Source organism: Protopterus annectens, chromosome 1.part2 (assembly GCF_019279795.1).
Source record: "Protopterus annectens isolate FY-2018-M chromosome 1.part2, PAN1.0, whole genome shotgun sequence".
Classification (NCBI taxonomy): domain Eukaryota; kingdom Metazoa; phylum Chordata; order Ceratodontiformes; family Protopteridae; genus Protopterus; species Protopterus annectens.
Window position 1 is genome coordinate 310,795,292 of NC_056727.1, and position 72,089 is coordinate 310,867,380.

A 72,089-nucleotide genomic window follows, 5' to 3' on the forward strand; every position below is an offset into this window, starting at 1 on the left:
AGTTCTTGGGATGAAAGCAAACATATGGTTCCCCTCTCCATTATGGTCAAACTGCATTACAACAGCTTCACTTCTATAGGCTCTCCAAGGAATACAGCTGCAACCCCACCTACCAGTTCCCAGTCAAGCACCTGATCACCCTGGCCTGTATTGAAGTGCGGGATACCATTTCACCAATGAAAGGAAGCTGGACAAAAATGTTCATGGTCTTCTGTACTGGCGTGAGGAAAACTGCATTGCCAGATGCCCTAAAAAGTATGGCACCAGATTTTTAAGACCTAAGATATAGTGACTGTTGCCAGTGTTTCTTCTGACATTATCTGCAGAATAGTCAATGAACCCAGAATGCTGTGCAAGCCTAGCATCACAATCTGAACAACCTGCTAAACGAGAAGCAAATGCTCCTGGCAGAACTGTTGTGAATCATCTAAGTGGAACAGGAGCATAGGAACAACCAACATAGTGCTATAAAGTGTTCTCACGCAGCCTGCTCCACTCTAGTGATGTAACTCCCAGTCCCAACAGCCATCAGTGTACTACAGAGTGTCTTCATGTGGCCTGCACCACCACATGATGCATCTCTTAGCAACCAACAATGTACTCTGGAATGTCCTTACTTGGCCTACCCCACTTTCTGTGATGCAACTTCCAACAAATAACAATGTGCTGCAGAGTGTTCTTGTGTACCCTGTTCCATTCTCATGATGCCAACTCCCAAAACCCAACACTGTGCTACAGAATGCCCTCATGTGGCTCTTCTCATTCCCATGATGCAACTCCCAACAAACAACATCTGTAGAGTATCCTCATGTGGATTGCACCTGCTCATAATGTAACTTCCAACTACCGTCTGCTACAGAGTGCCCTCATCTGGCCTTCATTCCTATTATGCATTTCCCAACAACCAACACCATGCTACAGAGTAACACCATGTGACCTGCTCTATTCTCATTATGCAACTTCCATTGACCAAGGATTTGCTACAGAGTGTCTTCATGTGGCCTGCCCCTGCTCTTGATGCAACTCCCAACAACCATGAATGTTCTTCAGAGTGTCCTTATGTGACCTGTCCCCTGCCTATAATGCAACTCTCAACAATCAACAATGTGTTCCAGCTTTTCCTTATGTAGCTTATCCATGATGCTATCCTCTGGGAATTAGAATGGACCACCTGTAAAATATCATTAAGAATAAAGAGCACTATAGCACTGATGATTCCGTATGCCATAATCCAGAGTTATGTGCTGCAAAATACACATTGCAATTACAATGCTTTGAACACCCCCCCGCTTCAAAAATATAAACAAAAGTACATAGACTAACAATTCCATGGCACGGAAGGATAAAGCCCTTACTACTCCCAGATGTCCCATGTTTGATTAGAGGCACAGGCACTGCAGAAAGCAGCAGGGGTAGGTGGGGGTGAGGGACCAGTGTTGGCTCACCTATCCTGGGGTGAGTGGACATTGTAAGCTCATTGCAATAAAGCAGTGTTATGAGCCTGATGAGCTCTGTGCTACATAAGTGAAGTGCCATGTATTCAGGATGTTTCCGAAGACAGTAATTGCAGTGTTCAGTATGACCCTACATCAGCATCCTTGATCTCCTCACTGGCCCCAGACACAAGTCACTGTGATCCTGGGGGATGCTGAGGTGGGGCTGACAGACCCCATGAATGATGGGAGAAGCTGGTGGCAGCTAACGGTTAGCTGCAGGGAGAGAAAACAAAAGCACATAAACTAAGAAGTATGCACTAAACTCTTCCACTCTGTAAACATTTGTTGAGCATTGACTTTTCACACAGTAAATAGTTCCTTTTGTTCCAAAGTAAATCCTACAGAGATACAACTGTAAGGCAGTTGTAAGAATTGTTATGACTGTAGAATACTGGAATGAACTGGAAATAACTGGAAAAAAACTGAAATAAGACTGGAACGAATGTCTTTATCTGTTAATTGCCCAATACTTGTGCTGAACAGGGCCAGTCTCTTCCTTATGGGCCAAATCTTCTTGTACCTTTCAGAATAATGTCTGCATACACTGTGATTCGGTTAGGAATGTTTTATTATGTACAGTGGGGGCAAACATCAGCAACATCCAAATCAAGTCATAGTCTGTCACTTCTGCACTCATTATACTGCCTGTAAATTCTCTACTCAGAATGTGATAATTACTGTCTCCAATAACAGTGCTGGTAATTATGTCCATAGTTTCTGACTCCTATTCCTATCTGCCTGAATAATATCATAAATATTATGGAATGCTAGATATTTGACCTGACTTCTGCATTCATTCTCAAGTATCTGTACCAGAAGTCTGAGAACTGCACTCAATGACTTTCTGCATATCAGTCCAAACAAACTAACTGTGTCCTAATAATACCAAAACCCTGTAAATTTCTACACAGCTCTTTAACTTTGGTTTTCAAGCCTTGTACCACACACAATATGTTTGTACTCAATGTACTGCATATTCTGTTCTTATCAGTATTCTTAAATGAAGATTAATGTCACTGATTGAAAGTGTATTTACTGAAACTGCATGCACACTGTGAAGGCCTACTTTAATATGGCTGCATTTCTAGACTTATGCAAAGAGAATACTGTGTTTATGTCTAACAAAGTACATTTAAATGAAACCTGATCTTACAGCAATACAGCCTGGTTCCGTGGCACATAGGAATACATTCCTTTCTGCAATCAAAGTGATAAGCAATTAGCAGTGGAGAAGCCAGCGGGTAGGAAAAAGAGTGAGAGGAAATGCCTGCTTTCCTCTCCCAGGGTGAGGGTTGCAGATGCTCAGGGAGCACACAGGAAAGTGTGCTTTCCATGCTGGAGACTAGGGAAGTCACCTCCTGTGTTGCAGGGTTGGGGGAAGGTTCTCACTGGAAAAATCCCTTGTGGAAATGAGGGATGACCAACTAGGTCAGCTCAATGCACATCCCCCTTTCCTTGTTTAGCCAACAGCATGTAGGAAAGGAAAGCCACAAGTAAAAACCTTTGACGTACTCCTGATGGCTGCCTAAATGGTGTCCCCTGACTTTCACCTTTGGTGGAGAGGAAACAAGTGGTTTGATGGGCTTGGAGAATACTGATGATCAGCAGGCAGGTGTACAAAAAAATTTAATTGCAACAAACATAATTTCTATACACATTCAACACACCTTATGGCACAAATGCTAGAACACCTTATGACATGCTGTACTTTAAAGTGTTTGACTACATAATGTATGTTCAACTTTAGAGGTGCAGTTGGTCTGAGCACCTCTAAAATCTTCCCTCCATCACGGCTTGTGCAGAATAAATAAATGTCATAAAAAACTGACAGGACAACCATGGCAAATATTTCTACTTTAATAAAAAATAAAAATAATAAAACGGATAAGCGCTTTCAAGTAGAAAACTACGCTTCCTCATATCCTTAAAATAACAATGTTGCTATGACTATTATATACTCTTGTTCAACCCATCATATACAAATTAAGTGCAAATTGATGTTACTTAAAATAACATCCATCAAGCACACTTCTATTTCTTAAGGTGACATCCAGACAATACAGGTTTAATGCACACATTATTGTTAAGACCTGGAAAAAAAATGGGCTTGCATCCTTAGAATCCACTTGAGCTCAATCTGCTCCAAATAATTGTTATTGTCTCCCCCTCTTAAGTTTTTATGCACTAACTGTAGTACCCTAAATCTAAAACTATGAGAGGGAAACTCTACAATGTGTTTAGATAAAGCATTGTGTATATTTTGATTTTTTTATATCATATAAATGACTATACACCCTATCTCTCAATCGTTTCAGCATTTTCCCAATGTAGAAACTTGAACAGCAGTTACAAGTAGCTAGCTATACTAAACTGATGGTATTACAAGAAGCATAAAATCTACGCTTAAATACAGAATTAATGGTGAGGTGTTCATAACACTGTATCTTACTTATAACTTTACACATTGAACAGCTCATACAAGGGAATATACCCATTTTTTGCCAAATTTTCTGTCTTGATTGTTTGTCATTGCATAACAACTGTTTTAAATTGAGACTGTTCTTATATGTGAACCTAGGTATATCACCCACAGCCCCAGCTGTCATCCTATCAGCTGTCAGAAGATGCCAGTTTTTCTTTATGATGTTACATATGACATTACTGTCACTAGTATACTTGGTAACAATAGAGACCCTATCTTCTCGATGCCTACTGTTAGTCATATTCAGAGGTAGGTCAGATACAGACTCTAATTCATGACTAAAGACTTCTCTTATTGTTCTGGCAGAAGATCTTTTATAACCTCTGTCAATAAACATTAGCTCAAGATTATCTACTTCTTTGTTCAATGCTACTTTGTTACTACAAATTCTCTTAACTCTATTCATTTGTCCTCTCACTATATTAGGGAATATGTATCTAGGATGCATACTACTATTATCCAATATACTATTTTGCCAACATGGTTTACTAAATAAAGTGGTAGAAATTATCTCCGCTTCATCCTTAATAATGGAAACATCTAATAAAATCAACTTTAGTGTTAGAAGCTGTTATAGTAAATTTTAAGATTTAAGAAGTCCGTAGTGGATTTTAAGTAAGACACAAAATCAAATAGGGAGGATAACTCTCCCTCCCAAAACATAATAATATCATCCACAAAGCTCTATAAATCTTAATATTGGCACTGAATATATTGTTGTATATTTGTTGTGTTTCCCAATAATATATAACTAAATTAGTGTAAGAATTCGCACATGGGGTGCCCATAGCGACACCCCATTTTTGTAAATACATTCTACCATCATACATAAACACATTGTGACATAGAATCAAGTCCAGTAGTGCACATATCAAAATTACTTCATCATTGTAAAAGGATTTCAAGTCGGTTAATACTCCTCTCACCACCTCTATACCATAATCATTTGGTATAGATGTGAGCAAACTTTGAACGTCCATAGTAACCATCAAACAATGGGTTAAATCAGATTTATTACTGTAAACATTAAGATCACTCAAAAACTGTGTTGTATCCTAAAGAATAGTAGGAATCTTGGCAACCACTGGTCCTAACTTACCTTCCACATAAATAGATAGGGGTTGTGTTACCCAACCACCCGCAACCACTATCGACCTCATGGGTGGCATGTATAGAGATTTATGAACCTTGGGTAACCCCTTAATGTATGGTATAACCGTATGCTCAACTTTGAAATAGTTATATAACTTCTCATTAATCTGTCTACACATCAGTAAATCATAAATAGTATCATTCACAGTTTGTACTATAGCATCAAACTCAGAACGCTGTATCAGGCTATAGGTGCTTGCTTCACTTAACATGTTGCACATAAACAAAAGACAAACAAAACTCAAGATGCACAGACAAACCCACTCAAGTAAAAAACCCAAATGCTCTCCATTGGGTACAGAAAGATACATTCAAAGAGGAAAGAAGGGCCTGGCTCAAACCTACTAAGAGTACAGTATGCTACAGGAAAGTAGCAAACAACCTGGTACCTCACCACAAAACTAGAGGACCCAACCTCACGACCAGGTATTAAAAATTACACACCCCCATCACCCTGGCACTGGACTCACTCCACAACCTCCATCCATGATCATCCAACTCCAAACCAGTGCAGTAAACTTGTCAGTAGGACCATGGCCAAACCCCTCCCAAACTCCACCCAACACTAACCCTTCCGGAAGCCTGCTACACCATCCAAAACCACTCAGGAGAACACTCACAAGTTCATGAACTTCACAAACACCGGATGTGACAACCAAACTCCAAAAAGCATCAATTGACCACACTAACTTTGACATTGACAAACAGAACAAAAATTTCACACCCCAACACCAACAAAAAATGAGGGGAATGACTAGAAACTCAACATACTCCCAATGGCTATGTTCAACTACCCACTCCAATAAGAGGGATAACATATTGGACCTTGGGGAAACCATAGACTGGACTCCTATAAGAGAGGACATCCCCTATCCCCTCAGGGTCATCCATTATCCCACTCCCAATCCCACACTGGACAACTTTATCACAAGGAAACCAACAGCAACATAGGTCACGCTCAAAAAATATCCGCTGCTGCTCAAAACTACTGCCAAATCGGGCAATGGATTCCATGGCCCATTTCCACCTGGACAAACTACTCCATCCAACCAACAAATCCTTTACAAAAACCAAGACACACTACACAGGAGGCAACTTAAACAAATGGTGGACCTGAAACCAACAGGAGGCTAAGGAAATAGGAGAATGGATAACTGCCCATAACAAGTCCAACAACAGAGAGGAGGAAGCTACTAATGGATATACAAATAAATCATAAAAAGGAATCATCTCCGATCAGTAGCAAAAAGAAAAAAATAAAAAGATCAAAAAGAAAATCATCCAGTTAGAAAATTGCACAAAATGCTAAAGATAATCACAAGGCCTTCTTTGGGAGAAAAGTGGAAAATACATAGAAACCATAGATCCTAGAAACAATAGTGTAAATACAAAGAAACAACAAAAAAGCACAGAAATTGAGAACATCCCTGGCAGACGGGTTCAGTGCAAACAGACCCCCTCCCCCCAAAACATGCACATCTACAGCACAAGAATATCTCAAGCAAAACACATCACAGATGATTGAACGAGTGCTCTCCTCCACCCCAAAACGACAGCACAAGAAGAACGGTGAGGTGCAAGCTTCTCCCTACTATTCACAGAAGAGAAGAACAACACCCTCCCCCAATGCAATTTAATCTCAGCCTTACTACAGGGCATGACCCCAACGGACCCGAGAATAGTGAAGCCCTATAAGCCTGACTAGTTCATAACTCCTAGAATACTATCAAGCTTAAGCCTTCTGGTCTGCAAAGCTAAAAGCATCATCACATGGGAAGTCTTAAAACAAATTTAGAAGGAACTGGAGACACTGGATCCTACCCAATTCGACTTTGTTCTCTTCATCTTGCCTCTTGAACCTGGTCAACTTCTTTGAAACAGTTACCAAGGCCATAGATGAAGGGAAGGTAGTCCACCACAGACACCCTACCCCTCATAAGCCTTCGACACAATACCCAGTGGGCATCATAAATAAGCTCACCAGTCTAAATTGCAACACCCTATGTCACAAACCCACATGGTCACCCGTCTCAGTCAATACCCCACATGGTCAGAATTGCAGGTGCCATGTCAGACTCTAAAACCAGTTACAAGTGGCATCCACAAAGCTCAGCTCAGTCCTCCTCTCATGTTTGGTGGTATCTATGTCTGAGGTACAGGCTACTGGGGAGGGACTTTGACCAGCAGCCTTGCCTGCCAAATGACACGCATCATCCCTCTGACTCTCCCAATGAACACTGACATCTCCACCTCGAAGCACAGGAAACAGATAACTGGTGCCAGAGCCATGGCCTGAAGCTAAAAAAAAAATTGCCATAGTCAAACCTGCCTCAAAAACAAACACCCCACCCACAAATTAATAGGTGGTAAAAGACAAAATGCAGGAAAAGAAGTAGGGGGATTTGGGGACCCACCACATAGGTGGTAATCCATTAAAAGCTGGAAGAAGCATTAGGAAAGACCTTACCTTCTATATTTGAAATCTGTTCACATCTAGATCAAGGAATGTCAGATGTCATATCATCCATCATCTCGTCATATCAGTCCCATCCCCCATATAATTTGTGCCCTACCCCCCACCTGACTCACCTGCAGCAACTGGAAAGACCCCAGAAGTACCTTTACCAGTAGGGATCAAGGGAGGGACTCAAAAGCTGCCAGTGCAACTGGCTAACTCAAGCTGCTTACTACTGCAGTTGTTATTGCCTACCTAGAGATTCATGTATAAAGCTATTGTATAAAGCCATGTCCACCTTAATGGACATGCTCCACTCCTCCAAATCAAATCCCTTTATCCTACGCTCCAGGGACTTAAACCTCAGCACAGAAATCAATAGGACATAAATCAGGGCACAGATTCATATCCAGAGGCTCCCCTCACTCTCACTCTGGAACAAAATCCCAGCCACCCAAAGGGCCTCACTGACTCCTCCTCAGAAAACCTCATCAAGAATGTGGAGATTGGATTGCAGGCTACCCATGGGATCTCTTCTGTGTCTGTGTCCCTCAGAGCACAGTAGTAAAACTATAAAACTACTAACCTTCTGTGACCTCTGACCTACAGAGGCACACACAGTCAATATCTAAAAGTGGTGGCAAAAGCCAAACACATTCTGGCTAGGCTTATAAATGCCCTAGGGCAGAAAGCCTAGTATCAACCTATGAACCTATGAACCTAAGCTAAATCATAATCCTTTCTATTTAGTAGAACCACGGCTCCTCCCTTATCAGGTGGCCTAATACAAAGTTCAGCATTCTCCTTGAAAGTATGTAAAGCTTGTTGTTCTACATGACTCAAATTATAAAAATTCTTTTCATGTTTATTATATTAACTGTCACATATTTCTTTCTCACATACTTTTACTAAAGAGTCAATGTGTGGGGGTAAATAGGATTAAACGAGCTCATTTTCTATATTTGTCATGCTCTACTTGCAATTTGATCTTAAAAATCAACTTCAAAGCTATATTAAGTGAAAAGAGTCTCAAGTCGGCTTGGAGTAAGCACCTCATTGGTTCTTTTGAGCTTTTTTTAAAGTTGTTTCAGGTTTCAACTTTCTGTTACTTAAGAAGTTAACTTGTGAGTGTTTCTGCCATTTCACACTGAGCTAATTGGAGGAAGAGCACTGAGCAAACTGATCTGTGATATATAACATTAAGTATCCTGTTTTTTGCTTATTTTTACGAGTTATTTATAGCACTTTTATTTGCTGCATACTTTTCTAGCGAGTTTCACAGTGTGTAAGGTATTAACTGGAAATTTTCTACATTTGTTAAGCATCTGTTTGGGTTTGTTTGTTCTGATTTTTGTTTCCCACCCTCACTCCCTATTGGTATTCTGTTCTTATACTTGGTGACTTTGCCCACCCCTACTGTAAATTTGATCTGGGACACTACTCCCAGTCTAGTGTTATTATCTCATTCTACCTAATACAGGCAGAACATCTGAGAAGGCCAACCCAATTAGTTTCTTAACCTTGAATTATCTTCTGCTCCTCCTTTCTCCCTTTCCACTTTACAAAATAAATAAATAAATAATTTCTAAGCTTGTTTCCTGCCTTTCCTGTAAGTAGTCTAGTCCAGATACAGATTTGCTGTATCCAGGACTGTTTGTAAGTTTCTGAGCCCCCAAGCCTTTCTACGTTGGAGGGAAGCCTTCTAGCTTATCAGTGGGAATGGTAAGCACTAGGTAGCTTATCTTAAAAAAAAACATAAAAATACACTTTATACACGCTCTGCTCTTCAAATTTTCCCTTAGAACTAGCCAGATTTTTAGTTTTAGCAATCAAATCTGTTTATATGAGCTCAGCACTTGTTCAGAACTCGTTGTAAGCACTAAATAAGCTACAAATTCCTACAGCACTCAACTTTCCTCACTTGTCTAGAGGAAAACAGTTTTTAGTACTGAATAATTAAGCACCTATCCAGGCATGTCTAAGGGTCAGCTCCCGGTGTTTTCTCCTGTCTACATGATGAATCTAGACATCTTGGGGCAATGCAGCAATTGCCTCATGTACACAGACAACCCTCTCCTCCTACCACCCAACACTACAGCCTGTGAGAGATACACTTATATAGCCAAACTGGAGGAAAAGCTCTCTTCGCCCAAGACTGGACTAGATAGTCAAGAGGAGAAGGTAAACACTTGCACCACACCACACTCATCACATAGTCCCTCAAAACCTACACCACCAAAACACACACATAGAAACACAAAACACACACCTACATTCACGGAGGTTCTCAATAAAAATCTGCTCAAGCAACAGGGACCTCCAAAGCAGAAATGCAAGCAACCTCCACCCCCCCCAACATAACCCAAATGACACTTAGCCCACAGACTCAGTGTGCCACTCAACCACAGCCCATAAGGCATAACAATGTACCCAGCAATCTAGACATAGGTGACTCTATAGTCAGGCACACCGATGTTACACTCACCTGGCTAAACAAGGAGAAAGTTACTGTCAGCTGCTTGTCGGGTGCCAGGATCCACCACATAACGCACACACTCAGGTCACTCCACAACAAGTACAAATATGACTCTGTCATTGTCCATGTTGGTGTGAATGACCTGAGACGTACCTCCCTGGACTACATGAAAAGAGACATGTAGGAGCTGCCCGATTTTGTAGACCAGGCAGGTATGACCCTAGCTCTGAGTAGCATCCTGCCATCACCCAGAATGATACCACAGTACAAGGACAAAATGATTGACTTCAACAATTGGCTAAGCTTCTGGTGTCATTCTAAGGAGATCCAGTGTCTGTCTACCTGGGATGACATGATCGACAGACCACGATGCTTTGCCAGAGATGGCCTGCACCTGTAGCCCTTGGGATTCCAGATACTGGGTAAGGCTCTTGCCACCCCTATAGTGCCTTTTTTAGGCAAGGTTCAAATGACAAATTCACCACTGTAACAGTTACAAGCAAGCAAAATCTGAGGGTAATGCTGCTCAATGCTAGAAGTCTAAACCTCAAAATGCACTCACTCGAGGCACTCATTAAAATGGAGAACATCGACATCTGTGCAGTGACAGAGACCTGGTTCAAGGCTCCAGACAGCACCCCTGCATTACCAGGCTATAATTCATACCACACCTTTCAGCAACCTAACCTGGACCTAAAAAAAAGGCCAAGGCGTGTCCATATTCATTAAGGATATCCACACCTCCAGGCTAGTTGCTCAGCATAATGCATCCGAGATTATCCAAGTGCAACTAACTCTGGGCAAAACCGCAATCCAGATTGTAGCTTGCTATAGATCCCCTACCATGCCCCAGGATTCCCACTCCTCATTTCTTGATACACTGGAAATTATTAGGGTACAACCTAACACCCTAATAATGGGTGATTTCAACTACCCCACCATTAACTGGGAAAACTACTCATGTACCAACTCTTTTGCTCAATGTTTTCTGGAATTCATAAATTCCAACGCCTTGTATCAACTTATCCACACCCCAACCAAGGGCAACGATATCCTAGACCTGGTCATTACCAACATGGGCAATCGGTGTTCCACACCAGAGGTCAATTTCTCGTTGGTCAGATCCGACCACAAGCTAATCACCCCAGACATCCACATCCCATCCCCCATTTGGGAAACCACCGCAAAAAATTTCTCCAAAGCCAACTTCACGCTTCTTAAGACAGAAGTGGCAAACTTCACAACACCCATGCAGAAGGACAATAGAGGTATGACTGCTGAATCCTACACAAATGCACTTTATAAGCACTTACACGTGTGCATGGATCATGCAATCCCTAACAGAAACAAAATGCTATCCTCTAAAAAAAGGAAGCCAATCTGATGGCCCCCTGCCATAAACAAACTCTACAACAGAAGAAAGAAACTGTTGCAAAAAAGAGTAAAATCCCATGATTGGAGGAACTCCCTGGTCAGCCTCAGTAAGAAGCTGAGATCCCTCATAAAATCCTCCAAAGCTAGTTATGAAAACAAAATCACCACTGATTCTAAAGACAGCCACAAAGCATTCTATAGCTATGTCAAGAATCTCAATGGCAACACTCAGACCTGCTCTGAGTTACAGCACAATGACACTAAATATACAGAACCAACTGATATTGCCTACATCCTGGCAGATAGGTTCAGTGCTAACTTTACCCCCCCCTCTCACCCCTAAAGGGCCCATCTCTGTACCGGAAGAATGCAAAGTTCCTGTGATTACGGCTACACAGGTAAAAACCACACTCTCCAAAGCCAAGAACACAGCATCCATGGGACCTGACAACATCCCAGGCTGCATTCTACATGAACTACAGAATGAACTGGTACCCCACCTAAGTACCATGTTCAATCATAGCCTCACCTCGGGCTTTGTGCCCACTGAATGGCGCACAGCAATGGTTATCCCACTCCGAAAAGGGGGAGCCACCACGGACCCTGGGAGCTACCACCCCATTAGCCTGATGAGCCTGGTCTGCAAGGCTATGGAACGTATCATCATGGAACTTATAAACAATGACATTGGTAATCTCCAAACTCTGGACCTCACCCAGTTCGGGTTTGTAAAAGGTAGCTCATGTCTCCTAAACCTTCTTTGAAGCGGTCACCAAAGCTGTAGATGAAGGTAAGGTGGTTCACACAGCCTATTTAGATCTCGCCAAGGCTTTCGACCCCATCCCCCACTTTGGAATTATAGCTAAACTCACTAAAACAGGTATAGATCCCTATGTCACAAGATGGGTTGCCAAATGGCTCACTGACAGAACCCACACTGTCAAAGTAGCGGACACCAAATCTGACTTCAGAACAGTGACAAGTGGAATACCACAGGGTTCAGGCCTGGGTCTTCTCCTGCTTGGTATCTACTTCTCTGAAGTACAGGCTAACACAGAAGGTCTTTGGCTAATGAAGTTTGCAGATTACTGCAAACTAGGAGCCATAATTGAAACTCCTAACAATGTGGACATCCTACAAAAGGGCCTCACTGAGACAGATGCCTGTTGTCAAAGCCATGGCCTCAAGCTCAATGTCAAAAAGTGCATTGTCATCCCTTTTTGTAAAAACTCTGTACCCATGACTACCACATAGACGGTAGTCTACTTAACACCGAAAGTGTGATAAGAGACCTTGGGACACAGGTGGACAGTAGTCTCTTCTTTGATAATCACATCGCCACAGTAGTCAGGAAATCCTTCTAAGTGGCACACTTCATCACAAAAGGTTTCTCATCCAGGAAAAAAAAGGTTATTGTTCCCCTCTACTCGTCACTCATTAGACCCATTATAGAATACAGCACCCCTTTTGGTATGTACCTCACAAGACATTTACAACAACTGGAAAGGCCACAGAAATACCTCACAAAGAGGATTACTGGCCTCAAACAGAAGCTCTACCCAGGCCATCTCAAAACTCTCCAGCTTTACTCCGTCGCATATTGCCTACTCAGAGGTGATCTCTGCTTAACATACAAAGCTATACAACAACATACGAACCTATGAACCTAAACCCAGAGCTGTTAGAAATGCTCCACTTAAAGAAATCCCAATCCCTCTGAGCTACACGCTCTAGGGACCTAAACCTTGTCACCACAATAAACAGAACATGCTGGAAGGATAGATTCCTGTCCCAGAGACTTCCCATGCTCTGGAACAAACTAACTATCTATATCAAACAGAGCTCCTCATTAGCACTCTTCAAGAAAAATCTTGATGATTGGATGGGAGATAGGAAATTCACCCCAGGGATCACTTCTGTGGCTCAGCTCAACAAGGGCACAGGAAAATAATTTTCTTGGGTGGCAAAAGCCAGAGTACCTTTTTGGCTAGGCTTATATAGGCCCTAGGGCCAATAGCCTAGTACCTACCTATGAACCTATAAGTCTGTTAGTATTTCACTCACATGCGCAGCCATCGCAGGTATAAAGGATAAACCTTTATTATATTCTAGGGATTAACAATAATGTATGTATTAAACCTGTATTGTCTGGATGTCACCTTAAGAAATAGAAGTGTGCTTGATGGATGTTATTTTGTTAATTAACATCAGTTTGCACTTAATTTGTATCTGATGGGTTGAACAAGAGTATATAATAGTCATAGCAACATCATTATTTTAAGGATCTGAGGAAGCGTAGTTTTCTACGTGAAAAATGCTTGTCCGTTTTAACTGTATTTTTATTATTTTTTCATTTTATTAAAGTAGAATTATTTGCCATAGTTGTCCTGTCAGTTTTTTATGACATTTATTCTTTATTCTGACTCATCCCGCGGTAGTGGTGCTGCGGTAGCGTTGTCGCCTCACAACAAGACGTTGTCCCATTCGATTCTCAGCTAGAGCATCTTCTGTGTGGAGGCATGCGTGAATGGGCATGCCTTCGTTGAAGGTTGTGCATCAGGGCTGGTAACTCGGCACGTAAAAATCCACTACCAAACATTAGCGGACCGGAGTTCCGCTGTGGCGACCCCTAACCGGGATAAGTCGAAAGACACAGCATTCTTTATTCTGACTCAGACATTTGGGCTGCATTGGTGGTTTTGCTTGTCTAGAATAAATAAATGATCATTACTCAGAGCATGCTCATGCACATAAGGAACACTACTTTTTCTCACTTTACTTTCAAGAAATTGCGGTCACAACAGAAACCTCAGAGCCATTTCATAGAAGTGTTATGGGGTATCTTAGAGGTACTAAGAAGCACATTATCTATATCCTCCCTTCTCTAACAGTAACATCAATTGCACCTGTGTATATGATTCATAAAACTTTAGCTACCTATGTTTAATGTGCATGTGCTCTAGCATCATCATTGTGGAGCTTACTCACACATACAACCAACCATATATGCATCAGCCAAAGTCAGCTCGAACATGTGCAGTGCTTCTCAATTATGTACTTACATATGTTGTTAGTATATCCCGGAGAAGTAGGCTAGTTTGCCTAAAGTAATTGGTTCCTTGTACATTTCACTGATCTGGATGTTTTGGAAATCATAGTTTCTTAAATTAAATTTGGTTGGAAATACACATTTCAGAAAAATGGGAATGATGAACTGAACCAGTGAGCAACTGTGTTAAACCAGCTGGAAGATCAGTAAGTGTGCTAGGTGTCAAAATGTCTTAAGCCCTGCTCACTGTTACCCTCGGCAGCTATGTATAAATAACCATGAAATGCAATGACCTTAGATTTGTTAAATATAGTTACTGAAAATATGAGAAGTACATGGCTGCCACAATGAAAGGGATTTCCAGTAAAATATTAGATTAAATAAGGCATAGAATTCTTTACTCCAGTCGTAAGAAAATAAAAATAAAACAGTTGTGAACGTGGCAACATTAACTTTCTTATAGTTGCTTGATAAAATGATGCAGAACAGCTGTTTGCATGCCAGCCAAAAGGAAAAGCAAAAATAAAAGCAAGACAGCAAGAAAAATTGAACTACGTACCGGAGCCCCCTCCAAGTAAGCAATGCCCTTGTAGCTATGGCTGCCATGTTGCATATTGATCAAACTGCACAAGTAAATCTTTAAGATTAGGAGCACAGTAGACAAGTATGTGAAATCCACACATAAGAAACTGGACTACATTAAAGAAAGGTTGACAATGGCAGAAGGCTGAAAAAGATATAAAGGATAGATAAGTTGAGAAGGGTGACTAGACTTAATAAAGGGACTGACAATGAAACTGGGAGGGAAGACTTAAACTTCATGAACTTGATGATGGCTATGTTAATGCAAGTAAGCATTTTTCAGCCAACCTGGGGGTGGGCATGCAATACATATATGTAAACATGCCGTGAAAAAGCATTTACTCACCATTTTTTTTTTCATGTTCTAAAATTGTTGAATATTTTTTCTCTTGCTTGTTGAAATTTCTAGAATCTCTGTTCATATTTCCAAATATGATGTTAATTTTGTTTATCCAGAAAAGTGAGAACTATGGAAAGGAATTAACTGACACAACAATAAGGTACTCAGTGGGATTCAGAATATTGATGGGCTATAACATGAGAATAAGTGAACTTAGCGGCTGTCAATTTTATTGCAGAGTCAGACCTAATACAAGAGAGAAATATTGTAGAAATGTATCAACATGAGTCAGATTAAGACAATTACATGGAGTGTTAATAGCCTGCTAGATGCCAAAAAACTGAGAAGGTAATTACATATTTGAGATGGCACCAAACAGATGTGGCTCTCTTACAGGAGATCCATTTATCATCTGAAGAACGCAAGGATCTATTAAGAAAAAGGATACATGGGGGTATTCTGCAAAACCAGTAGGGCAATGCAAAAGGAGAATTTTGATTTTATTTAATAACAGAACCTTCTTGGAAACTGAGGAAACATTGCAGGACAAAGCAATCGGGTATGTGACAGTAAGAGGGAGCTGAATGGGCAGAAATTTGAGAGCTTAGTGGTGAAACTGGGGAACCCATTAACAACATACATTTCCACCTAAAATAGGGACACATACAATTAGAATAATCTTGAGAGAGAGTATGAGCTTCCAACAGGTATTCCGGTAATGGGGGGGGGGGCTAGAACATAATTTGTGATACTACTGAATGCATTTTCCTTTGTAACTACTGCAAGGTATTTGAATTAGAAGATGCTGTGCAAGTGACAGAGGGAAGAGAAAACTTTACTTTTTATTCAACAAGACTTATAAAATGGGCCAGACTGGATGGATTCTATATTTCAAAAGAAGATGGCTACCTAATAGAGAAGACAGAGAGCCATTCATTATTTCTGTTGAACCATGCTCCACTGTTATTGCTATTGAAACTGAGGGGTGATAGAAATCTAAATAGGCATTGGAGATTCCCCATACATCTTCTAGGGAGAAGGGATTTCAAAGATTGGCTGATTGTAACATTCAGCAACCTACTGGGAGAATTAGTCCCAGCTCAAGTGTCAGTAGTTGATGAATGGGAAACCCTCAATGGATAGCTTAGACTACAAATACAAATTAAGAAAAGGGAGAGTTGGGAGAAGGGCATTAATAGCTATAAACAAATATTAAAACAGTTACAACTTACTTGAGAAACTGAGGGAGATCAAGGGCTAGAATAGAATAGAGACATAAAAATAGTAGAAAGAACAAAAATATTTTTTGATTACCTCAGTAACCAGAGGGCATTGTAGTAAAGTAAATATATTTTGACAACTATAGGAAGAGGCAGAAATACTTAGTATGATGAACCAGAAAACAGAAAGTTGGGAGGTAAAAAGTGAAACTGGGGAACCCATTAACAAAATAATAATGGAACTACCTGAGGAAATATTGAAAATATTTAGGTAATATTGTGCTGGTTTATACACTGAAGAGGGAGTTTCAGCTAGTGAGAGGGAAGGCATGAATAGCTTCCTGAGAAACATAGGAGTCCATAGATTAAATGAACAGGAGGTTTGGAGGATGATGAAGCATATGGGAATAGAAGAGCTAGAAGATGTAATTTCAAGGTAGGAAATGAGGAAGGTACCAGGGGAAGATGGTTTTCTGATAGAGGTTTAGAAGCTGGGAGGAAAACTTTTAATAGATTTATAGAGGGACCTGTTCAACAGAATTTTTAGGGAGGAAGTTATCCAGGCATCTTGGAAAAGAGCTGTGATTTCAGTTATTCCAAAAGAATGGTAGGAACCCTTTGACCCCACAACATGTAGACCAGTTTCAATTCTAAACCATGATAATAAAATATTTATGTCCCCTGTTATCAAGAAAGATCTCAGAGGTAATGCCCTGGCTGACATATAATTATCAGTATGAATTCATAGAAGGTTGCCAAATGTTTGATAATATCATTAGAGTATGGTTAGTGCAGAGAGATGTAGACTTTTCTAGCAAAGCCCTTATGCTTATGCTGAGAAAGCATTCAATAGACTGTTGTCATTATCTTTGGGGCATTTTGGGTATGTCTGGGTTCCCTCCAAAACTGGTGGATTTACTGAAATGGTTGTATCAAAATGCAGAAGCAAAAGTAAAAACAGGAGGTTTTATCAGATATGTTTCCTCTGAGCAGAGGCACGAGACAGGGATACCCATTGTCCCTTCTGTTCTTTGCCCTTTATTTAGAGCCTTTCACGTTGCAAATGAGTGCATCTGATGTGGAGGAGTACAACTGTGCATGTGTGTGTGGGGGGATCCAAGCAGATGCTACCCTTAAAAACACCAAATCCCATGGATGTATGAAACACTAATCCAAACAAAAAAACATCCAAAGGCAACACTGCAGTGAAGAAATATCTGTTAATTTAGCGCTTTCAACCAAAGTCTTCATCAGAATAAAAAAAATTATTTCCATCTCCACTTAAATACCCATTTCAATTATCAATATCCAATGAAAACCTTCATAAATAATTCAGAGAACATCTCAAATTTCACACATCACCCTACACAGATAACATTTATGAAAGCGTTTATAAAAAAAATTTAACACATATGATTTCATTTAAAACCACTAAAAACGGACAGAGTGCTATAGAACAATCACTAATAAACCAGTAGAATGTTCTACTGTTAATGTGCTGTGTTATTAAAGGTCCTGGGGCATAAATGGCTGTCTGAGTGCTTTTTTGTTTGTTTTATTAATGGTTTCATTTAAACCAGTCTTTTTATCAGCCTGTAGTCTTAATTGCCATAAAGTCTCCCTTTTTAACACGGGTTTCTTGTAATCAACCCTACTCAAATTTTTAGGCACTGTTTCTAATACAGAAAACAGAAATTTTTTTGTAAATATCACATGTTAAAGTACGCTTATAAAGTGCATTACTGCAATCTTTACTTCTTATAGCATATCAATGTTCTTTAATTCTAGTTCTTAGTTTTCTCCTGGACATACCTACATAAAATGAAGACCATCCTGAGCATATGGCAATGTGAATAAAGGCCTAAAGAGTTACAGTTAAAATGCCCTTTCATTTCCAAAACACGTTTAGGACTGTGCAAAAATATCCTAGGACCCACAAAAATATAGGTACACACATCACAAAATCCACATGGAAACATCCCATTATTTTTGTTAGTTTCCACATTACATATTTGAGTGTTATCTGTCTCCAAATATTGTTTAATAGAGTTAGCCTTTTTTACTATAAATGGTGGTTCTTCCCCCGCTTTATTTGCAAAATCTTTATTACCTTGGAAAACCTTCCATTTCTGACAAACAATACTTTTTATTTTCACATCATCTACCATCATTCTAAAACACAAACTGTTAACAAATCTTTTTTCACCCTGCGATTCCTGCTTATTTCTATGTTGAACAGGCATACCTGCTGTAGAACAGAGCGTGTGTATGTAACTTTAAGAAGCATTTCCAGATGTAAATATGTGCATATAAATAGTGAGCATGTGCAGGCAGCAGTGCCATTTTGAGAGAACAGCCAGAGTGTTATTTAAGTTTAAGTTACAAAGCCTCATTCATGATGTGTTTGTGTGTAATAAAGCTACTTGAACTGAACCCACAACCACTTGTCTGTTATATCCTGACCAGACGAGTGACACCTGCCATTAAAATAGGGGGAAACCTGTTTTCTCCTTTACAAAATATTTCCTTGGCTGTAGATGTTAACAATTGGGGATAATATCCTCTCTCAATAAACATATGTATAATATCTTGAACAGCACACAAAAACATCACTGTCCTTTGTAGTTAACCTTGAGGCCCTAATCGTCTGCCCTCTAGGAATGTTCTGTTTCATATATTCAGGATGAGCACTCTCATAATGTAGGTAATTGTTAGCAAAACATTCCTTTCTATATATGCAACTGTGACATTGTGAATTTTCACAGTTCCATGTGAGTCTTATGTCCAAAAACCTGACACTTAAACCTACATCTCCTTTAGTGAAGGCTACAAATTCACTACTAGAGTTAATTTCTGAAAGCATATTTTCGATCTGCTCAGTCCTACCATTTACGAAAAAGAACAAGTCATACACAAATCTTTTATATAGGACTAGTTTTCCAAACCAAGAAAAGTTTTTTAGTACTTGGGTATCCCACCACCCCATGATTATGTTCACAAAAGAAGGGGCCACAGTGACCCCCATTGCCACACCTTTTTTTCTGCTGATAAATCTCTTCCTGAAATAAGAAAAAATTCTCTAACATAACTTCCATCAGTTTGCAGATGGTGCTTATGGTGTGGCTGTTATAGGAGCTAAACTTGGCCAAAAATAACCTCAAGTGTTCCATCCCATCTTCCTGTGGAATACAAGTGTATAACGATTTAGCATCTAATGGGAACATGATAAAGGTGTTATTAACAGATAAATTATGTATATGACTTAAAAAATGCCAAGAGTCTTTTATCTAACCATCTAACTTTTGCACCAGTGCAAAAAAATAGAGAGATGGATTCTGTAGAACTATCCTTAGCAGCCACTATCAGATAATAAGAGAATACTGGCTGCTGGCTCTGGATTTGGGCACCAGAACTCAACAGATTAAAAAGTCCCTGGTCCTCTCGGTCTTTTATGTGGGACTTCTGATTTAATTACAGCATTCAGTCTTCTTGGGTACACACCTGTCATTAATTAAGGAGACTCTGATTAACCCAAAATAAAGTTCAGCTGTCCTAGTACGATTTTCCTGACATTTACTCAGTTGCCTGCTACACTAAAAGCCATGGTTCGCAGAGAGCTTACAAGGCATCAAAGGAATCTCATTGTTGAAAGGTATCAGTCAGGAGAAGAGTGCAAAAAAATTTCTGCAGCATTGGATATACCATGGAACACAGTGAAGACAGTCATCAAAAAGTGGAGAAACTATGGGACAACAGTGACGTTGCAAAGAACTGGACGTCCCTCCGAAATTGATGAAAAGACAAGATGAAAACTGGTCAGGGAGGCTGCCAAGAGACCTACAGCAACATTGAAGGAGCTGCAGGAATTTCTGGCAAGTACTGGTTGTGTACTATATGTGACAACAATCTCCCATATTCTCCATGTGTCTGGGCTATGGGGTAGGGTTGCAAGACGAATGCCTTTTCTAATACAGAAAAACATCCAGGCCCAGCTAAAATTTGCAAAACAATACATCATGTCTCCCAAAAGCATGTATTATAGTCTGATGAGACCAAGGTTGAACTTTTTGGCCACAATTCCAAAAAGTACGTTTGGTGCAAAAACAACCTTTATCATCACCAAAAGAACACCATTGCCACGGTGAAGCATGGTCACGGCAGTATCATGCTTTGGGTTTGCTTTTCTTCAACTGGAACTGGGGCTTTATTCAAGTTGGAAGTAATTATGAACAATTCCAAATACCAGTCACTTTTGCGCCAAAACCTTCAGGCATCTGCTAGAAAGATGAAGAGGAATTTCACCTTTCAACACAACAATGATCCCAATCATACATCCAAATCAATGAAAGAATGGCTTCACCAGAAGAAAATTAAAGTTTTGGAATGGCCCAGTCAGAGCCCAGATCTAACTCCAATAGAAAATCTGTGGGGTGACCTGAAGAGGGCTGTGCACAACAGACACCCTCGCAATCTGACAGAGTTGGAGTGCTTTTGCAATGAAGCATGGGCAAATATTGCCAAGTCAAGATCTGCCATGCTGATAGACTCCTACCCAAGAAGACTGAATGCTGTAATTAAATCAAAAGGTGCTTCAGCAAAGTATTAGTTTAAGGGTGTGCACACTTATGCAACCAGCGTATTGTACATTATTTATTTTTTATATTTTTCCCCTAACATATTTTTTTTTTCAATTGAATTGTACAGGTTATAGGTCACATCAAAGGTGGGAAAAGTTTTGAAATTAGTTATTTTGGTCTCATTTTTTATATCACAAAAACCTGGCATTTTAACAGGGGTGTGTAAACATTTTATATCCACTGTAGATCGACTAACATAGAGTATCTGTCATTCATGGAATTATTAGCAGAATACAAAGAGATGATTAGATGCAGTGGGGGTGAGGAAAACTCTCCTGTGGTAATTAAGTTTTCAACTGAAGCAAGATCTCCTCAGGCACAGAAAAAAATTTTGATTAATAGTGGATATCACTTGCTGCATGACAACTATGGAGGGTTATCAGCTACATTAAAAGGGGTTGGGAAGAGACCTTATTTTGGCATATATTAGCAGTACAGTGAAGTGAAATATGAGTGGCAGCCAAACTGAAACATATTTGAATATTTTGGAGGAAGTGTTTCCACAAATAATTCTATATATCATTGCGACTAGCCAGCATGTATACAAACAGCCCTGTGGGCTGCTGGAGATGTAACAAAAGAAAACGGGGCACCTGGTAACATGACTTGGGATTGTGAGTAACAAAATATATTCAAGGAGGAGCTAACAGTTTTAAAACATAAGATCTGGGGAGGAATATTCAAATCACTATAGCTGTGCTTTTGACCAGTTGGAATGCTAATTTAGCTGCATCAAGAACACATAAAGCATTATTTAACTTTCTTATGATGGCAACTAAAAATCAATAACTAGGAAACGGATATTGAAAGACCCACCAAAATTATCCAAAGTCAAAGTGATTATGAGCTCCATTAGGATCCTAGCATTAGGGACTGGTGGAAGAGGGGGGCAGTGTTAAGTTGTCAGTTAAATAGATTATTTCAAATGAAAAGCTACAAGTAATAGATTGAAATGCTGCACCAAAAGAAGTATAATACTTAGAGAGCAGAAGGGGGCCTATGACTGCTTTTGATTGGAAAAAGACAGATATATGGTAATACTCAATATTAGGTACTGTGACAATAACCAATAATAATATTCAGTATTAGGCACTTTGATAATAACCAATGATAATATTCAGTGTTGGGTATTGTGGCAATAACTGATAATATTCAGTGTTAGGTACTGTGACAATAACCAATAATAATATTCAGTGTTAGGTATTGTGTCAATAACTGAAAATAATATTCAGTGTTAGGTACTGTGACAATAACAGATAATATTCAGTGTTAGGTACTGTGGCAATAACCATAATAATATCCAATGTTAGGTACTGTGACAATAACCAATAATGATATTCAGTGTTAGGTACTGTGATAATAACCGATAATATTCAATATTAGGTACTGTGACAATAGCCGATAATAATATTCAGTGTTAGGTACTGTGACAATAACAGATAATATTCAGTGTTAGGTACTGTGACAATAACCAATAATAATATTCAGTGTTAGGTACTATAACAATAACCAATAATATTCAGTGTTAGGTACTTTGACAATAACCGATAATAATATTCAGTGTAAGGTACGGTGACAATAACCAATAATGATATTCAGTGTTCGGTACTGTAACAATAACCGATAATATTCAGTGTTAGGTATTGTGGCCAATAACTGAAAATAATATTCAGTGTTAGATACTGTGAGAATAACAGATAATAATATTCAGTGTTAGGTACTGTGGCAATAACTAATAATACTCAGTGTTAGGTACTGTGGCAATAACCAATAATATTCAATATTAGCTACTGTGACAATAACCAATGATGATATTCAGTGTTAGGTATTGTGACAATAACCGATAATAATATTCAATATTATGTACTGTGACAACAGCCGATAATAATATTCAGTGTTAGGTACTGTGGCAATAACAGATAATATTCAGTGTTAGGTACTGTGACAATAACTGATAATATTCAGTGTTAGGTACTGTGACAATAACCAATAATGATATTCAGTGTTCTGTACTATGACAATAACTGATGATAATATTCAATATTAGGTACTGTGATAATGTTGTTGTGTCTTTCGGCTTTTCCTGGTTAGGGGTCGCCACAGCGGAACTCCAGTCCGCTAATGATTGGCAGCAGATTTTTACGTGCCGAGTTGCCAGCTCTGACGCACAACCTTCAATGAAGGTACGCCCATTCACGCATATCTCCACACAGAAGATGCTCTAGCTGAGAAGTGAACGGGACAACATCTTACTATGAGGCGACAACACTACCGCAGCACCACCACCGCAGTGTATTAGGTACTGTGACAATAACTGATAATAATATTCGATATTGGGTACTGTAGCAATAACCAATAATAATATTCAGTGTTAGGTACTGTGGCAATAAATGATAATAATATTCATTGTAAAGTACTATGATAATAACCGATAATAATAGTCAGTGTTAGGTACTGTGACAATAACCGATAATAATATTCAGTGTTAGGTACTGAGACAATAACCAATACTATTCAATGTTAGGGACTGTGACAAAAACTGATAATAATATTCAGTGCTAGATACTGTGACAATAACCAATAATGATATTCAGTGTTAGGTACTGTGACCATAACTGATAATAATATTCAGTATTAGGTACTGTAACAATAACCAATAGTAATATTCAGTGTTAGATGCTGTGGCATAACTGATAATAATATTCGATATTAGGTACTATAACAATAACCAATTATAATATTCAGTGTTAGGTACTGTGACAATAACCAATAATAATATTCACTGTTAAGTACTGTGGCAATAACCGGCGGTAATATTCAGTGTTAGGTACTGTAGCAATAACCAATAATAATATTCAGTGTTAGGTACTATGGCAATAACTGATAATATTCAATACTAGGTACTGTGACAATATCTAATAATGCTATTCAGTGTTAGGTACTGTGACCATAACTGATAATAATATTCGATATTAGGTACTGTAACAATAACCGATAGTAATATTCAGTGTTACGTGCTGTGGCAACAACTGATAATAATATTCAGTGTTAGGTACTATAACAATAACCAATAATAATATTCATTGTTAGGTACTTTGGCAATAACCGGCAGTAATATTCAGTATTAGGTACTGTAGCAATAACCGATAATAATATTCAGTGTTAGGTACTATGGCAATAACTGATAATAATATTCAATATTAGGTACTGTGACAATAACCAATATTAATATTCAGTGTTAGGTACTGTAGCAATGCAATAACTGATAATATTCAGTGTTAGTTACTGTGACAATAAACAATAATAATATCTAGTGTTAGGTACTGTAGCAATAACTGATAATAATATTCAGTGTTAAGTACTATGACAATAACCGCTCAATTTAAGCACAGGTTTTGCACTAAAATGTATGTATATTTTCTTAATATGACTTGATATGTGTAGATACCTTTAATACTAGTATACCATGCATAAGGATTGCACTCGCAAGTTGTTAAATTAGAAGGAAATACTGAGTTAGAAATAAAACTTGAATTTTATTGTTAAAAAAGACTGCCATATAGGAAGCACAGCAGGAATACCCCAAGACCACACATGCATTCATGTTTTTCTTGAAACCACAATTTTATTTATTTACAGGATGGGTTCCTACCTAGTGCATGACCATTAAGCCCTCCTCTGTTCCATACCATTAACCCATTATTTTCTCCTCAGAGTGAGAACCCACTAATCCATGTGCTCATTTAGGTGAGAGTCAGGTGCTGAGAACAGAACCATCATTCATTGTGGGAGGCAGGACGTTTTATGTATTTCTATGTCTACATCCACGCAGTCTAGTTGCAACTTTCAGAAATGTTTGCAATATTCAGGTGCATGCTTGGTATCTCAAATGCAGCCTCTGGCTCTTGGGACTACACACCACAGAGACAAACCCAGTAGCTTTAGTCCATCATGGAACAACTACAACTCCTCCCCTAACGCGGCCAAGCATATACTTACTGCTCAGTCTCAAACTCCCCTTTGTCAGACCCTCCAGTGCTAGTTGAACCTGAATTGTCAAGAGCAAAAGTTTAAACCAGGATTTTTGATGATGTTAATGTGCATTAAATCCACCTTTCTGAGAAACCACTTTACAAAATGGACATTTTGTTGAACTCATTATAATCTGTGCATCCAGCAGGTTTTATACACTGGTAATAAACAATCTGTGTGGTTGATTCTGAGTTCACATTTTGTAAGATGTTTAACAAACACCTGAAATGGGGCAATGTTGTACAGTTCCTGTGGGAGTGCGTGTAGGCCCTTTAAAAAGCATAATATCTAAGGATATATTGAAACAGGATCTGCCTGATACTGTATGTATTATTACAGAGAGACAGTTTGGATTGTTTCTGTTACATTAGTTACATAAAATAAAGAAGTATGGGTCAAACTTCATTTGTTACACCATAGTAATGCCCATAGATTCCCAGTGTGTGATAAGACAGGGATATGGAAAAATTACAGTAAAATGAAGCATGAGTTTGCAGTAATGACCAACCGGTTATTATTAAAACTTACACAATGCAGGGATGTAAAACTAACTACCCAGTCAATCAGAACACTGAACGGAATTATCCGGTAGATATGTTAGTTCTTAACAACTCCCAGTGGAATATATACTGCCACAGTGTGAGACAAACCTAAATACAAAGTGTTCATCTCTATGATAATTTTCTGTAAAAGTAATTCTCCTACCATGAACAGTGCTATATCAGCCTTGTAAATGGTGAGCTTGCACGCTTACAAAAATTTACACATTTTGATAATGTAAGGGATTTGTTTAAAAAATGAGATACTGTAAAATTGTTTTAATTCTATAAAACGAATAAATACCTTGCAGGGATTAGAGTTTTCGATCATATTTATACGTTCTTGGCCTGAGCACTTGTTTGTCTCAGGCTTTGAACTTGAGATCAAACCAGGCCCATTGGGAAAAAATGTCACCATAACTTCCACCCTTGCGAGATATTAATAATCTCAGTATTACACATCAGCAAAAAATTACCATATTGGTGATGACAGGGTGACATGAAACTTCTGCCCTGTGATAATTTACCCCGTAAATGAAGAGAGACGACAAGTGACAACATTTGACATACATTAAGACATATACCTGCATACCAGAGGGCATCATTCTCTACTTCTTTGCTCAACAATCAGGGACAAAGCCAAAAAATGAGTCACAAAGGCCCAAATCAGGAACAATTTTAAATACTACTGTAATTCACTTAGAAAGGTAATAAAACACCCAGTTTTACATCAACATGCATTTTCTGAAGACGTATGAAACTCTAATGTCTGACACTATGGACTGACTGTAATCCTCACTAATTTATCAGAAAATGAAAAAAAAGATGACCATGAGAAGGGCAAAAATATAAGACAAATTTGGAGAGGTTCTGCAAATCTGGGACAGTTATAAGCTGTTACTGATGGTGAAATGTGAATGGATTATAGAAGACATCCCACATTATGTATGCATACAATCCTGAGGTTGCACACACAGCATATAATTAATTTTATAAAATTCCTAACAATAGTTCATGGCAGTATATAAACTGAAAAAGGCCTGCTTTATTTACTCTTGCACGGTAGGTGTATCGAAGCTAGAGCATGAGGGATGAGAACAGCTGTGTCATGGTCAGAGTTAGGAAAATTTGTTGTACTTTCCATAATAATCACCTGAATATTACAACAAATACGACAATAAATGCCATTTAGGATCTAAATCTTGATTTACTGGTGTAACCCCTAGACACTCTATGTAGGACAGTAATCATTATTTATGTTTTAAGCCTTACACATAATTACCACTTTCAAGATGGGTAAGGCTTACTGTACACAATTAGCCTTTTTCTAGATTATAATATGATGTGATATGATTGAAATGTTGGGTACATTACAGGAGAAATGCCACCTGAGGGCACTTATGGCAGTACAGAAAGAAAAGTGTATCCCAGATGACTGGAGAATATACATACTATTCAGTATTCAGTATACAAGTATATATAGTATTCATGTACAAGAACAAAGGAACCCATCCACCACACACAGTACGGACCCAAAACATAGACCAACATATTCTGAGGCACTTAAAAGCAATATTTCTAAATTCCAAAGACCTACTAGACATTTGTCCTACTAAAAATAATCCTCAACAACCCCAAAAGCACTCCACCAAAACAACACCCAACACAACACATAAGGCAACACCCTTTGGAGCCTCAACTATAAAGCCCATAAGGTAAGCCAACACAGTACTTGACATTTCAGTGGGCCTGCATCATTTCATTGAAAACTCATTTAATCGAAGCTTAATTCATAGACACATATTCACTGAAAACACAATTCACTGAAAGCTCAATTCACTGAAAACCCATTTCACTGAAACTCATTTTGTTGAAAGGTATATTTGGCCTATTATCCACTGTTGTGTGATCCTGGAGTTAGTATATAAAGTAAGGGGGGGGGGTGTGGGGGGCAAAGCCCTACACATAAATTGGTTGTATGTTCTGTTCTGGAAAAATGTATTCATTGCACTTGTAAGTATCCATCTATATGCTTTAAAATATTTCTAATATGTGGGGTTCTATGCCCCCACACCCCCCAATGTGGGGGGCTGTGCCCCCTACATCAACCCTTACTTAATATACTAACTCCAGGATCACACAACAATGGGGAAATGGCCATATGTACATTTCAACTAAATGAGTTTCAGTGAAATGGGTTTTCAGTGAAGTAAGCTTTTAGTGAATTGAGTTTTCAGTGAAGTGACCTTTCAGTGAATATTTGTCTATGAATTAAGCTTCGATGAAATGAGTTTTCAATTAAATTATATAGACCCCATTTCAATCATAGGAGACTCCATTGCGTGACATACAGATGACCCATTCCACCAGGCTGAAAGAGGAGAAAATCAAAGTCAGTTGTCTTTCAGGGAACAGGATCTGCCAAATCGCCCATGCACTCAAGTCATTAGACCTCAAGTACCAGTATGACTCAGTCAAAGTCCTTATGGGTATAAATTACCTGAGGCATACCTTCCTGGACTATATGAAAAGAGACATTATGGAACTCTCGGACTATATATCTCAGCTTGGTAAGTGCCTAGCATTGAGCAGCATTCTACCTTCACCAAGGACAATGCCTAAATATGAACAAAAGATGATTGACTTCAATAATTGGCATAGTTTCTAGTATCATTCCAAGGGGGTACAATATTTGTCAGCATGGGAGATAATGGTCAAGAGACCATGCTGCTTTGCCAAGGATGGTCTGCACCTGTCCCCTCAAGGCTTTCAAATATTGGCTAAAACATTGTTCTTGCCCATAGTGCCTTCTTAGGCAGTGCCAAACTGACAAATGCAAAACCAAAGGAAGAAAATGTGAAGGTGTTACTGCTCAAAGCCAAGAGCTTAAGCAAGAAACTCTACTTCCTGTAGGGTATCCTCACCATGGGGAATGTGGACATCTGAGTAGTTACTGCGATGTGATTTACAACTGTGGAGAGCACCCCTGTAGTGTAGAGCTACAATGCCTTCCATACATTGGGCTACAATGCCTTCCATACATTCAGTCTAGCTACTGCACAGACAGGGACCAAAATTGGAGGTTTCTCAATCTATATCAACAACAAACACAGCTCAAGACTAGTCAAACAGGACAATGCTTTTTTGACATCTTTATTGAATTATCACTTAAGATATAGGCAACATACATTAACAGAAAAAAACATATTAACCTTTTTTCCAGTTGCTTATATTGTACATCGTATTTCTTTTCTTTATAATTATTAGTCAAACATTACATAAATTGTTGAATTCTTACCTTCCATTAAACCTCACTCACCCTGCTCCTCCTCCTCCTCCTGAACATTATTTTGCATGTATTGTTCCCACAATTTCAATTTACTTCTATGTAATTTCCTCCTTCCATTTTCTAAAGATCCATCTTCCACTTCTTGTATCACTTTTATAATATTCATTACTTCAGATACAGTTGGGCTAGCCTTTTATTTCCATTTTCTAGTAATTTCTTTCTGGCAGCCAGAAAATAAGGCCACAGTATGAGTAAACAATTCAGATCCTGTGTCCCAGCTCAGAAAATCATATCCTTAGTAACAGTCTGACCATTCAATATTTCTGACAGAGTACTCTATAGGGAACTTTTAAATAAATCTGCCAACTCATTACAGCCCCAAAACAAGTTTCCATTTACCTCTTTCTTCCCCATCACTCTTCCAACATTTACTATCTACTTGAGGAAAAATTATTTGAAGTCTGTTTGGGGTATAAAAGCAATTATACAAATACTTCTAAGTGAAGGTCCAAAACTTTCTGGACATTGTTGCATATTTGGGAGACATACAGATGTCCTCCCATTGTTCTCTTGTAAATTTATTTTCCTGTCTCTATTCCCCAATCTTTTCTAACTTCCTCTGATTGATTCTTATAGTTGTCATGTAGTATTTCATATGCTCTACTAATTATCCCTTTTTAAATAGCAGCTTCTGTTCTACACTCAACTATAAATCCCACTAGAACAGGCCTTTCATTTAGGATTCCCCTATCACTTTCTCTTTGCCTACACTCTGATACCCATCTCTGGTAGAGAAGGCAGTCTATAGCCTGCAGTGCAAACATCTTCTTGGCCTCATTCCATTCTATTACCTTTCCCTCTCTAGTTATGTGCTCCCTATATCTTGGTTCATTAGCCAGTTTTCTCCAGTAAATTACAGCCCCCTCTTGCTTATTCTGTGTACCCCTACTTGCAATCATTCCTATTGGCAAAATCTCCTTTCCTCATTCTTGTCTTGGCTTATTTCGTAGAGTACTTTCTGCTACTTTATGCATACAGCATTCTGTATGGATGTTATTATTCCCCTTAAGGATCTGCATCCAAAATCCCACATTCACTTTACTTCTTGGATTTCCCCAGTTCATCATCATTCCTATTCATTTTGAATTATAACCTTGTGCTTGTGTTCTGTATATGAGTCTTAACTGTGTAGCTCTAAAATATCCCTTCAGATCAGCTAATCCTAAACCACCTTCCTCTTTTGGAAGGATCAACCTATCCCACTCAGTTCTTGCCCTCTTCCCCTACAAGATAAATTCCTTCAACTCTTTACTAATTATTGTACACAAGATCTCTTCTGGTTGATAAAATATGCCTGACCTGTACATAAAACTAAAAAGACTAAAAACATTTTCACTGCTTGTATCTTACTATTCATATCCATAAAAGAGCATCCAATTTCTCACTTTCTGTATTATAATTGTCTCTTCCCACATACTGTATAACTTATCTGCTATAACAGAAGTCTTTTTAATCCAAACTCGTAAATTCATCTTATCATGCCCTCATAAATATGGGTATTGTTCAATCAATTCATGTGATGATTTATGGCTATAGCCTTTGTTTTAACTCCATTAATTGTATATCCCGAAAAGACCTGAAACTGTCTTAAAATGTTCCACAACACTGATATAGCCTTTTCTGGATTTATCAGGTACAAAATAATATCACCTGCAAAGAAAGCCAACATTACTTGCTAACCATTTCAATTATATCCTTGCATTTTTGAGTTCCATATTTTCTTTATCAATGGCTACAATTATAAAGCAAATAACAATGGGGAAAGAGGACACCCCTGTCTGGTTCCTCTGTTCAGGCATAATTTATGAGAGGAACCATCCCACTTGAATTCTTGCCTCTTATCCATCATATATCCCTTAATTAACCTTATTAATTTATCAGGGAATGAAATGCTTCCATTGAGGTAATCATACAATCTCAGCTTACAATGTCAAATGCTTTCTCTGCTTCAAGACCCACCAACAACAGTGGTATTTTCTTAAGTTTTGCTTTCCTCTCGATCATCATTGTTCTATTAATTTTGTCAAAAGATTTCTTCACCTTCAAAAAACTGCATTGATTCATATCTATCAATTTTGGCAATAGGCAACACCTTTGACATTCTTTTAGCTAGTATAGATAAAAACACTTTATATTCATAGCTTACAATTAAAATAGGATTGTATGAAGCAGGTTCTGATGGATCTTTACTGTACTTAGGTAATAAAGCCACCACAGCTTTCTTACAATATGTTGCTATGTCCCCTCATTTTAAAATACCGTTAAAATCTTCCAGATCTTTATCACTTTCTTCCCTACTAATAACTTCCAAAATTACACATGAATATCATCTTTTCCTGGCAACTTTCCTGAAGATTGATTGTATATCACTATTTTAGCTCATCCCCTCCTATATTAACTGTTAATTGTTGAGCCACATTTACCTGTAATCTTGGCATAATTAAGTCTTCCATAAATATTTCCGCGTGTGCTCTGTCTTGATATCTCTGCTTTATACAAATTTTCATGACATTTCTGAAATATCTCTAAAAGCTCTACAAGATCTCTTGCTATTTTCCTTATTATAGAATGTCTGACAACAAGCCTTTCTACTTTCTGATACATAAGTCATCGTGCTAAACATTTTTGTGCTCTGGAGTTATTACAAAAACGTTTGCCTAAACTTATGCATATTATCTAGATTTCCCCCCATTCTGTAGTACTTTAGCCTTTGTGACCCTTCCTATTACTTATTAATCATATCTCTTTCTGTTTTATTTCTACCTTGTTTTAAACTCCATTTTCATTTAATCCCATGCAGTAGCTATAACTTCTGAAGATATTTCTAGCTTCCCTAATAACTCTCAGATAATTTCCTTTCTTTTCAACAGGTAGAGGGGAAAGGACCAGTGTTGCAATTTTACTTTTCAACAGGTAGAGGGGAAAGGACCAGTGTTGCAATTTTAGTTCATTACCTTACATTTATATCTTAGTTTTTATTGGTGTATGAACTAAAATAGTATTGTATGTGTGCCAAGGCTTTCAATTAAATACAATCATTCCTGTGAAGTATAATTTCTGTCTAGTTTAGCTCAGTTTTTGTACCTTGGGGAATAATATGGACATTCTCTCCAAGTTCCTGTAACTGAATTTACATCTTCCATAGCACACATTATCATAAATTTCTTCAGGAATCTACCTTCTTTTGTTATATTTTCTATTTCTAGGTCCCCCTGATACATATTCACTATAGCAAATCAAATTCCAGTCCTAACCTAGAAGTAACATTCTTTGCCAAAAAATTATTATTTCTCCCCAATTTTTCTTAGTATTGGAAGTTTTCTTGTGGAATATAAATACATGCCAGTGTAATTCTATTCCCTTGCCAATAGACCCTTACTACTACAAATCTACCATTATTGTCTTTTTTGCCTCTTCCATCATTACTGGAGCCCCTTTAGCAATAGTATAATAAATCATGTTTTCCTTTGTCCCTGATATTCTGCTGAATATCCAGTGAAATCCTTTTTTATCAAATCCACATATTTTCTTTTCAAATCTGTCTCCAGCAGCATTGCTATTTGCATTCTGCACTTCTTAATATAATTCAGTACTATTTATCTATAGCTGTAAGGTCATTTACATTCCAATATAATGTGAATATAGTATCCTTTATGCTAAATAGTTATTTCTCCCAGCTATTATACATGACAATTTTTTGAATGAGCTTTTACAACTTTTGTGTTACATGCACACACCAATGATTGCCAGGATCATCTTTTATGCAGTTGTTTCTTGTTTCCACGTGAACCTATATCAATTTTCAAGACTTTTTCTTTCAATAAAAAGCCTCAAACAAAAAATAAAATACATTATCAGAACACCCAATAACCTGTTAATTTAGAACAAACACACAAAATGTTCAGCCTCTTTTTCTTGTAAAGCCATATTTCACCCTGACCCCATGTATAAAAATGGATAAATGGGCTGTGGATGGATGGATTTCATGATATAAACTGATATAAACTGTATGTTCTATAGTAACGCATTTTCAGTAATTGTTGTATGGGATAAAGATACTAAAATAAACAAGTATTTTTTTTTTCTTTTTTAGTTTTAAAAAATGTAGGCATTATAATGTACAATGAGAAGAAAGATTGGACAAAAGCATGTCTAAGTTAATAGGGTGTAATCTTGGGCTGTTTGGGTGGGGAGGTGGGGTATAAAAGTACACTGATTATAATAGAGTTGAAATGTTTTTTTTTTTTTTTAATTTTTGCATAGGTAAACATTTGGATTAATGCCCTTAGCTTAATCTAATGACAACTTTTTTATACAAGGAAGTGAGTGTCTTTAAAAAAATGAGGGGCCACAATGTGATAAACAGTTTTTCTTTAGGAAATAAATGCTTTGTGTTAGTTGAGAAGTACATTCTGTCCTTATGTTTTCATGGAAACAAGCTGACTGAATATGAATGCACTTTTTCTTAAGGCTAAAGGTTAATATTTTCTTAATGTATGTAAGCTGTTTTTCATATCTGCCAGGGGAATAAAGCTAAGACAAGAACAAACAGCAATTATAGGGATGACTGCAATAAGGGATACAGACAATAGGAATGAGGGGCTGGATTTTACTGCAGAAAACTGGCAAAGGGACCAAGGTATTGGCAGCAAATAATAGGAGAGAAAAAGGTAATAGATTGTGAAGAGCCCAAGAATTTATTTGGACTACAGGCTAGAGATTGTCTTCCCTATCAAAGATTGATATCAGAGTATAGGCGCAGAAAAATAAATAGGGGGATCTTAAGTGAAAGACCAGCACTGATTGAGTTTATAGGAGAATCTAGAACAGATGTTGTTGTGTCTTTCGGCTTTTCCCAGTTAGGGGTCGCCACAGAGGAACTCTGGTCTGCTAATGATTGGTAGTTGATTTTTACGTGCCTAGTTACCAGCCCTGATGCACAGCCTTCAACAAAGGTACACCCATTCACGCATGTGTCCACGCAGAAGATGCTCTAGCTGAGAATCGAACCGGACAGCATCTTACTGTGAGGCGACAACGCTACTGCAACACCACCACCACGGGTTCAGAATCTAGAACAGATACTTATGTTAAAAAAGGGATAATTAGTAAAGCATATAAAATACTGCATGATAATTATAAGAATTAGTTAAATCCCAAAAAGGGAAGGCATCACTGATCAGTATTAGCAAAACACTATGGGCACTCATAAAATTGTCTAAGGCCAGCTTCGAGAGAAAAATTGCACAGGACACTAAGGATAATCACAAGGCTTTCTTTAGTTATGTTAGGAACCTGGGTGGTAATTCCCAGATATGCTCAGAATTAGTCCAAAATGACAAAAAATACACCGAACCCACAGACATTGCCAACATCCTAGCTGACAGGTTCAGCGCAAACTTCTCCCCCTCTCCCCACCAAAAGGGCAAATATCTATCCTAGCAGAGTGCTGCCCCCCTGACACCTCAGATGCTCAGGTAAGAGCCGCCCTCTCCAAAGTAAAAAAACACAGCATCAATGGGACCAGACGGTGTCCCGGGCTGCGTCCTACATGAACACCAAGAAGAGCTAAACCCAAACATAAAACTACTGTTCAATCTCAGCCTTACTACAGGATATGTGCCCAAAGAGTGGCATACAGCAAAAGTGGTCCCTCTCCATAAAGGTGGTGCCTCAACGGATCCTAGAAACTATCGCCCCATAAGCCTGACTAGCTTGGTCTGCAAAGCTATGGAAAGGATCATCATGGACCTCATAAATAAAGATATTGGGGACCTACAGACACTGGATCCTACCCAGTTCGGCTTTGTTAAGGGCAGATCCTGCCTCTTAAACCTGGTTGATTCTTTGAAACAGTCACCAAGGCCATTGATGAGGGGAAGGTGGTCCACACAGCCTACCTGGACCTCGCAAAAGCCTTCGATACAATACCCCACTCTGGCATTATAGATAAGCTCACCAGCTTAAATATAAACCCCTATGTCACTAGATGGATTGCAAACTGGCTCAAGGACAGAACCCACATGGTTAGAATTGCTGGAGCCATGTCAGACTCCAAACCAGTTACAAGTGGTGTCCCACAAGGCTCAGTCCTGGGACCTCTCTTGTTCGGTATATATTTCTCGGAGGTACAGGCCAACACGGAAGGACTATGGCTGACCAAGTTCGCAGATGACTGCAAACTGGGTGCCATAATCGACTCTCCAGCAGACACAAGCATCCTCCAAAAGGGCCTCATAGAAACAGACAACTGGTGCCAGAGCCATGGCCTCAAGCTAAATGCCAAAAAGTGTATAGTCATCCCCCTTGGCAAAAACAAAGTACCCACAAATTACCAAATAGGTGGTAATCCATTAAGTACAGAAGAAGTAATTAGGGACCTGGGGACCCAAGTTGATAGCAATCTCTCATTTGACAACCACGTGGCCAAAGTGGTTAGAAAAACATTTTATATAGCCCACCTAATCATGAAGGGATTCACATCTAGATCAGGGGAGGTCATCGTGCCTCTTTACTCATCCCTCATCAGGCCCATAATTGAGTACAATGCCCATTTTGGGATGTACCTTTCCAGACACCTGCAGCAACTGGAAAGACCCCAAAAGTACCTCACCAAGAGGATCAAAGGGCTCAAACAGATGCCATATGCTGCCTGGTTAAAGAAACTCTAGCTCTACTCAGTGGCATACCACCTGTTCAGAGGCAATCTGTGCCTGACGTATAAAGCCATGTCCAACCCGGAATTAATGGACATGCTGCACCTCAGAAAATCCAAATCCCATCGAGCTACGCGCTCGAGAGACTTGAACTTCAACACTGAAATAAATAGGACATGCTGGAGGGACAGATTCATAACCCAGAGGCTCCCTTCATTCTGGAATAAAATCCCAGTCCAGGTTAGGCAGAGTCCCTCATTGACTCTCTTCAAGAGGCCTTGATGAGTGGATGGGAGATCGTAGGTTTACCCCAGGTATCACTTCTGTGTCACTGTTAGACAGAGGCACAGTATACTAACCTCGAAAAAGGGCATAGCAAAATAAATTTAAAATGGGTGGCGAAAGCCAAACACATTCTGGCTAGGCTTATAAATGCCCTAGGGCAGATAGCCTAGTATGAACCTATGAACCTAAGTAATTGAACAAAAATGAAACCCGGGAGCTAGGAAAACCGAACTTTCACTTTATTAACATACAGTCATTAATTGCTTTTGCCCTGGTAACTGGACTTCATCAGAATAAAACAATTCATACAAAAGTGTGCTTATGTAACAGATAACCCCCCCATGAGAAAAAAAAAATTACTTGGTACTATTGGCCTAACTCAACATTAATAAATAATCTAAGTAACAATTAAAACCCATCATAAGAAAAACATATGTAAAAGGAATGTCTGCAGGTGCAGAAAACTTAAAACCTGATTTCCATAATACAGTACCTATTATTAAATTAAAAAAAACATATAATCAGTAAAAATCTAGTACTACACTAAAAAATTAAGACATTAAACACCACTTAAATTTTCACTGTAAATTCATAGAACTAAAACTGTATGACGCTCCAAATAATTCATGAAACTTCACTAAACACTACTTAATGGCTGACGCCTTACCATAAGTAAATTGTTTGGTAGTGCTTGAAATGCTCAAATGAGCTAATGATATTATAAAAAAGTCCCTAAATCAAAAATCACAAATATTGTAACTTTTTTTTTTTTTTACAAACAAGGGATGATTTTAAACAAAGAATACTGCTAACTAACACAATGTCATTCACACCCCAACCATTGGTAGAACTGGTGTTGAGCTGCCACCTAAGTTTCTTTTGTTCCAAAAAAATCAGTTAAAGGACCCCCCTTACATCATATTGTCTATGATATAAAATGTAAAACTATGAAAACTCATGATCTTAATGTGTTTATATAATGCATTACCCTCATCCATCCTCTTAACATCGAAAATATGTTGGTATATTCTAACCCTCAGAGATTTCTCAGTTTTTCCAATATAAAACCTGGGACAATCTTGATATTGTGCCACATAAACCATTTCAGCAGAGTAGCACTGGTATTTATGACTCAATTTGACCTCACCATACCCATGAATGAAAAAAGAAGAACCTTCCAAGATGTAACAGCATTGCTTACAATGCCCACATTTTCTCATACTGACACTACCATGGGTAGTTCCAACCTCTTCAATCAAGGTCTTAAAACAAATATCCTTTCTATAAACATAATTATGAAAAGGACCTAAGACTTGAAATTGTCCTTCACTAACCAAAAAAATTCCAGTTTTTACTAACTACTGATTTAATAGCAGGAAATTCAAGGGTGTAGGTGAGAATCAGTGCCTTGTTATATCTAGCTGTGGTAACTGTAAATTAGTACTTGGATGGTAATTTTCCTTACTTATCAAAGGATAAAAATATCATTTTCTCATTTGATTTTCATTTCAAAGATAATATTAATACATCTGGATGGATAACTCTGTACTTCTAACATCTTTTTAAATTTAATGCACTCTTCTATAAAACATCCTCCTGTAAAATCATACGTGATAATCTAACTAAATGACCTTTTACCAATATTTTTTTCTGATGCATTGAATACCAACTACTAAAATATACCAAAGAATTAGAGTAAGTTAGCTTCCTATATACAGTATGTTGGATTCAAAATAATGCCTTCACTTTTTTCGGAAATCATTAAATCCAAATAGTTGATTTCCTCAAAAGAAAAATCCATAGTAAAATTAAAAAAATCAGTGGTACAATTCATATATTCAAAGAATTAATTTAACTTCTCTAATGTCCTAGTACAGAAATAATATCACAATGTTGTCAAGATAATGACCATACAGGGACCAAAACTCATTAAAAGGAGAAGAGAAAACAAAAACATCTTCCCACTGAGCCACAACTAGGTTGGTAAATATTGGCATGCAAGCCACACCCATTGCTACACCAGCCTGTTGCCTAAATAAATGCCCCTCAAAAAAGATGAAATTCTTCTCTAATACTATCTCCATTAAATCTCTTAAAAGTTTAATCCTATTGTGGTTGAGTTTACTATTAGTGCATAAGAAATCATAAAATCACTCTAAACCAATATCATGAGGAATAACTGAAAAAAGATTCTTAACATTAATTGTAACAAAAATCAAACTATCACTGTATAGGGCTTTAGAAATTCTTGTCAAAACATCCTATGAGTTCTTATAAGGAAGGCCAGTATGGTTCCCTACCTCCTTTTTCTCTTTATCAGATTGTTTCCATGGAAACATGACGGACAGATACAGACTTGCTACTAAGTATACATTCATTTGCTAGAAAAAGCCTCATAATATTTAATATTATTTTTTCATTTACTTGCTTTCTTTTAAAACATATTACTAAATCAAAGATCCTTAATCCAGTTATTCCCCATGAAAGACTGAGAAAGAGCACATTATTTTTTTCTTTTTCATGCTCTTTTGACCAGGCTTTTTTTTTACATTATAGTGCCTACATTTCTTAAAACAAACTAAACAAGAAGAAAGAGAAAAGGGAGAAAGGAAAAAAAAAAAAAGAAGAACAGCAGCACCTATTTAAAATCCCCATTACACTTAAAAATAATGGAGAAAACTTTATAGCATGCAATGAAAACCATACACCACAAAAACAGTACTAGTAAGAAAACAGTTATCTTTACTTAGTTAACTTTCTCTCATTTCTTCCCCTCCCCAAAGCATTTTCCAAACATTAATGACATGAAGTAGGGCATCTACTTTAGAGTCCCCCACAAGTCCAAGAAATTCTGAAAAAGTACAATATTTCCAGATTTTCTTGTTCTGTCATATTTTACAAACATACTTATTGCGTTGTAATTCCACATTAAGTTATTGGTTTTATTACTGTTTATCTCCATCTCCCAAATCCTGTCTCTGCTTCATTTCCAACATACTCTCGATTATTCTAGTCAACTCTCATGCTCCCCTCCTTCTCAACATTTTCCACTGAAAAAGTGGGAAAGGTTTCACAGGTACAGTCTCTCTGTAGTCTTTATTACCAGAAGTACAAGAAACAGAATCTCTTTCTGCTTCACAGCTCACTTTTTTGGAGAAACATTTGTCTTTCCTCCTTAGCATGTATTTAATCAAAACATTATTTTGTTCCTCCAGGGAAGAATACATTGAACACAGCTGGGTACAGCAGTTTGAATCTCACACCTGTGTCTCAACATTCCCTGAATAGTGGAATGAATTTATTCCTCTTCTGCCTAGTGTACAATGAGTAATCATTATCCACAAATACTCTGCTGTCTCCCACTTTTAGAAATTGTCCTTCTGCTACAGTTTTGTCAGAATCAACTACTTCTGCTGGTAGGGTTGCATCTTTACTATTAAAGGTTTAGGTTGCTTTCTAATAGCCAGGCTTGGAGCATGCACATGATGTGCCCTTTCAACTAACAACTCCTGCTGTGGAATACCAGTCCAGTTGCTTATTTGTACTTTCATAAAACTAATGCAGTCTGTTTGTTCCAGCTTCTCTGGTACAGACAAAAATCTCAGGCTTTCTGTGTTCTCTGTCATCTAATTCTGTTATTTTTTGGAACATCTTTTTCTGAGCAGTCTCATATTCAGCCAGAATTAACTTCATTTCAACCTCTGAATTTTCAGCTTTATCATCTCATCTAAAAATCTGTTTAAAGCTTTTTTGATTTTTTCCAACCTTTTGTTGTTTGTGTTGATATACTCCATCAATGTTTTGTTTGTTTTAACCAGGTCTGTGTGCAGTTGTCTTATATCTTCCTGTAGGTTACTGGATGTCATATCTGGAGGTTGCATTGCTTTTAGCTGAATAGCTGCAGAACTTTTCCCAGTCAGTGTTTCTTCCTCACTTTGTAGCTGTTTTTCCAGGTGCTCTGTATTTCTTATTTCCTGGCATCCAGGCAGTACACTTACCACCCAGTTACTGAAATTTACCCAAAAACACAAAAGTCTACTGGCCTTCTCTGTTGAGTTTCGTTTCTGTTGTCACACTGGGAGAGCTAGAGTTAAGCTGTTATTCAATGTGCAGCCATCTTGGAATTCCTGGTCCCTACACCCTTAAGCTGATTATCAATGAATCTAGCTATAGTAAAAGTCATAGAAAATTGTATGTCTACAATCAGATGCAAAGTGGTATTCACAGGATTTTTATGTATTTTAGGTATCTCAAACATACTGGGGTCCTTTGGTTGATCACCATAAAAATTTCAGAATCATTCTTAGAAATAGAACCTTGTACCAATATGTGATGTGATAAGGTATCAGTTCTTTGGTAGTCAATATTCCTTTGATTGATTGAAACCTCTTCATAGGTATCACCACATAACATCTCAAGCATCTAATTAATATAATCATTGGTATTCATTACCACTGATCCTCCACCTTTGTCAGGCTTCATAAATCTAACTTGTCTGTTGTTAATGATATGCTTCAATAATATTTGTTCATCAGGTTTCAAGTTATGCTTAGAATAACTCCTGTTGTTGTATATCATTTGTCTGATATCACTCTCACAATTTTTTTTTCAAATAAAGTAATAATGGGATGCATTGGGGGGTTGAAGGTACTTGGCCTCTTACACAAGGAAAGGGAGTGGGGCATCATGCAGTCCTGAGTGAAATATAAACTCAAACTGAGCTTATGAGTGAACAATATGAGATCAATCAAAACATCATCTACTCTGGCTCTTCTACCAGGAACAAAGGTTAAACCTTTCACAAATAAATCAGCCCACTGATCATTAATAATGAAATCTTTGTAGTTAAACATCTTGAAATCCTGCCATTTATTGTAAACTACTGCCAAATTCTCTAATTCCTGTATGGTCTTACTTTGTTCCTCCTCCTTCCCCTCTGATATTGGTGACACTATTCCCAGTTGTGCCAACTCTGGGGTTGCTCTACTGCATGTGGTATTTCCCTCTGTTGTTTGTTCCTTAACCTTTCCAACCTCCTGAGAGGTGGAAAGTCTAAAGGGGCCACGCCCACTTTTGTTGGTCCTGGTGGCTCCCATGATTGGACTCAGTAACATCAACTACACCATCAAAACCAACATTATGTCATCAAATGTTTAAATGTTATAGTTCTGTTTCACCCTAGAATATTTAACACCAAATGGAGAAGGATCAGCTTTACCATCATCATATTCAAGTTTGTCCCTATGAAGCTTTTCTTTTTTACTTACAACATCATGAACAATACTGTCAACTTTATCAAAAGTAGCCCATTAATCATTTTGTTTAACACTAAACAGCAAGTCTGATGTTAAACTATTGTCCAAAACAATAATATCATTAAATAATTGGTCCATAACCTTCAAATTGTGCTTTATAAGCACCTCCATGAGTTCACAACCATATCTATTAAATAAATTGATTAAATCATGATGTAAACACAAACCTTCTGTAAGACTAGTCAGGTATTTCCAATAATTAAGCCCTTTTGAAACACAATTTACATGAATACATCCTTTAAAATAATTGTTCTTAACCAGGAGTTTTTGGTACTTGGTGAGCTTTGCTTGAAAAATTGTAACTGTTTGTCAAAAGATCCATGTGTGGACCCGACATACTCAGGTCCCATACACAATTTGGTATTCTCGTTCCCCAAACCAATCTTGTATAGCCTAGTGTGATGATCAAAAACTGAGTACTCATTGATGTGACTGAGTCCTGTTTTTGGTTCACCGGAAACAAGAAAAAGAAAAACATTCTTATTGTCAAAAGTCTGGCAGTTAAATCTCTATGCAAGAGTAATATCAGATTGATTGTCTTGGGATCTTAACTCGCCATTATTAATGTGGGGTCCACTGACAAAACTACCCTCACTATTGCTGTTCTGAGCAACAAAAGCTGACATTTGTTGTGTTTAGTACCTCACAAAGAGGATTACTGGCCTCAAACAAATGCCCTACACTGACCACCTCAAAAAACTCCAGCTTTACTCCGTAGCATATCGCCTACTCAGAGGTGATCTCTGCCTAACATATAAAGCTATGTCAAACCCAGAGCTGCTAGACATGCTACACCTAAAGAAATCCCAATCCCTCCGAGCTACATGCTCTAGGGACGTAAACCTTGTCACCACAATAAACAGGACATGCTGGAGGGATAGATTCCTGTCCCAGAGACTTCCCATACTCTGGAACAGGCTACCCATCTATGTCAAGCAAAGTTCGTCATTAGCACTCTACAAGAAAAATATTGATGAGTGGATGGGAAATAGGAAAATACACCCCGGGGATCACTTCTGTGTCTCTGCGTGACAGTGGCACAGGAAAATAACTTTCTTGGATGGTGTAAGCCAGGGAACCTTGCTGGCTAGGCTTACATAGGCCCTTGGGCCGATAGCCTAGTACCTACCTATGAAAGCTGTTGTACCAATAAAGTGAGATTCCCTATACAGGATGAAATATCATTGCAGGATGAGAGCAAAATGGTTCCTGCTCAACCAGTTTCTGAAGATGACATGCTGCCAAAGAAAAAACTATGAACAGTCAAAAATGCCACAAAAAAACTAGATTGAACAAAAGTGAAACCTGGGAGCTAGGAAAACCAAACTCTCACTTTATTAACATGCAGTGATTAAGTGTTTTTGTCATGGAAACTGGACCTCATTGGAATAAAACAATTCATACAAAATTGTGCTTTTATAACAGGACAAAAGCTCTTAATCACTGTATGCTAATAAAGAAAGAGTTTGATTTTCCTAGCTCCCATGTTTCATTTTTGTACAATGCTTTAAGTGATTTGGAGTTGTCTGGAACTTAAAGACTGTATAATATTAATGCATTACTTCCTGTAGCCAAAAGTACCGGGTTTAAACCATTTCAACTCCATTTACCTACTGTATGACTTTAAGCATGCTGTAAATGATGGTCACATCTGTGTGTCTATAAATATTTGGTTCCTGTATCCCACTGATCTACTCATAATGTATGAATTAGCATTGTGGGTTAATGGTGCTGTTTGTTCAGAATGCAGGGTTTGAATCCTCTTCCTCCATTTTTACCTGGCAGTGAGCTGTAGTTTGTGGTAAACTGTCTGATTCTCTCAGCCCTTTTGACTACTGTGTGACCTTGAAAGTCACTCAATCAGACAGTGTTTTGGGGCAACTGGAAATTTTGGCTGGATTCCTCAATGATAAACTTGATAGCAAGGCTAGTAACTACATATGAACCACAATAATTATTTTTTTCAAATACTTTTATTGAATTATCACTTGTGACATAGGCATATTTACATTTATTTATTTAACATTTGTTTACTGGGAAATTACGACTTGGAATGAAGACATTTTTCAGCAGAGGCCCGGGGAGAAATGCTCTAGATACATGTTTTTATAATTTTGGAGGAAACCAGAGAAAACCCACACAAATGCAGGGAGGACATGCAGACTTCACACAGAAGGCACTCTAGCTGAGAATCAAACCAGAGAACCGCTTGCTGTGAGGCAAAAATGCTACCACTGCAAAACTGCATCATCATACAAAAGTAATCAAACTTCTTCTTCTTTCGGCTTTTCCTGTTTAGGGGTCACCACAGCGGATCACCTGTCTGCTCATGATTGGCAGTACAATTTTACGGTGTCAAGTTGCTAGCCCGGCACCCAACCTTCCACAGAAGGCACACACATGCATGCACTCATGCCTAGGGCCAATTTACAGTGTCCAATCAACCTATAGCATGTCTTTGGGATGAAACCGGAGCACCCGGAGGAAACAATCGCGACCACAGGGAGGACATGCAGACTCCACACAGAAGGCACCCCAGCCGAGGATTGAACCGGAGAACCTCTTGCTGTGAGGCAACAACGCTAACCGCTGCACCGCAGTGGCCATAAAAGTAATCAAACTATATTAACATAACAAACATTATATTTCACATATATTGCAATATATCATATAACCTAAGCAATATTACATAAATTATTCAGTTCTTGCTTTTTTAAACAAGAAACATCCTCATTAAACTACATAGGCAATCATACATTTATATAAATGAAAATAAACCACACCAACACAATCCTAGTCGCAAGCATTTTACATCACAAACCATACTGACACAGTACAAGTTTCAAACATTATACACCACTTATAATCTACCCAATTTTTCTCAATCAACTATTACATAGCTCACTTAAGTCCTGCTGACTTTTAGGCCTCAATCCTCCCTTGTATGTATTGTTCCCACAATTCCCATTTTTTTCTATGTAGTTTGTTCCTACCCTTTTCTAAAGATCTCAATTCCAGTTGTTTTATCTTTGTTACTATATTTACTATCTCCAGTATAGTTGGTTTAGATTTTGATTTCCATTTTCTAGTAATTGCTTTTTGTTGGCCACCATTATTAGACACAACAAGGCCTTACCATGTCTAGGCAATTCCGATTCTGTGCCATAGGTCATAAAAATCATCTCCCTCATCAGACCAGTCTGCTCACCCAGCATCTCCAACAGTGCATCCCACAGAGAATCCTTAAAGTCCACCAACTCACTGCACTCCCAGAAAATATATTCCCAGTTACCTCTTTCTTCCCCTTCACACCTCAACATTTACTGTCTACCTGAGGAAAAATTCTCTGGACTCTACTTGGCTTATAAAAATATCTATGTAAACATTTCCAGGCAAAAATCCTAAATCTTCTAGATTTTATTGCATATTTGGGAGACATACATATATCCTCCTATTGTTTCTTTGTGAATTTCTTATCCACTTTCTCTTCCCAATCCTTTCTAACTTTCTCTGATTGATTCCTATAGTTATTGTGCAATATTTCATATGCCCTACTAATTATTCATTTTTTTAATGGCAACTTCTATTCCAGATTCTATTAAAAACTCTACCAGTGCTGGTCTTTTGTTTAGGACCCCTTCTTTCTTTCTTTTGGCATATACTCTGATATCAATCCCTGACAGGGAAGGCAATCTCTAATCTGCAGTCCAAATAAATTCTTGTCATCTTCCAATTCTATCATCTTTTCCTCTCTAGTTATTTGCTCCCAACACCTTGGTTCCTTTACCAGTTTTCTCCAATAAGTTCTTGCCCCCCTCTTGCCTATTGTCTGTATCCCTAATTGCAGTCATCCCTATCAGCAGAATCTCCTTTCTACATTCCCGTGTTGGTTTACTTCTTAAAATACTTTCTGCTACTTCATGGATATAATATTCTGCATGATTATTGTTGTTCTCCTTAAAGGCCTGCATTTAAAATTCCAATCTCTCCTTGTTTCTTGAGCTTGCCCTGTGTTTCATTATCATTCCTTTCCACTTTGAATTATAGTTTTCTGCTTGTGCTATATATAGGAGTCTAGCTCTGAATTACCCCTTCAGATTGGGTAATCTGTTCTACTGGAAGAATCAGCTTATCCCACTTGACTCTTGCCGTCTTCCCCTCCCAGATAAAATCCTTCAGCTCTTTATTAATTGTTGCGCACAACTTCTCCTCTGGTTGATAAAAATATGCCTGACCTGTGTATAAGACTAAAGGGACTAAAAACATTTTAACTGCTTGTATCTTACTATCCATATAACAAAGCTTTCATTTTCTCAGTTTTTGTATTATCTTTTGTTTAGTCTCTTCCCACATATCCTTAGCTGCCACACTAGAATCATATTTAATCCATAGTCCTAAATATTTCATTTGATCATGTCCCCATAATTATGGGTATTCATGAACCAGTTCATGTTTGGGTAAATAATTTACCACTATTGCCTTTGTTTTAGCTTTATTAATTTTGTATCCTGAAAAGATTTGAAACTGTCTCAAAATATACCACAACACAGTAATGTCTTTTTCTGGTTTTGTCAGGTACAAAAATAATATCATCTGCAAATAAAGACAGTTTTTCTTGATTACAATACCAATTATATCCCTGAATTTTTTGAGTCCCTTATTTTCTTTGCCTATGGTTCTAAATATCATGCAAACAATAAAGGGGAAAGAGGACACCCTTTCCTGGTTCCTCTGTTCAAGCAGAAATTATCAGAGAGGACCCCACCCGCTTTAATTTTCACCTGCTATCCCTTATATATTATCCTAATCAACCATATATTTTTTTTCAGGAAATGCAAATGCTTCCATTGCCCTGCTCATAAAGTCACACCTTACTCTGTCAAATGCTTTCTCTGCATCAAACCCACCAACCACAATGGTATTTTCTTACATTCTGCTTCCCTCTGGATCATCAGTGGTCTGTTAATGTTGTCAAATGTTTGCCTCCCATCCCCAAAACCTCACTGATCCATATATATCAGTTTTGGCATTACTTTTGCCATTCTTTTAGCTATTATAGACATGAACACTTTATAATCATGGTTTAGTATTGAAATGGGCCTGTATGAAGCTGGATCTGATGTGCCCTTACCTTCTTTAGGTATTACAGCTACTACTGCTTTCTTCCAGAATGGTGATAATTCTTTTCCTCTTAAAATATTGTTAAACAAAACCTTCCATATCTTTATCAGTTTTTTTTCCTCCCAGCCTCCAAACGTCCACAGGAATGCCATCTATTCCTGGAGACTTTCCTGTAGTTTGGTTATACATCACAATTTTTATCTCATCTCCTCTTATCCTAACTGCTAGTAATTGAGCCTCATCTACCTCTAACCTTGGCATATTTAATTCTTCCATAAACATTTCCATTTGTATCTTTTCTTGATTTTCATATTTCTCTGCTTATAAAGTCTCTCATAGAATTTCCAAAATATTTCTAATACCTCTAAAGGATATCTTGTTATTTTCTTTGTTATAGGCTCTCTAAGTTTGGTGACAGCCCTTTCTAATTCTGTTGACTGAGCCGTATGATCAAAAAACAGTTGCTTAACTGCAGTCTTTCTAAGCTTGTGCATATTATCAATGTAATCCCTTATTTTCTGTCTGGCATTCTGCAGCTGATCCTCTTCTTGTTCTGTGAGATTCCCCCTATTCTGCAATACTTTCACATTTGTCAGTCCCTCAAAATAATTCTTCTTACTTCTTAACCATAGCTCCCTTTCTTTTATTTCCACCCTATTTTTAAACTCCACATTAATTTTATCCCACTCCCTAGCTATATTTCCAGAAGAAATGTCTATCCTAACAGCTCCTGAATAATCTCCACTGCCCATTCCTTAAATTCCTGTCTTTTCAACAGATAGGTGAGAAAGAGCCAATGTCTCATTTCTATTTCATTACCCTGTGTTTTTAGTTTAGCTATTATTGGTGCATGATCAGAAATAGTTATTGGGTGGGTATCAACACCATCAATTAAATGTACATGTTCTTGTGAAATGTAAATTATGTCTAGTCCAGTTTTTATATCTTGGGAAATAATATGTAAATTCACTCTGAACTCCTACTACTGAACTCACATCTTCCAAGCCAAATATTTTCATGAATTTCTTCAAAAATCTACCATCCTTTGTTATATTTTCCATTCTGGGCCCCCCAGACACATCCTCACTGCTGCAAATTAAGTTGCAGTCCCCACCTATAAGTAATATTCCTTGCTGAAAACTGATTATTTCTCCTTGAATTTTCTTAAGCTCCATTATGGCAGTTTTAGGTAGAATATAAATACATGCCAGTGTAATCCTCCACCCTTGCCAGTAGCCCCTTAGCACTACAAATCTGCCATTATTATCTTTTTATCTTCTTCTCTCACTACTGGAGCATCTCTAGAAATTAATATAAGTATTCCTCTTTTCCTTTGTCCCAGGTATTTTGCTGAATCACCATTCTGAAAACCTTTCTTTAACAAATTCACATGTTCATTTCTTTCTAAGTGTGTCTCCTGTAACACAGCTATTTGCACTCTACATTTTTTAATATAGTTCACTACTCTTTCTTGTTTGTATTTATCTTTGAGGCCATTTACATTTAAAGACATTAAAGAAAGCATCATTGTATTAGAAAGTTATTATTCCCACCTTTTATGTTTAACACCTTTTTTGTTTTATGTCTAGATCCGGCTTTTATATTACATGCATACACTGTTTGGCAAGTTGAACTTGTATATAGTTGTTTCTTGTCATATTCATTTGAGCCTATGTCACATCTTATAACACTTTTTGTTTTCTTGAAAGTCTTCAAAAAAACACACCCTAATACCCCCTAAAAGCTATTAACTTAATACTAATGCAGAAAACTATGTACACCTTCATATATTGGAGTTTTAACCTCCTAATACAAACAAAAGTCCCAAACTGACAGTCCCACTCATAGACTTGAGTTAACCTAAAAGAAAGGTCATCAATGCTAAGACACATGGTGCAGCCTGTGCTTCTACTAAGTGTTGATTGGTTTTGTCTTGTCTTTATAGCTGTCCCAGCTAGGAAAACCTCTGAATGTTTTTAGAGAATATTAACTACCTTGGGAAAGCCCCTGAATGCTTTTAGAGAACACTGTCTCCTTTGGGAATCCCCCGAATGCTTTCAGAGAACATTGTCTACTTTGGGAAAACCTCTGAATGCTTTCTGAGAACATTATCTCTTGGCCAAGTTTTCTCTTTTTTTATCAGCCAATCACTCTCCACCAGACTGTAGCCAGTTTCTCTTTATCAGACTGTTTCCATGGAAACATGAAGACCAGTTGCAATGAGCTTGCATGTATTTGCTAGAAAAAGAGCCTCAGAATATTCAATGTTCTTTTTCATTTATTTGCTCTCTTAAAACATGTTAATAAATCAATCTAAGATATTTAATGCAGTCACTTCCCCATTCAAGAATGAGAAAAAGCACATTAATCTCTCTTTTATCGTGCTTTTTAATCAGGCTTTTTATGTATTGCAGTGCCTACATTTCTTAAAACTGAACAAGAAGAGAGGGAGAAGGGAGAAAGAAAAGATAAAAAGAACAGCAGCACCTGTTTATAATCTCCATTACACTTAAAAAAATAACTGACAAAAACTTTCATTTATAACATGCAAAGAAAACCACATGCCACAAAATTGCTACTATTAAAGGAATGACATCTTTACTTACAGTTAACTTTCTCCCTCCTCTTGCCCTCCCCAAAGCACTTTTCTGAACATTAATATCATGAAGTAGGGCATATGTTTTAGAGTTATGAATCACAGTAATTATGGTGTAAAGGAAGGAACATGATTTTTGTAAACAGGAGCATCATCATATGAGCCATGTTCTTTGGGTATGATCCTTGATTTTCTTGTTTTGTTGAAGTGTGTTTATTATTTAGCTGTAAATACAATGGACAGCATGATGTCTATGAGGTTTAAAGCTAATATTTTAACTATGAAAACATTTTTAATTTAGCTTGTTTTGTGCCGGCATGCAGAAGTGAAATGCATTGTGTTTGAGCTACACCAGTTTATCTAGCAGATAAACATGGGTATGATGTGATAAAGAGCTGATTCCTGTAGTACAGAGTTTGACTCTCTCAGCATTTGTTCATCTTCTGTTTGACTCTAACCAAGTTACAATCAAGTTAATTTACCAGAAAGTACTTCTAGGCTGCTCCTGAAAAGGTACACATGTCCAGTGGGCTGTACTAGGCTTTTAGCAAATGCTTTACACATTTGCCTTTTAAATTCTTGCTCTCCTTACATGACTGTAAATTAGTGCTTCACTATATGCAATTTGATTATGAATCCTAGCATGTCTGTTTGTAGCGTAATGGTTTGCCAGATGCATTTTCACTAAATGAGAGTTTCAAGAAAAGTTTACTGTTTCTAATGCTAAGACTATTTTCAATGTAAGAGTGTTTTATACTGTTTAGAAAATGGCTGTCAGCTTTTTTGCTGTAAATTTAAAAATAAATGTTTTACATGAAATCCAAATATCTGTGATAGTTGTAAAGGTAAAGTAGAAATCAGTATGCACATTGACAGGTTTGAGCAGCATTTTATGGTACTTGTGGAGAGACAGCCAAGTAATTGTATATTGGTATGGCTGGCCAGGCCCTGGTTCATTATCTTTGATAGGGACTCATTTGGCTGTAATCTGGCTATGTTGACTCTCGAGGCATATGCTTTAAGAATACAGCATTATCAGCCATTCATGTAGGCCCGACCTGTACAAAGTGATTCAGAGTGGAAAACTTTTCCTGATGACAAAGAAGACATAAAGAGGTAAAAATGAGATATATGTGCCCTGCAAGAATGAAAGCCACCATCCCCAAAAAACCCAGTATGTTGTATGCAGTAATCTTTCTGATTGTTGTATGAGTCATGAGTTGTTGAACAAAAACTGCTGCAATATCTATGTTGTTTTTAATTATTTTGCACTACAGAATTGATTAATTCATAAAATAGGCTTGGGTTGTGTAATATAGTCTTAAACATGTTGCAATTTTGTAATATATTTTGCAGTACCTTCTTAGCCTCCAACAACTGCAAAGAGGTTGACATTAGACAGATGATATAGTCTGCATTATTTGGGGAAGATGATCAGAACAATTTGATCTTCAGTATCCCTTCATTATGCAGTCATTGTTACATATTACTGTGATACAGTCTTCTCTACAAGATCAGACTGTAACAGATTTTTGCCTTTACTTAAAAACTGTTACTCTATCTGGTAGTTAGTACAAAGGACGAAAGCTCTGACTTGTTAATGAGCTGTATCCTGTGGCAATGGTACACGGTTTGAATCTTTCTACTGTGATCTTGAGCAAGTCATTTAACCAGACAATGCTTTTGGGCAATTGGGAATTTGGGTTAGGCTCCTGAACTGCATGCTGAATAACTAACCATGAACGTGTAGTTGTTTTTTGCCAGACATTCCCTGTTGCATAGATGATGTAATTCAGGAAATGGTATGGCAATAGCATCAGCGTACCAATTTGTTAATGCAACATATCCCAATTATTCTCCAAGGATAGCAAGCACTGCATTTGTATATGAAGTAATGGCATGCAAAGTTGTTTGCCAACATCAACATCTGCATTAACCGTTCTGTAATGTAGAATTATTCAGATGACTTTTACTTCTGCAGAGATTGTGGTATTAACTTAGCATATGTTAGCAGGTGATTAATATTTCTTATGCTCACATCACAAATACTCTTTTATTTAAACTGTGCTATACATGGCAGGGTCTTATCGTGTGATGCTAGTCATCATTATACAGTTTACTGTAGTTCATCCAAAGCTACCAATAAAGTACATATCATTTACTACTTCATAACAACAAGAGGTATGTACAGTTAACAGTGTATCTATAACTGCTGGTAGGGGTGGAGTCTATCTGTGGATTACAGTACTGTTTGCTCTTATCATAATTTCTGAACAGTATTTAATCTGACTTTGCAGGACTAGAATGCATGTTTGTATGAATTAAGTCAGAATACTTTACTAAGGTTACTGTGTGTTTGTGTGAAATAAAACTGAAATGTGTTACTTGGGTTATTATTATTTTTATTCATTTTTGACACATCTGAGAAGAAGGATGCAATCAACAACGTGGCTATAACTACTGGGAGGTGACTATAGATAAAAATGACTGACCCTGCTGAGTAAAGAAAGTTAAAATGTCAGTCTGTAGGACTAGTGTATATTCATGTAAACAAAACTGGAATACTTTATTATGGCCATTTCTATCATAATCAGAAATGTGATGTGCATGCGTTCAATAACATAGCAATGATTGATAAGTATGGATATTAGTAGATTATATTGACAGCAGTTTTAGTGGCCTTTTGTGGTTGAAATGTTCTGAAATAAGTAATTGTGTCATTTTGGTTAGGAATTTTTGTTTTACTGCTTACTGGAAAAATGTTAAAAACAATAAATTTAAAACACACTCTAATGAATGTTGCTGTATTAAACAATAACTATAATTTAAAAGAATCAGAAAAGAGAAGTCAAAAGAAAACTTGCACCTATGCATGTTCATAAAAATGTGTGTGTATGGGGGGCATGGTTTGAAAAGAGCAAGGGCCCAAGATACAACATTACCATTACCTCTGGTCCCCAAGAAATTTGCATGTCCTAATGCACAATACCACAATCATGTAGTACAATAACAAACAAGGGGGAGCAAAGATTTAACATCTTTGCAGACTAGTCATGATAGCTTGGGAGATTGCTATTTGACACAGTATCTTTCTCCAAGCAACTTACATTCCACCAAAGATTAATTCAATGGCAGATTATCTGAACAGACCAACTCAGGACTGGCATACACCTCTATCAATGGGCATCTGTCAGCCATTTCAGTCTGCTTCACTATGGGCCCCTTCTTTCTTCATCTTCTCAGCCTCCCAAGAAAATCCATTCCTTCTGCTTGGGACCTGAACTACATCCTAGAAAAGGTAACCTTTCCTCCTTTTGAGACGGTCTCTTCTGCACCTGGAAGACAGCTCTGGTAGTGAAACTAACATCTGCTAAAATTATTTCAGATTTACAAGCTCTTATGTGCTCTCCTACCTTTTTGGTTTTTCATACAGCTGGAGTAACAATTAGGACTAATCTATATTTTATGCCTAACGTGGTCATTGAAAAGTATCTGACACAATCTATTCATCTTCTTACATATTTTTCTAATCCTCAAAATTGAGTTGGGGGATTCTTTACTTACTGGATGTTCACAGATAACTAAGATTCTGTTTGGATAAAATAGAAGTATTCAGAAAATCAGATAGTTATTTCCTTTGATGAAAAAAAGATTGGCTTTCAAGTTTCTAAATAGAACATCTCCATGTGGATTTCTCTTGTTCTTTCATTTTGTTACGCTTTCTGTGTAAAATATTACCAAGGTTAGGTTAAAGCTCACTTTATTAGAGCAGTTGCCTCTTCAGGAGCTTATTTCAAGGGGCTGGATTCAAGATCTATTCTGCAAACATCAGCTTGGTCTTCCATCAATACTTTTACTAAACATTATAAGACTGATGCTTTCTCTATAGTTAGAGCTGGTCTGGATCCATTTTATAAGAGATACTGGACTCCAGTTTTATACTTCAGATTTTCTCCCAGTTAGCATCAAAACTTTGGGAATATTCCCAGATGTCACTAATACTGTAAAGTGATCTAATGAAGAGCAGAGTACAGTTCTGTAAGAACTGTAACAGACGATGTTTGAATAGATCACAGCTGCTCCCTCTTTCCTCCCAAATTTTATTTTCTGACTTTGTTTGGCCAAATTGGACCCTCATGTACCCTACCCCTCTTTATCCTTCTTTATTTGAGCCACGTTTTACAACAGTATTAGCCTCAGAAAATTATTTTCCTAAGGCAAGAAAGCTCAGAGAATTTTTACACCTGTCATACTCATACATCGTCCTTATGTACCTACACATAGTCTTGTGCTTAGGTCATAAGTCAGACATATGGCACAAGTGGAAAGACCCCAAGCTTTTGTAAACAGGCCAGATGCATGGTATCCTTGGCAGGATAATTCTCCAGTTGTCACCAATACTGCAACAGTAATCTATTAGAATGAACATCTGGTATTGTGGTAAGTTCTTAAAGAACTGTACTAGCATATAAACAGTATACGTTTTTCCATACTTCTCAGAATTAAAAAACATCTTGCCCATGTCTTACAGCCATATTAGAAACTATTGCAGAAACAATGACACATATACAAATTAACCTTTGTTTACATCAGATTTATTTCATTTCCATACAACAGTAACTTCTGATTTATTATCTATTATTGCTTTCTTTACTTAATGACATATATTTTGCAGTCATTCTATTCACTTGCATGGGAACAGGACACAATATGCAGAGTTTCTACCAACAATAAGATTTAACAAGTAGCTCTGAATATATGATAGTTTCATGCTTGCAGACTTACTTTATTAGGCTTGCTAAAATGCAATGTCTTTCTGTGGAATGCTGTAGATAAGCAACAAAATAGTTATTCTGTAATCATTTAATATTATACGCTGCATTTTGTATTTAAGCCTTGTCTTCTTGCTTAGGGACAGAATTGTGTTTGTGTTATAGCTTACTGAATAAACAAAAACATTATGTTCTAAAAAGGAATTTTTCCAGAATAACTGAGAGCAAAGGAAGGATCCTTGTCATTACAAAGAATTTTGATTATAAACAAAACACACTCAAATGAAGTCTTAGGGTGGCTACCCCATGTCTTCCAGAAGAAAAACATTTCAATTACACTCTCAATAAAGAGAAATTAGCCTCATCTTACAGCTATCTGCAGACCATTTAGTATTATTTTACTATGTGTGTGGTGGATTATTACTATAAACAAGTTTAAATCTTCACTGAAATATTGTTGAACTGATAAAAAGCCTTTGAATATGATGTCAACTTCCTGTAGAAAAACAGTATTTTTGCCAAGCTGGACACTACAGGATATATTAAGTCCAAGGAAATAAATGATAGCACACACTGTAGTATGAGTGCTATATGCATTCACACCGGGTGGCACAATCGGATATATAATAATGCAACTTTGTTTCCCATTATCTGAATTCCACAGATGAAGGACTGACCAACCGCAGAAATAAGAATAACAATAATAATAACAACAGCATCCAGATATTTCACATATAAATGCAGTCTTGTTGTTTAACAGAATCATTAACCACATTCTTTTTTTCTCAGGTGCGTAAGAGATTGCAACATAAAACGTAGAGTGATATTATTACAAAACAGATGACACCACTCAATGTTCTAATAACTTCTCTAAAGTGAAAAAATGAAGTTACTGTCATCCAGAAGTTGGCTATCATTTTGTTGGGGTGAAGCTATGAAGGAGCCCTAGGCAGGGCCAGAAGGAATGCCAATATGAAGTCCATTATGAGACTTAATATTCTTTAATTACAACAGAAAATGAGAAGGGGAAATTATAAATGTGGTGGCATAGGGTTCCTATTACTTTGTCGAACATTTAGGTTGTCAAATGCCTAAACGTCGATACCTAAAAGTCGAATGCTCAAAACCGTGACTGGCCAGTTACGTGAATTATTTCCCAGTGAAAAAATCTGCTTGGCCCTCATCAGGGATTTGCCCTTTTCCCCACTGTACAGATATCTCGGAGTTGGTATATTTAGTTAGGGGGGTATGGGGGGGCACAGTCCCTCATGTCGGGGGGTGTGTGGGGGTGAAGCCCCCCACCTGATTAGGGTTTTAGAGTATGTGTTTTTGTTGGCCAAGTGAATTTTTTCACAGGGAAAAATTAGCATAATTGGCCAGTCACGGTTTTGAGCGTTTGAGGGTTAGGTGTCGACGTTTAGGGGTTTGACAACCTAAGCGTTCGACATTCTAATATAGACCCGGTGGCACAGTGGTTAGCACTGCTGCCTTACAGTACTTGCTTCTCTAGTATGGTTCTCGGCTAAGGTGTCTTTCATATGGCTCTCAGTTAGGTGTCTTTCATATGGAGTCTGCTTGACTACCTTGTGTCCCTTTGAGTTTTTGCTGAGAGCTCTGGTTTGTCCCACATCCTGAAAACATGCCAAAGGTGAACTGGCAATCCTTGAAAATTGCCTGTTACTGTACATGCAGTGTGTGTGTGTGTGTGTGTGTGTGTGTGTGTGTGTGTGTGTGTGTGTGTGTGTATTTGTGTGTGTGGTCAGTCTATTTCCTGTAGCAGATTGGCACCCAAAATCATATTAGTTTCTTTACTTTCTGCCCATTAAATAGTCTGGGGTTGAAAAGAATAATCTGGATGTCAGAGAATGATCCAGAAAGTATACAAAGTAGGCACTTTTGTTACATATGGAGCAATATGTGTTTGCTATGGGAGATCTTACTTCTGAATCTTGTGACGTGAAAAATGGAAAGTAACATGTTACAAATAAATAGTAAAATAATCACCCAGCTATGGGACACAGAAAATATATTTAAGGTAAAATATTGTACAGATTCACAATAAACAAGGACATATGTCAAAATGCTCTAATGACTAGCTGTCAGTTTGAGGCAATTGTTCCTATAAGGAGTGTTAAACTTCATAGTTGTTTTCCCCTCAAACATCTTTATTAAATTTTCACATATGACAATGGCAATCTTACAGTTATATAAATGAAAAACAAACAAAATGATATCACATTAGCTGCAGTTTACATCACAGAGACTATTGAAACAACTGTAGTTGCAAGCATTATACATCACTTATATACTAGCCAGTTACTGTCATTTAAGCATTATATGACTCATTCAAATTCTGCCTCTAAAACCTCTGCTCTGCATATATATTTCCCACAATTCCCATTTTTTTTCTTATGTAGTTTGCTCCTTCCCTTTGCTAAAGATCCCAATTCCAGTTGTTTTATCTCTGTTACTATATTCAGTAGTTCTAAAAAAGTTGGTTTAGACTTTAATTTCCATTTTCTAGTAATGGCTTTTTTTGTCAGCCACCATAATTAGACTCAGCAAGGCTTTACTATGTCTTGCCAGTTCTGATTCAGTAGCATAACTCAAAAAAAATAATTTCCCCAGTCAGTCCAATCTACTCCACAGCATCTCCGACAGAGTGGTCTGCAGGGAATCTCTGAAGTCTTCCAGTTCATTACACTCCCAAAAAATATGTTCAAAGCTATCTCTTTCTTGCCTTTCACACCTCCAACATTTGCTATCCACCTGAGGAAAAATTCTTTGGAGTCTACTTGGGGTATAAAAATACCTATGTAAACACTTCTAGGCAAAGATCCTAAATCTTCTAGATTTTGTTGCATATTTGGGAGATATACATATATCCCTCCATTGTCTCTTTGTGTATTGCTTATCCAGTCTCTCTTCCCAATCCTTTCTAAGCTCCTCTGATTGATTTTTATAATTGTCATGCAATATTTTACATGCTTTACTAATTATTCCTTTTTTAATAGCAGCTTCTGTTCTAGATTCTATTAAAAACTCTACCAGTGCTAATCTTTCATTTAGGAGCCCCCTATTTCTTTCTCTTTGTCTATACTCTGATATCAATCCTTCATAGGGAAGGCAATCTCTAACTTGCGGTCCAAATAAAGTCCTGGCCTCTTCCCATTCTATTACCTTTCCCTTTCTAGTTATTTGCTCCCAATACCTTGGTTCCTTTGCCGTTTTTCTCCAATAAATTCCAGCCCCCTTTTGCCTATTATCTGTATCCCTAACCACAGTCATTCCTATTGGCAAAATCTCTTTTCTCTATTCTCGTGCTGGTTTGGTTCTTAGAATACTCCCTGCTATTTTATGAATATAATACTCTGTATGATTTTGGTTGTTCTTAAGAGTTTGCATCCAAAATCCCAATCTCTCCTTATTTATTGAGCTTCCTCCCTATGTCAGCATCATTCCTTTCCACTTTGAAAAAGAAGTTATGTACTTACCATAACATTGCATGTGAGTTGTTCATCATGTCTTCATTATTTACTGATGGGTTCAGAGCCAATACCTTGGCTCCGAGTCGGCACCTACTGCAAAGCTCGAGGATTTCTAGTATCTTGAGGCCAAGTCCCTATCCTATGATGCACCCTGCATTACCTCAGATCTTGTTTGCTGCGTAAAATAATACCATATGTCGTTCTATAACTCCATAAGAGAGAAAGTATAGAAGGGTTGAGTGGCCAGGAAGGATCTAGCATCTCGGTCTTCTGAAAGCCCAGGAGGGGGTTGGAGGGAGGGAAGCAAGAATGAAGCCGAGATGAACAACTCACATGGAACGTTATGGTAAGTACATAACTTCTTTATGTGACGTTGTTCTATCTTGCCATTCATTCTTTACTGATGGGTAGCATCCCAAGCACCATCAACCTTGGGTGGCTCACACGAGTATATTTCTCAGGACTGTGGATCCAAAAGAGGCCCTGTCAACTTTGTAATGAGTGATAAAGATATGAGGTTTTGACTAAGTGGCTGCTGCACAAATGTTATCAATAGGAAGCCTGGCAGAAAAAGCAAAGGATGTAGAAGCTGCTCTGGTTGAGTGAGCTTTAATTTTATGCTGCAAGGGCATATTGGCAGCTGAATAAGCAACGGTGATACAATCAGATAACCATTTAGACAGAGTTGTTTTAGCCACTGGCATATCCTTCCTGGAATCTGAGAATGAAAAAAAAGCTGGCCTGATTTCCTGAAATCTTTTGTTCTGTCGAAATAAAATCTAAGCTGTCTGTGAACATCAAGTTTGTGCATGTACTCTAAATTGTTGGAATGGTTGGGGAAGAAAACTGGCAAATGAATAATTTGGTTGAGATTAGTTTCACTGCAAACTATGGGTATTAAAGAGTGGTTTGTTCGAAATGAGACTCTATAAGCATGAAAAATCAAATAAGGAGGCTTGATGGATAAGGCCTGAATCTCTGCCACTCTGCGGGCAGAAGTAATAGCCACTAAAAAGATGGTTTTCCATGACAAAAATTTGGGGTCACATGAGGAAGCTGGTTCAAATTACATAAGAATTATGCGGGAAAGCATAACATTTAGATTCCACAGAGAATAGGGAGATTTCACAGGTGGTCTGATATGAAAAGTCCCTTTGAGAAAGGCTTTGGATAATTTGTGTGACATAATATTTAATCCTTCAAATCCCAGATGAAAGCAAGTTGAACATGGACTGTAGCTGCTGCAGGTCCTTTATTAAATATCATGGTTAAGAATTCTAGAATAGAGGACACAGGGGCTTGGTAAGGATCAATATTGTTTTTAGAGGCCCATATAGAAATGTTTTTCCATTTGCTGAGGTACAGCTTCCTCGTAGAGGATTTGTGAGAGGATAGGAGAATTTGCTTTGTCTCATTGGAAACGTTATGGAACCTGGCTGTGATGGGAATTGGAGCAGCCAAGCTGTCAGCTTCAGGGACTGCAGAGAGTGATGAAGCTCCCCTGACGAGTGCATCAGAAGGTCTGGAACTGGGTCCAGAATCCAGTGGTCCTCCAAAAGATGAAGTCGAAGGAAGGGGAACCAAATCTGATGAGGCCAATAGGGAGCTATTAGAATGATGGTCCTTCCCCGGGCTTTGGCTTTCTGTAATACCTTGGGTGTCAACAGGATTGGTGGGAATGCATAGAGAAGACCTGAGGGCCAATTGTGAATGAGTGAGTCCCTTGGGGCTTCTCCCAGAGGGGGAATATGTATGCTTGTGTTTTTGTGTTCAATGTATTACTACAATGTATTCTCACGGAGCTTTTCTCCCCGGGCCACCACTGAAAACGGGCTTCCGAGCCCAGTGGACTTCCCCGGTTATCAAACTGGAAATAAATAAATAAATAAATAAATAAATAGCTTCTGCATTTGGTGTTCGTGTGACTGGCAAAAAGGTCGCAGCAAGGCTGGCCCCACCTGCGGAATATCCTGTCCGCTATTTTTGTCTTGAGGGACCACTCGTGGGGCAACAAAATTGCTCTGCTCAATTTGTCTGCTATCACGTTGGATTTCCCAGGGATGTGCGTTGCTAACAGAAAGCGCTGGGTGGAAACAGCCCACAGCCATACTCTGAGGACCTCGCGACAAAGGGGGTATGATCTGGTTTCTCCTTGTTTGTTCAAATACCAGACCACTGACATGTTGTCCATCTGAATCACAATTGCACCTAGAGGAAGAGAGTCCTGTAAGTACTGCAACACCAAAAGTACTGCTCTCATCTCTAGGACATTGATATGCAGATGTGTCTCTTAATCGGTCCATGTGCCTTGGGCTGTCTTTCCCTGAAAATGCCCCCACCACCCTATCCTCCTTGTTTGTTCAAATACCATACCACTGACATGTTGTCCATCTGAATTGCAATCGTATCTAGAGGAAGAGAGTCCTGGAAGTACTGCAACACCAAACTTACTGCTCTCATCTCTAGGACATTGATATGCAGATGTGTCTCATGAGTCCATGTGCCTTGGGCTGTCTTTCCCTGAAAATGCCCCCCCCCCCACACCCTATCAGGGAAGCATCTGTGGTGACTGTGGCTGCTGGAGGGGTTAGCACAAATGGGCGTCCTATTGTAACATAAAGTGAGGTCAACCACCACTGAAGATCCTTTTCGCAGGAATTTGTGATCATTATCATGTGAGACATGGGGAGCTCTTGGTAAGACCACTGAGTGAACAACAGCCATTGTAGTATCTGCATGTGCATACAACCCAGTGGTATGGCTAGAACTGCTGCTGCCATCAAACCTAACATTTTCAGAACTTCTGATACTGATGCTTTGTTTTTGGATATTAGAATGCGGACATGCTGGCAGAGAAGTAAGACTCTTTCTGGAAGTCTTAGCTTGGTGGTGGTGGTGTCCAGTTCTGCTCCGATAAAGACGATATGCTACGACGGTGACAAGGCAGATTTTTCTGTGTTTATTGTAATGCCCAGCTGATTGCAGAGTGACAGAGTGGACTCCCTGGCCTGAATGAGTTGATGCCTGGTGGTGGCGGTAAGGAGCCAATCGTCTAGGTACGGAAACACCTGGAATCCTAAACGTCTCAGGTGAGCTGTGACCACTGCCATGCATTTGGTGAACACCCTGGGGGTTGTAGTAAGACCAAAGAGCAGGGCTCAAAAAGTACAGTTTTGTACCTACCATAAATGTAGATGTTCGAAGATCCACATTGCTGCAGTCCTAACACTTGGGTAGTCCGCTGTCCCAGTCGGCCCGAATACCAAAGTATATGGCTGACGTCGGTCAAGGCGCATTAGTCTGACGTCAGGACGTCAGGGTACAAATGCGCATGACCGACGTCATATCCTCAGTCTTTTCTTGCCCCAGATGTCAGAAGACCCTAAAAAGATAAGGCTAAAACCAAAAACACCACACACTCCTGCACCAAATATATATACAATATATACAAATTTACAAGAGTATAACCTCACCCACACAACCACCCCTAAACACAGAGGGAAGGAGGGAGGGTAATTGGACTGCAGCAATGTGGATCTTGAACATCTACATTTATGGTAGGTACAAAACTGTACTATGTTCTTCATACCACATTGCTGCAGTCCTAACACTTGGGTAGAATCCCAAAGCAGAGGTAAGGGAGGCTGGCAAATCATAAGGAAGCAGGAGCTGACAACATGCCCTGCAAAATAGCCGTGGCAAAACCAGCCCTAGATTTAGATTAGAGAGGAAGGTGGTAATGCTTAGAGAAAGTATGCACTGAACTCCAAGTAGCTGCCTCCAAAATATCCTTAGTTGCCACCCCTTAGAAATGCTGTTGAAGTGGCAGTAGCCCTAGTGGAATGAGGCCTAATCCCAGCTGGAATCTCCTTGCCATGATGGGAATAACAAAATGCAATGCAAAACCCAATCCACTTAGAAATAGTTTGTTTTGACACAGGCTTGCCCTTAGAACTCAAAGCAAAAGAAACAAACAACTGCTGAGACTGCCTAAAATCCTTAGTCCTGCTTAAATAATAACGCAACTGCCTGTGTACATCTAAAGTGTGCAAAATCTTTTCCCCTTATTTTGGGGATCTGCATAAAAGGTAGGCAAATGAATAGTTTGGTTTAAAGCCACACTAGAAACCACTTTAGGCATAAAGGAAGGATTAGTACGCAAAGATACCCTATCCTTATGAAAAATCAGGAAAGGCTCAACCGCCATAAGGGCCTGCAATTCAGACACCCTTCTTGCAGATGTAATGGCTAACAAAAAGCAGTCTTCCATGACAAATATTTCAATTCAGCAGTAGCTGCAGGCTCAAAAGGTTGTAGAGTGAGTTTCTCCAACACAAAATTGAGGTCCCAAGCAGGAGTAGGAGCTCTACGTGGGGGTCTTATATTCTTTGCCCCTCTAAGAAATTGCTTGAACAAAGGATGAGAAAACAATGGTGGGTCACAATCATAGTGAGCTGAAATTGCTGCAGCATGAATATTAATGGAAGAGAAAGACAAACCTTTGTCCAATAACTCAGTAAGATATTGAAGAGCCACACTCAAATTTGGCTCAGAAACATCCAAATCCTTTGCTGCACACCAAAATAAAAATCTCTTCCATTTTCCTGCGTACACTTTCCTTGTACTAGGTCTTCTGGCTTCCATAATCACATTCAAAACTTGTTGAGGAAGCTGAGACCTGCTATGGTTCAAAACAGAATATGCCAAGCTGTTAGATGAAGAGAGTGAAGCTTGACATTGAGCAGATGCCCGTCCTTCTGAGACAATAGGTGTGGAATCAAAGGTAAGGGCCATGGAGGCTTCCTTACCAGACTCCTCAGCAATGGGTACCAGTGCTGCCGAGGCCAATCTGGAGCTATTAAAATCATCCTTGGCTTGTCTTGTCTGACCTTTAGAAGTACCTTTGGGAGGAGAGGCAGAGGTGGAAAGGCATACACATGAAGATTTTTCCAACTGAAAGAAAGAGCATCCACTTTCCAGGCTGTGTGATGAAACCTTTTTGTGCAAAACTTTGGCAGCTGGTGGTTTAGTGGAGAAGCGAACAGATCTATGTCTGGAGTTCCCCATGACACTGTCAACGTCTGAAATACATGAAGATCCAGTTTCCACTCGTGGGGATCCATGATTTGCCTGCTTAACACATCTGCTAAGGAGTTCTGTGCTCCTGGCAGAAACCTTGCTTGAAGATTCAGCTGCAAGCTTAACGCAGTCTCCCACAAAATCATTGCTTGCCTGCATAGAGGATAAGAATGTGTTCCCCCTTGTTTCATGACAGTTGTGTTGTCTGTTAGAATCAACACCTGCCCTGGAAGAAGTAAATCCTTGAAAGCCAGTAATGCAAACTGGACTGCTAACATCTCCTTCAGGTTGATATGTAGATGCTGCAGTCTGGCAGGCCACTTGTCTTGTATCCACTTTCCATTCAGATGAGCTCCCCAAGCTGTGTCTGAGGCATCTGTCGTTAAAATCTGACTCGCCTCTGGCCGGGTCACAGAGAGTCCCTTGTTTAGGTGACATTCCTGAGCCCACCACAAAAATTCCTTTTGAATGCAAGGTATTATTTGAATGACAGTGTCCAAATCCTGGCAGTGCTGTGTCCATACATTTTTGAGATACCATTGTAGCTTCCTCATATGCAGTTTGGCATTGGGAAGTACCAGAATACAAGATGCCATGAACCCTAAGGCTTGAAGGACTGTCCTTGCAGTCAGCCCGGACTGATGAGATAGTTGATGGAAGTAAAGAGAAAGATTCTTTTGTTTGTCCGGGGTTAAAAAGGCCATCTGGGTTGCTGTATTCAGTCTCACACCCAGAAAGCACATGTCTTGAGAGAGTACTAGACTGGACTTTATTTCGTTCACAGAATACCCTAGGCATCTTAGCACTGCTATCACATATTCTAAATGCTGAAGAAGCACGTCCCCTTCCTTGAGCCAGAATCAGGCAATCGTCCAAATAAGGATAGATTTGTATTCCTTTTAGCCTGAAGAAAGCTATCACTGGAGCCAGAACCTTTGTGAATACTCTGGGCAGTAGATAAGCCAAAGGGCAATGCAGAGAACTGATAATGAGAATTCCCAGCTCGAAAACGCAGATACTTCCTGCAAATTAGTCTGATAGGAACATGAAGGTAAGCTTCCTTGAGATCCAAAGTTACCATCCAGTGATCTTTGCCCAGCAGAGGTAAAAGCTGTTGTAACGTCAACATTTTGAACTTGGGAATGTCCAGATAAGTGTTGAGGATAGACAGATCCAAAATTGGTCTCCACGTGTTCCCCTTTTTTGGTACTAGGAACAGGCGAGAATAAAATCCTAGGCCCCTTTCTGGCACAGGAACCGGCTGAATGGCCCCTATTTGGAGCAACAGAGAAATTTGCTTGTGAGCCTCTTTCCTTTGTTGAGGAGGAATGTCTGGCATGCCTTTGAAAGGAGGCAAGGTATGGAAATAAAACCTGTAACCGTGGTGAATGATATCCAATACCCATCTGTCTTGGGTAATTAAACTCCAGTTTTCTTTGAAAAGTGCCAACCTTCCTCCCAAAGGTGCTGCCAGACGAGAAGATTCTGGCAGCTGAAAAGGCAGGTCATTGTGTCTGTTTACTAAAGGACTGACCCCTGCCCTCACCAGAAGACTGAGCAGGTGAACTCCCTGTTCTAGGCCTAAAAGTACCTTGAGCTCTGCCTCTACCACGTCTAGACCTACCCCTAGACTGGGAATCATAAGCAGGATATGTCCACCCCTTGGTAGGCCAATTTCTACTAAACTTCGGAGGCTGAACCTGCAAAAAATCTTTAACAGTCTGCATAGACTTAGCCTTGTCTTCCATTTTCTTTAGAACTGCTTCCACAGGCGAACCAAACAACACATCAGATTGTAAAGGAGCATCTAAAATCCTTGTTTTTACATGCTCAGCTAAATTCTGATCCCTCAACCAGGCGTGCCTGCGAAGAACCGAACCAGTGGCAGCCACCCTCGAAGAGGCCTGCACAGCATCAAAACCACATTGCAAAGAATGCTTACCCACCTGTTCAGAAACATGAACTAAATCCTGCAACTCTTTACACTCAATACCTTCCGCCAAAGCATCTACCTTAGACTTTAATTGTGAAAGGAGATAATTTTGGTATTTCAACATGTGAAACTGGCAATTCAAAGCTCTCATGGCCAAAGTGGAAGAAGTATACACTTTCTTTCCCCATCTATCCAAAGCCCTAGCCTCTTTATCTGGAGGAACAGGATTTTTAACAACAGAAGCCTTAACACCTTTAGGCCCCTGTGAAACAGTTTCTGGGTCTGCCCTAGGACTTTTAAAAGATACTTATGAGCTTCAGGCACCCTATAATATCTATCCGGTTTAACTGGAGCAGGAGGCAAAGAGTCAGGGTTCAGAGAAGCCTCTGCAAAACATCCTCTACCACATTCAGAACAGGAGGTATAGCTAAAGGCCTATGCTGGGGTAGAAACAAAATTCCCTAAGCCTTTTCCTGGAATCAGAGAAATCCTGACCTTCCCATTTAAAATGCTCCCTCATGGAATGAAGAGTCTCTGAAAATGAAAAATCCTCAGGAGGAGAAGCAGAAGGAGTAGAATCATCTACATCAGAATCAGAGTAAGGGGAATACTCCTGCAAGTCTTCAGCCGAAGACTCAGAAGCATCCGAACACTGCTCAAAACTCCCAAGCTCAGGTTCCACCCTAGGCCTCTTATCAGGTGGGGGCATAGAACCTCTAATCATTGTAATCAAATCTTCTGCCATCTTAAGCATATGCTTCTTAGGTACAGACCCTAAAGAACTAGGGGTAACTCCTGAAACAAAACCTGGCCTGCCCCTGGGAGAAGCCTTGGAAACAGCAGGGAGGGCCTAACCACCTTAGGCAGGGAGGGAAGAACAGCTACCTGAGAAGCCCCTTCCGCCTGGCCTACCTCCTGAGAGGTCACATCTTGCAGTAATAAAGTCTCTCCCTGGGATTCCAAAGAAATTTCTGGCTGAACCCCTGGCTCCACCGAGCCCTCTAAAGAACCGACGTCCGGGACGGACGGTTCTTCCAGCCTAGGCTTTGCTGTTTTGTCCTTGCGCTTTTTTGACGAAGCGCCGGAGCATCCGACGGCATTTTATAATTACACCGCTTCCCAAAAACTAACCTGGCACAATCTAATCTTCTCTTTATAGTGCGTTTGTTAAATCTAGCACAAGAGCGACAGCCAACCACGTCGTGCTCAGGCCCTAAGCAAGGAATACACAAGGTATGGTAATCCCTATGAGGTATCTGTTTCCCACAAGAAATACAGTTATTCACTTTTTCTGACATCCGGTAAAATACTGAGGCAAGAAAAAAACAAAATAATCCCCAACGGGGTACTTAGCCAACTTGGATTCGGTCTGAAACTCCGACTTCAGAAAATCTCAGAACGCCAACCTGCACTTGCAAAACTGCTTCTGCATCGGACCATGCGGCAAAAAAGACTGAGGATATGACGTCGGTCATGCGCATTTGTACCCTGACGTCCTGACGTCAGACTAATGTGCCTTGACCGACGTCAGCCATATACTTTGGTATTCGGGCCGACTGGGACAGCGGACTACCCAAGTGTTAGGACTGCAGCAATGTGGTATGAAGAACATCTGGTAATAATTGGCTCCCAGCCGGAAGCGCAGATGATCCCTGGATGGCCTGGCCATTTTTATGCGGTAGTACATATACTGGAGATCTATCGAGCAGATCCAATTGTCTTTCCCTAAGAAGGGAAGTATTGACTGAAGCATGACCATCTGAAACTTCTCTTTCTTTATAGATTTGTTTAGTCTGCTGAGGTCCAATATAGGTCTCCAGACCCTGTCTTCTTTGGAACTAAAAAGAATCTTGAGTAAGTTCCGGATCCTGTGTGGTCTGCTGAGACTGGTTAGATTACTCTTTTTCTTAGCAATGTCTGGACCTCTACTGTTGCTTGTTCCCTGTAACTGGGTGGAACATCTGGGATTTTCCTTGTCGGTGGAGGGGGTGTGGCAAATGGGATGAAGTATCCTCTTGAAATGATACTTTGTACCCAGTTGTTGTTTGTTATTTTGAGCCAGGCGTCTGGGTACAAGGATAAGTGACCCCCAACTGCCTCCAGAGCAGGACAGTCAGGCCTCCTTTCAGGAGCGCTGGTAGGTCTTCCCCAAAGAAGTGATCTCTGCCTCACTGATGTTGCGGACCCCCTGTGCTGCAAGGGTGGCATTTTACATTATTGCTCCCTCCTCTGCCCCTGGAGGGGGGTTCACCACATGTGTCCTGAAAGGCTCCTTGGGCTTTTCATAACCACATTTTCCCTCCCCTTTGACCCTTGGGGTACGGTCTGGTAGGGGTGGAAAAACGGACCTCAATGGCAGAGTCTTTTCGTCCTGCTCACACCTGGTTAAGGTTTCCTTGACTTTAGGCCTGAAAAGGGATGAGGCATCAAAGGGGGTATTCATGAAGGATGACTTGAAGAGCTCCACAAAGGAACAGAAGCACATACAGGAGTGTCTCCTGTACCCGCTCCCCTACTCGTTCCATCAGCTGCATATGAAATGAGGTGCATGGACGAGTTCACTATAGAACTGAGGGTAGCAAGCTGGGCGTCAGCTTTGTCTGTAGCTCCTGCAGCTACTGTACCCTGAAGAGTATCTCCCAGCTCTTTAAGGAGATCTCTTTGCAGTCTGGTAAAATGGGTTAAATAGTTAAGCGAACGAACAGCAAAAGTCGCTGAAATAAACATGCACTTCACATATCTATCCATGATCCTGGAGTCTCTGTTAAGAGAATGGATAAACGAGGAAGTTTCAGACATTTCCTTTTTGGTGGCTGCTGCCACCAACATGGCATCGACTGGCACACCTTTTGTTAAGAAGGATTTACCTAGGGGGGCAGATATGAACTTATTAGACCTCCTAGGGGCAGGCTCCATAGTATCCGGAGACTCCCACGCCCTTCATGAGACCAGCTGCATAAGTTCATCGAAAGGCGGAGACACCCAAGAGGTGGAGGGCTGAGACCCGAAAGCCTTCAGGAGGACCGACACATCTTCAGTAGGGTTGGTGGACTGCCAGTCACCCCTCTGCCTAAGGATTTCCAGTATCTCAGCAAATGAGATATCCTCAGAGGCCGACTGTGGGGACCCTTCTGATTCATCCAAGTCAGTGTCAGATGTTAATGACTCCTGAGGGGAGTCCAAATGTTTCCTCTTACACACTCTCTTCCTGGGAACCTCATCAGTGGGAGCTTCTGGGGAGGTCTCGGAAGAGCATGGGCCACTCAATGGGGCTTCCTGAGGCATTGGGTCTCTGCGCTTAGCAAGGATCTGTGAGGCAGAAGCAGACACAGGCGCTTTAGGGGATGAAGAAGCTGGAGCCAAAGTTGAGGATGTCTTGGGAGACGTAACTCTCCTCATAGCTTCGAAGGCACCTCTGCTCTGATGCGAAGGGACCGACAGATCCGAGGAAATTGTCGAAACCCCTGGCACCGGGACAGTGGGCTCCGAGCCTGAGGTAGGAGCCGAGCTGATCCGAGCCGAAGCCCCGAGAGGCAAAGTCGGAACCGACAAGTCAGTTTGACTATCCTCCCCGGACCTGACCAGAGAGTGTCAGCTCCTAGAGTCCTTGATCGGCCCCAATGACATCAGAGTAAACAGAGCTGAAGTCAATGGAGCAGATGTCGGCTCCAAAGGCTCCACAATCAGCAGGTCTGACTCTTCCAGCTCCAAAGACTGGTATGGCTAGGAGGAGGAAGAGATATAGCTGGCATAAGGGTCTTCGGCTCTGAAGCCGCCTGGGTCAGAGCCGATAACAATTTGGCAAAGGCCGGTGCCTGTAAAAGCTTCTGCACCACCTGATCCACATCCAAATCAGATAGGTTTACAGAAGATCGAGATGGTCGAACTGATGGTACTGAATGGAGTAGAGGCGATTTAGGAGTTTCAGATACTGGTTCCAAGACTGGGGACTGGCTCCAAAAAGATAAGGTAGTCGGCTCCGAGACCTGTGGAGCCGATGTCACTCTTTAGATTTTTTTGATTCCCCAGAAGTCTTGGAGGACTTTGAGGACTTACTAGATCCATCCTGGTCATTCAAAGCCTCCTGGAAAGAAAGTTTCAACAAACCCCTATCAATAAGCTTCCTTTTTCTCTCTTGAAGGACTCTAGAGGAAAAAAAATGACATATAAAACATTTCTTGTAAATGCAAGGCACCCAAGCAGTAAACACAATTCACATGGCAGTTAGTAACCGACATCTTTTGCCCACATTTAGGGCATTTTTTTAACCCTGACTTAGGGTGTTTGTCTTTGTCATCAGCCATGACAGAAGTGGACACACCCAACAACAGCAAGTATAAATTAGCCTTCTAATAAAAACCAGGCTATCACCACACACACACACACACACACACACACACACACACACACACACACACACACACACACACACACACACACACACACATTCAACTAAGGATAACTAACTACTCAAAAGCCTTCTAATAAAAAACAGGCTAAAGATAAGCACACAAGTCTAAAATTAAGGCTAAGAAGCACACACACACTCAAAATGATTAAACAGATAATCTGAACAGCAAGTAAACTGTAATAAAATACTATACTGTGGAAAAAATGTGACAAAATGTCACTGAATAAACAATTACTATACACTAAGTAATCACACTATACTATGCTAATAAGAAAAGTCACAAAAGGTCCCTGAACAAGTAATTTTTTAGTTAGAAATTTTAAATAGGTCTATCAGAAAAAGACGAGGCCAAATATAAAGCTAAGAAAAGCACACAGGGAAGGGAACACTACAGGAAAGGCTTTAAGAGCCTATCTATCTTAATATCTAACTATTTTAATGATAATCCAACAATAAAATTTGAAAATAGAAAGGTAATAAAGTTTTTACTGGCCTGAGCTAGCAAGAACCTCCGATCATTTGCAGCGGCAAAGTAGATCTGAGGTAACTCAGGGTGCATCATGGGATAGGGACTTGGCCTCGAGCTACTAGAAATCCTTGAGCTTTGCAGTAGGTGCTGACTCGGTGCCGAGGGATCAGCTCCGAACCCATCAGTAAAGAATGAACGGTGAGATAGAACAACTTCACATTTATAGTTTTCTGCTTGTGCTGTGTAACTCTTCAAGAAAAATCTTGATGATTGGATGGGAAATGGGAAATTCACCCCAGGGATCACTTCTGTGGCTCTGCTCGACAGGGGCACAGGAAAATAATTTTCTTGGGTGGCGAAAGCCAGGGTACATTTTTTGGCTAGGCTTATATAGGCCCTAGGGCCAATAGCCTAGAACCTACCTATGAACCTATGAACCTAAAAACCTTAACTGTGTTGCTCTAAAATATCCCCTCAAATTAGGTAATCCTAGTCCACCTTGTTCTACTTGTAGAATAAGCTTATCCCACTTGACCCTTACTGTATTCTGTTCCCAGATAAAGTTAAACTTCATAGTTTTGTGTGTTTATTCTAAGTTAATAGGTTATGGGGGTGTTCTGATAATGTGTTTATTTTGGTAGTGGGTTTTCCTTAAACCAAAAAGTCTTAAAAAATGTGACAAAGGTTCAAATGGAGATGACAAAAAAAATTCTATGAAAATTCAAGCTGCCAAACATTAGTGTGTGTGTATAACACAAACGTTGGAAACACATATTCAAAAAAATTAGTCATATATAACAGGTGGGAACAATAACTTTTCATTAATGGCTACTCATATTATTTTGGAATGTAAATGGCCTTACAGGTATAGACAAAAAGGTAAGAGTACTGAATTATACTAAGAAATGCACAGTGCAAATGGCAATCATGAAGGAGACACATCTGGAAAGAAATGAGCATGTGAATTTGATAAAGAAAGAATTTCAGGATGGATACTCAGCAGAATATCAGGGGACACAGGAAAAGGGGCATAATTATACTTATTGCTCGAGGAGTTCCAATAGTGATAGAAGAGGAAGAAAAGATAATAATAATAGATTTGTGGTAGTAAGGGACTACTGTCAAGGGAGAAGGATTACACTGGCGTGTATTTATATTCAACCAAAACCTTCTTTTATGGAGCTTCAGAAAATTTTGGGAGAAATAAACAATGGTCAGCAGGGAATATTACTTATAGGTGGGGACTGGAACTGGATTTGCAATAGTGAGGATGTATCTGGGGGTGCTAGGAGGGAACATATAACAAAAGAGCGTAGATTCTGGATACATTTATGAAAATACTTTGTATGGAAGATATGAATTTAGTAGTATGAACTTGGAGAGAATGTATTCATAGGTTCATAGGTTCATACTAGGCTATCTGCCCAAGGGCATTTATAAGCCTAGCCCATAGATATGTGGCTTTCGCCACCCCTTTAGTTTGAATAAAAACTATGCCTATCATTTTGCTGTGCCTCTGTCAAGCAGTGACACTGAAGTAATCCCTGGGGTATATCTGCAATCTCCCATCCATTGGTCAAGATTCCTCTTGAACAAGGCCAGAGAGGTGCTCTGCCTCACATGTACTGGGATTTTGTTCCACAGCATAGGGAGTCTCTGGGTGATGAATCTGTCCCTCCAGCACGTTCTATTTATAACCGTGTCAAGGTTTAAGTCTCCCGCCCTTGTGGTTTTGAAGGATCTAGATTTTTTGAGGTGAAGCATATTCATCAAATCTGGGTTTGACATGGCCTTATATGTCAGGCACAGGTCACCTCTGAGCAAGCGGTATGAGACTGAATAGAGCTGGAGTTCTTTCAGTCGGGCAGCATAAGACATATTTTTGAGACCCTTTATCCTTTTGGTGAGGAACTTCTGGGGCCTTTCAAGCTGCAGCAGGTGTGTGGTCAGATACATTCCGAACGGGGCATTGTACTCAATCATAGGTCTAATGAGTGATGAGTACAGGGGGACGATGACCTCGCTTGATCTAGATGTGAATCCCTTCATGATCAGGTGGGCGATATAGAAGGTTTTCCTAACTACTTTAGCAACATGAGTGTCAAACGAAAGGCTACTGTCAACCTGGGTCCCCAGATCCCTGATGACTTTTTCTGTGCTCAGTGGATTGCCACCTATATGGTAGCTAGGGGTAACCTTGTTTTTCCCGAAGGGTATGACTATGCATTTTTGGCGTTTAACTTCAGGCCATGGCTCTGGCACCAGTTATCCGTTTCTGTGAGGCCCTTCTGGAGGATATCTGTGTCAGATGTGTTTCGACTATGGCGCCAGTTTGCAGTCATCTGCAAACTTTGTCAGCCATAACCCTCCTGTGTTTGCTTGTACTTCAGAAAAGTAGATGCCGAACAAGAGTGGACCCAGGACTGAGCCCTGTGGGACACCACTTGTGACAGGCTTTGAGTCTGACATGGCTCCAGCAACTCTGACCCTGTGGGTTCTGTCACTTAGCCAGTTTGCAACCCATCTTGTGATGTATGGGTTTACATTCAAGCTGATGAGTTTTTCGATGATACCTGAGTGGGGTATTGTGTCAAAGGCCTTTGCCAGGTCGAGGTAGGCTGTATGGACTGCCTTTCCCTCATCAATGGCCTTGGTGACTGTCTCGAAAAAGTCAACCAAGTTTAAGAGGCAGGATCTGCCTTTGACAAAGCCAAACTGGGTTGGATCCAAAGTCTGCAAGTTCCCTATGTCTTTATTTATGAGTTCCATTATGATCCTCTC